Source organism: Lates calcarifer, linkage group LG19 (assembly GCF_001640805.2).
Source record: "Lates calcarifer isolate ASB-BC8 linkage group LG19, TLL_Latcal_v3, whole genome shotgun sequence".
NCBI classification, from domain to species: Eukaryota; Metazoa; Chordata; class Actinopteri; family Centropomidae; genus Lates; species Lates calcarifer.
The window spans coordinates 1114501-1186589 of NC_066851.1; the positions used below are offsets into that span (position 1 = coordinate 1114501).

General features: G+C 40.6%; 1 protein-coding gene across 1 annotated transcript; it reads left to right on the top strand.

Moving 5' to 3' along the window:
* The first annotated feature begins 1685 nt into the window (after nt 1–1685).
* On the top strand, nt 1686–46724 carry bcl11ba (BCL11 transcription factor B a). Its single transcript, XM_018697715.2, is given in 4 exon segments — nt 1686–2391; nt 11888–12373; nt 41220–42310; nt 42312–46724. Coding segments are annotated over 4 exon segments (2544 nt in total). The 5' UTR covers nt 1686–2336; the 3' UTR covers nt 43224–46724.
* The last annotated feature ends 25365 nt before the right edge of the window (nt 46725–72089 follow it).

Below are 72089 nucleotides of genomic sequence, written 5' to 3' on the forward strand. Positions count from 1 at the left end.
ACACACGCCACACACACGCGCGCACACACACACACACACACTCTCTCTCTCTCTCCTCTACATGTTTTTCCAAGTCACCAAATTATACTTTTGCTTTTGAGTCTCCTCCTCTCCCACAGGGATGTGTGAGGATGAAAATCAGATGCTCCTCACTGTATCTGCCTCTCTGTTAAACAGTGGGTGCTGCTTGGAGGCAGTCAGCAGTCCTGCATGCAGAGATGTGGCTTTCTGTCACCAAACCAGTTATCCATCATCAGCCCAGGTCCTCTGTCAAACACACACTCACTGTACAAGCACACACGCATTCACACACACACACACACACTGTGCCAAAACTTGCATCTGTGTTTGATGGTGTAATGTGTGTGTGTGGTAGGGTGACAGAGCTGTCTCTTGTCTTGTGTTTTAATTGTAATTTTACTTTGGAAACACAATTCATTTCTTGATGAATAGTATGTTGGATATTTTTACTACTGATGACTGGAAATGACTGTTCATCTTAAATATTTCCAATTTTCCACTTCAGGTAAAGTCAGTTTGGTACTCTAGGGTCACAATAAGGTCACAAACAAGCCCTGTTAAATACCACTCATCTTTGAATGCCTAAACTGATTCTTAATTCTCTGACATTCATATAACTTGAATTATCAATTAATATGATAAAACAATTCAGAAAGACTGGTGTGTGTTTTCATAAACTACAAACTACACGCAGGTAAATATGAAATGATTTGAATAACTGAATGAGTGAAATGTCTGATGCATAACTTTGTGCACATATCTAGGCCAGAGCGATGCTTTAATTTGACTACGAGTCGCATAAACAACACGCTATCTGAATTTAAGATTGGATGAAACATATACAGACGTAGACTTATTGGCCTATATGGCCATCTTGTAAAAAATATGCATTTACTGAGCTGGTCAATCAAAATCATACAATAACCTAGGATTATTTATATATTTTTATATGAATTATTTAAGGACCGTACTACACTGTATGACGGGAATTTATTGAGGGAAAGGTGTCTGCACGCGCACATGAGACAATGCGGTTTAAGAGGGTCAGCCGTTAAGTTTAAACAATATTTAATCATCAGAGAAATTTAAGCACGATATCCTGCAATGGGATATGTGTATAACGTATGGCACATAATGACACGCTACAAGCCTGCATGCCTGTGAAATGTGAACACAAGCTGGTGAAAAGCGTCCAGCATCCTGTGGACGAGGTGCGGAAGCCCCTCAGGTCACACTTTAACACAAATAAATCCCCTTCTAATAGTGATGGGACTCCGACGGAGACTAGGCTACTTGAGCGACTCTGACCACAACCGCCGTGCGCGCCACACGTGTGTTTGTGCTAGGGATTTTGTGTGTGTGTGTGTGTGTGTGTCAGTGTGTGTGTGTGTGTGTGTGTGTCAGTGTGTGTGAAAGCCACCACTAGTCGCCCCCAGTGCTCTTCAGTCTCCACTCTCCCTTCTCACCGCAGACTGAACGTCACGTCCGCACTTGAACTTGAGTTTTCTCCCATTGTAGAAGCCAGAGAGCCGCACAGAGCCGCACAGAGCCGCACACAGCCCGGGGATGCGGGACTCTGCAGCTAGCACAAAGAGAAAAGAGGGTAACAGCCTGTCCTCAAACCAGCACTGGGCTTTGACTTGAAGAGTTAAAGTCTAACCCGCCCGCCTGGCTGGCACTGCCAGTGCAGCAGAAGAAGTGCCCACCACTTGGCGACACCCCGTGAAGTGCCGAGGAGAAAATTGGATTCCTATTTTACACACTTTCCGGCGTTAATTGACGTCCTTTCACCTGCTTTCTCTGGGCAAGGACGCGCGGTGTCCAGGGTGGCCGGAGAGTGGACACAGGTAGTGACCTACCATCAGGAACTGACCGCCGACCTCCCGCGCCTTGCCGTGTCTCTTCCACTCCACTCCGCTCCGCTCCTTTCTCCGCTCTCCTCTGACAGATGGTGTGAAAGCAGCCGAAGGCAGAGCCGGACTACCCCCCTCCCTCACCACCGCCGCGAACGAAGAAGGGAGGCGCTCAACCACTTTGGCACCGAGCTCCGACAGAGCGCCCGGCCGCCCAACGCTGCGCCACGGCCGGTCACCGCAGAGCGCAGGAGCCGCTGCCCGCCAGAGGAGATCCGTCGCAGAGGGGTCAGTTCGAAGGGCCACATTTGGGGCCAGTACAGAGCGGTCAGTTTCGGGTTGCCAGCGAGCGGCGGGTTTTGGGGCCAGATTGCGGTCGGTATACAGGAGCAGGAGAAGGAGGAGGAGAGCCGACCCTTCCAGCGCTGCTCTCCGGGCGATGCCAGTGTAAATGCCAGGGCGATGTCCCGACGCAAGCAGGGGAACCCGCAGCACCTGTCCCAGAGAGAAATAACACGTAAGTACACCTGCAAAAATTCACATCATCACAGCACAGGATTCGCTTTTTCCTATAATCTCCGTTGTCATTCTGAGGATTTTCTCCCTGATGATCGGTGCGTAAAAATGAACATTTTCAAACTTGGATCAGAAAGTTTGCCAAAGTGCCTCCTGAAGGCCATTTTTCTTCCCCTGGTTTATTGGCAAAATTAGATAAAGGCCTTAATTTACTTACTTGATCATTGTGGTCTATAAATAACTCTCTAATATTTGGAGTAAATTGACACCAAGCACAGAGTGTAGAAGTCTCTGGCTGCGTGTTTGACTTTCACTGTAAAAGCAGCTCGTAGAGAGGTCGCATCGGTCTGGGCTGGGAGTTTATTGAGACATGACTCCTTTATAATTACAGTTTTTGTTTTGATGAATTTATAACCACCTGCGTCATTAGCGAGAAAATTATGCTTAATTTCAATTAAAAATACAACATGATTATAATTCCTACTCCAATTTAAAATGACTTTTTGGGCACTTTCATACGCACATACCGTTGTTACATATTAAACGGCAACTCGTTATGTTCATATGAGATGAACACACACACGCACACAAAGTCAATTATGAATTTGAGAATTTCATTCCTACAATTTCTGTCCATCTTTCAGTGGAACTAAAAGGCCGACAATCGACTTGATTTTAACACATCCGACAACTACTGAATTCAATTCTTTTACCAGCTGCCGTAGAGAGAAATGATCATGAATTAAATCAGACAGATATGCTTTTCTTCTCTACGCACGAGCTGCTTCAGGTTTTATTTTCTGTTTTTGCAGGTTATCGAATCTCACATTCCAGACTCATGCCAGCCGTGTTTAGTTTAACTAGTCAGTCCCATTCATGATGTTTTCTGCTGCATGGATGCAAAGTTTTTTACTTCCCCTAGTTGTAATATTAATGCTTGGTTTGATTATTTAACATCCTGCTCGTCTTGACAGCGACAAATTCCCTCACGGCACTTTTATGCACTTTTATGAGACAGTGCAATAAGTGACTGCAGTTAAGGTCACAATACGTGTGAATGAAATGGTTTTATTTACATGAAGGATTAATACCATCTTTAAGTCGCTTATTGGAAAATAAAAAATACTAGAAAATAAATGTGTTATTTTTTGCAAAGAAAATTAAACCTTTTTTTTTACACACAAAATCAAATCTAATTTACGCAGTTCACAAAGGAAATGCATAACTTCCCTCTTATTTGACATAAACTCTTGATCTTTTTTGCGCTGTCACCTTGCCGCTAAACTTCTCGGCAGTGATATAATTTTTCTGGCCTCAGGTCGGTTTACCAGCTGATGTGGCTGCAGCGTGCAGGCTGATGTGTCCTGACAGGAGCAACAAATCTTCATGCAGGATTGAAACTACTGAAAGCACAAAATATTAGTAAGGAACATTTAGTGATGAGATAACTGTTACTGATTTACAAATTTGCATCAATGAGTCTAAATGGCAAATGAGGAGGTGTAGATGAAGGATTTTTAAGGTGCAGCTCAGTATCAGGATTTTACTTTCAATATTTCTTCTTTCTTTTCTACACCTTAAGGTTATTTGGAGAGACTTGTTTTGTGTGAAGCCCGCCAGATCAGATCATTTACACTACAGCGTATCAGTGTTCACCTAGGTGGCTTGCTGCCTATAATATAACACCCATGTTTACAGTAGAGACTCAGCATGGCTGTACGCTGAGTGAGTCTCCATGCCCAGGTTTTTGGCCATGCTGCCTGACTGTTTATAGGCTCTTTCCTCTGCTGTGTGGCCTGGCTTTTCTGCGTCATACTGTCAGCCCTCACAGTTGTAAACAGTGGTTCATACAGACCTAAAGACAATGTACGTCCTGACAAGTAGTGATTTGATTGCTTCAACTTGTGTGTGGCAGCTCGTGCACAGGCCTGCCGTGTGGACTTGGTTACCTTTAGAAATGGGTTACATTGTGCACACTGCATGCTTTGCTGTGACATTAACTTCAGCAAAGAGCAGAGAATACCTACTAACATACAAACAGGTAGACAGAAAATCACAAGATATGAAAGACGAGAGAGCATATAGATGAAGGCTAATAAATGAGCTTCCTGTTTGTACTGTATGAAAGCTACTTCACTCTCACTTTATGTTTGCAAGTGAGTATGTGTGAAGAATAAAATGCAGTTTGGTAGTTATATCCACAGAGCAGTTCTGACCCGTCTGTCTGATTTATGTTGTACATTCCATAATTGATGTGTAAGAGATGCTTCCCAATTAAGTATGCTTGAGTACACACACACACACACACACACACACACTTACATGTGTATGTAAGCTTGCGTGGACAACACACACTTATATGCAAATGAACACAAGTGACCCCCCCCCCCACCTTCAAATTCTGAGTAATTCTTCTTGAGCTGTCAGGTCATAAAATAATCAGTTTGACCTGTGTTGTAACTGAAGCATTTTAAATTTGGATTTTACAACACAATGCATGGCACACTCACAATGTACATACACTCTGTACATTGTGCATTAATTCTAGATTTTAATAGGAGAAGAACAAGAGTTACTCCACCTCTTTTTCTTTCAGTAACTTTTCCTGAATGGGAATAAGTGTTGAAGATAGTGAAGCAAATTATGGAACTTAAATGACTGATTTTTAGAAGTAGTATGACCTCAGTTATAAAACAACAGTCTTATATTTAGTGCTGAATATATTAGGGACAGCTTCCTCACTGGGTTGCCACCTTTGTCTGCGTAATCTCCATCCCATAAAGTTGTCTTAAAGCTTAAATGATTTCTTGCTAATTCATCTGCTTCCCTTTGTTTCCATCTGTGTTTGTGTGATTAGAACTGATTTTTAAAAAAGTAATCGATAAGGGATCACAGTTTGGCCTGCAATCAACTATTCTATGTACTGCATGAACACTGAATAATAATTTGAATGTTAATTGTATTCTTCTGCAGTAAATATGTCTGATGCTGCACCAAATCTAGCACTTTCCATCTCTCCTAATTTATACTAATTTCCTGCCATGTTAAAACAGTCATCCTGAATGGGAAATCTTCACAAGAATTTGGTCTAATTTCTCCCTCAAAGACACATGGGAAAGATTAATCAGTGGAAATCAATATTTTTTTCTTTGTCAGGCAGATTCGGTGTGTGTTTTGGTGTCACCACGCAGAGACAGTTTGCATCTGAAGGTGCAGACGTGCCTTCTGCTTCTCATTCACTGCAAATAACCCCAGCTTTCCTCCAAGAGGCTGATTTAGTGTGAAGAGACGCAAACAGGACGAGAGCTCCCATTGTAGCCGCACACGCACACACACACACACACACACACACACACACACACACACACACATAAAAAGAGGGAGAGAGAGAGAGAGAGAGAGAGAGAGAGAGAGAGCGAGAGAGAGAGAGAGGGCTGTGTGTAAATTGCAGTCGCCCACTTGAGATGCATGTTTCCCTTTGGCTTGTCAAATAGCCGTGCACCCTGCTGGGGCTAAGTCTTTGTTAGAGAGAGAGAGGGAGAGCGAGAGGAAGAGAACCTGGCAACTCCTTCTTTTATATGCACTGAAGCGTTGTGTAGATGAGCTGTTTTTAAAATGTCATAAATGAAAATGTAGTGTCTTATTAAGTATCACTGCTGAATGCAATGAGAACAGACTGGTTTTCATAATAGTCGTATCATTCACTAACAAATGTCCTTTTTACAACTGGAGCTAAGATCTCACTAATTAACAAAAAATATTTTCTTAATGTAAACAGTACATGCTGTATGTTGACAGTGAGGTCTGTGTATATACAGAGTAACTTGGACACTGTCTCTGGAAAGACACATTACAATCAATGTCATTTCTGAAAGCTGTTTACAGCACAAACTAAATTTTATTCACTACAATAGGCAAATGTTTATAATGACAGTTTTAGAAAAACACAGAAAAATAGTTTTTCTTGGAAATTGTATATAAATGCAATATAAAAGGTGTAACTGTTTAGAGTGTGTCTATGTGTGTAGCTGCGTGTCCATAAATCCTCAGGACGAGGGTTTTCAGTTCTCAAAGAGCATGCCTAAACTCATGTTGTTGATCAGCAAGCTGCACTCACTCTCCCACTACTGATACTATGTTAGACACACACACACACACACACACACACACACAGCCTGCCATAGCCTACATACCAGAGAGTTGGTTTGCTCAGCTGAAGCTTGGTGAGCTGTCTGTTGTCACTTGCCCTTCAACACCTCCTCCCTCCCCCTAAACCGTCTCTCTTTATTTCTCTATGTCTCTCTCCCTCCCTCTCTGTCAGTCTCTATGTGTCTCTCTCTCTCTTCCTGCTAGGGGGAGCTCTCAGGCTGTCAGTGCTGCACTCGCTTTGCCAATAAGAGAGGTAGCAGAGCGCAAATGTACAGTGTATGTGTGTGTGTGTGTGTGTGTGTGTGTGTGTGTGTGTGTGTGCTAATCAGATGACATCAGACCACACTCCCCTCTTAACTGTCAACACCTGCACACTCTGTGCTTGACTGTCTGTGTCTGTGTCACACTTTTAATTTACACCATGTACTGTAAATTCACGACAGTGGTTGACTGACATCTGCAGCAGTCAGTATGAGTGTATGTATATACACTCTAATGTATTGATGTAAGGCAGCAACTAGAGAAGTTATAGCTACTGTAATCTACAACTACTGATACTGACTTTTATGTGAAGTTTGTTTTGGATTGTTTTGTGTGTAAATGTGTATGCACTAAGAGCAAACTCTGCAAAAGATCTTTAGTTAATCTATTACACACTGTTATTCATTTGTTAATGGTTATTTATTGAACTAAATCATAAAATCTTTTCTATGACAAAAAAGACACTCTGACTTCAAGTAGACTGTAGTGTACCTGCAATCAAGCACTGCAGGTACACAACTGCTCTGCTGTTTGATGCCTTTTGTACTGCTCCTAAAGAACACTTCATTCCTACCACAGCACCTCTGGCCAGGTGGCAGGGTGCTCTCCCACAGTTCAGACAGAAACAAATGTTGGAATTATTTGCACATTTGCCTCTGATCCATGTGTCACTGGCTCAACACAGTAATCTTGACTCTGACCAGAGCAGGGGATTTACCTTGTGATGAACTTGAATTAGCTTTGAGGTAAACTGGTTTTCATTTAAAATCGGGTCAAATCTGAAAATCGGCTGTGAGTCATAATGGTGGAACATTCTCAAACTCATTTTCAAACACTTCCTCTGTTTCTGCTCAGATATGTTTTACACACCAAAATTTCCCTCTGTAAAGAATTACTGTTACCACAGTTGAAGTGAAATTTGTGTTGTAAAACTTTCTTTTCAGACATTTTTTATAAGTGAAAGGTGACAGGAAATAAGAGGAAAGTGAGGAGACAACATACAACTATGACTCAAACTGGTTATTTAAGAGTAACACATTTTAAATCTCATAGTAAAGTTTAGTCGGTTATGTTTATTCTTTAAAGGGGAGCACTTGTATGTACAACCACTGATTAAGGGCACCAGGTCTTTGTTAATAATAAACCTACAACATTTTCCAAATTAAACAAATCACAAATATATCAGAAACACTTCTCAATGTAATGAAGTAATGTCTTTTGTATTTTTGCATTCCTAACTCTGAGATTTTCAAAACTGGTTATGGATGAAAATCTGCTTCCTCTTTACAAAAAGTCACGTCTCAAATTTAATACTCTCCGTGGTGGCCTATCAGCTCGACAAAGCAAATAGCATCATCATGTATGTACATAACATACTGTATGTGTGTGTGTAGCAGCACTTCTGCCACTAATCAGCTCTGTGACATGCTCTTTATTTGGATGATTTCAGTAGCCATTCGAAATCCAGGAAATAACTGATAAAGCAATAAAATTCTAGAAATAAAAGTCATATTTGCCAAAGAAAAGTAGGTTTCATGTCCAAGTCTCACAATGAAAGACAGACAAGGTGTAATGAGCCAGCTGCGTGAGTGTGTGTGTATGTATACAGTATGTAGTAACTGTCATTTTCCTCGGGTTTGGAAAAATGTCGGGGTGTGGGAATAGAGGGTGACAAATGCATGTGATGTTGCAGGTGTGTGAGTGTTCTGTGATTCTGTGAGTATGTGACATCTCTGGTCTATGTGTGTGTGTTTGTGTGTGAGCGGCCTGTGCAGTCTTACCCACAAACATTTAGTCTCAATTTTAGTGTGTGTGTGTGTGTGTGTGTGTGTGTGTGTGGTGGAGGAAACAGTAAAAAGCACAGCAGTTGAGTCTAGTTTTTATAGTTTTAGTCTTTCATTCCAGTGATGCCAGTAAAAACTGCAAAAAATAATTATGGAAGTGAGAGTAAAGCAAATATTTGAGAAGCAGCTTGCCACTAATATGCTATCCCATTTGTGTCTGTGAATATAATGTGATGGTTGTGTGGCGATCATGAAGGGTCTAGATGGATTAACAGCACATTTACAGTGAAAGGCGGTTAACAAAGGAACGAAAACTTCCTCCTGTCTGCAGGAATTTAAAGCATTGCGTTCTTGGTATTTAGCCCTCCAAACACCTGTTGCTTTAGCCTTGATGCAGATACTGTAGATGGTTTGTTAAGAGTGTTATATTTGAGCTGTTTATTTTTAGACATTCCATTTTCCTTGATTTATTTATTTATTTGTTCTTCCTCAGCCCAGTTAACTGAAATCCTATTAGCACTCCTGCTTGACTCACCCGAGCCTTATTTAGTAAATCAGGCCAAAGTGACGCTTCTTCCTTTACAGTGTTATTTGCAAACACACTGTTGACTTCAGCGGTGTGCATTTGATATTTGCAAAGAATCAACAGAATGTTCATTTTTTGTTTTGATGTAAGCTTTTCCTGAAACTGGCTTTGGCTGCTGCGGACACATTGGTATTTACAGTAAATACAACAGTATCAACATTTGAGTGTAAATGTAATAAATATTTGTATGGTTTCAAAAGAATCTGATCCTGTTCCAGTTGATCTCTCTCTGATCTCTCTCTCTCTCTCTCTCTCTCTCACACACACACACACACACAGGAAGTCAGCTTTGTATTTGAGGCCTGTCTTTTAAAAAAAATCATATTTCTATAATTTCTCAGATGAAGTTGGGTTTGCGGGGGTCAATGTAACTGTGGAGTGTGTTTGTTCCAGGTCAGCTCACTGGCTTTATTCTCTCTAATGTTTATGACTGAAGAAACACACACTACTGTTCATGGCTGTTCATTTCAATAGCAGAGGACAGATGGCTGCAGCCTGTAGGCCACGCACCCACCCACACACACACACACAGACACACACATATACATACAAAGTGCATGTGTGTATGCATCCACACATGTGTACAAATGCACATATGAACATGATGCAGTACAAATATGCAGTGCTTACATGCATGCAGAGGGAGTGGAGGAGTTGGTGTGTGGAAATGCGAGCTGACAGAGCTCATACACTGTACACCTGCTCACACGGACATACTTCCTATGGCCTTAGCAGCAAAATAAATTATAATAATAGAATAGAAAGCTTTAGCCAAAGTAATTTTTTGCAGGTTTTTTGTGATTACAAAGATTAAAATTATTAAGATGCATGCAAGAAATAATGCAACTCATTGTATTTTCTTAAATTATAATACTCGGTGAATGATATTATGCTTTATTGTAATATTTGTAGATTTTTAATGCCCTGGTTACACTTTATGTTAATTTATTGGTCATGCTGACTACCAGCCTCTTTACATAATATAGTTTTATGTTAGCCAATAACATTTGTAAATGTATATGTATTCATATACTATATATGTATTTTTAAAAAACTTTTTTTATTCAGGGTAGTCACTCTTCACTGAAAGCCAACCTCCCTTTTACAGAAAAGCCCTGATTGTATTCACAGAGTTAGACACGTTCACACCTGGAAGCTGCCCAGTACAACCACAGTCTGATCTGTGAGCAGAGGAGTGAACAGGTTGCAGTTCAGGCAGTTGGGGTTAAGGACCTTGCTCAAGGGCACCACAGTGGTGTTTTCCCACCCAGATTTTAAAATTTAATCCTGCCGATCGGTGACCTTCCAGTCACAAGCCCTTAATAATGTACACACCAGACACACACACACACATATGTATGTATATGTACATATACGTATGTATGTATACACACACACACACACACACACACACACACGTATATGTACATATACGTATGTATGTATACACACACACACACACACACACACACACACACACATACATACATATATATATATATATATATGATATGAAAAAAAGGATACGCATGTATGTTTTTTCTTATCTTTCTTTTCATTTCCTTTCCTTTTGTCTCGTCTCTCATTTAATTGTATTGCAGTACAATCATAGTTGCACTGATCTTAATATTGCTATTAGCACTACAAGTAATGATATCTATTAATCTATGCTATATAACATACAACAGTGGTTCCTAACCTTCACATGGGTGTATGTGGCATTATATTGCTTCATTTCAGTGGGTTCAAAACCAAAAGTGATAGGAACTATTGACATACGGTATATATTTGTAAAGTATTCAGAGGATTTATGTATGTGTGTCCAGTATGAAAAGCAGAGGGCTCATCAGCTGTGTATTTCAAAACAGACCTAATGCAGGTATGGGATGAGGTGGGCTGCTCCATCTGGAGCCTTCATCTGCATTTGACACCCCAAATCTGTTTGCATTTCTAATGTGGAGGCTGAGACAAATGGCCAACCTGCTGCTAATCCATCATCTTATATTAGAGAGAGAGAAAAAGAGAGAGAGAGAGAGAGAGAGAGAGGCACAGAGAGGATAATGATGATGATGATGATGGTGATGATGGTTTTTTCCTGTGGGTCACATACTCTCTGCAGCCTCTTTAGACCTTCTCACACCTTCACAAGTAATAAACTAAACCAATCCCTCACTTACAGCCTGTTTATAATCAGGAAGAAAGCTGATTGAAGATGGAAGCACAACAAATAAGAGACATTGTCGTCCGCCATTTTTGCTTACTCTAAAGTTGCGTTTGACCACAAAAGCTTTTGAGTTTTGAGAGTCTAGACTCTGGTTGACAGTGAACAGAATCTGTGTGAGGTGTGCTGTGTTGGTCTTCTCATTGCACACCACACACTATAAGAACAACACTGTAAAATCTGACATTTGCCATCATGTGCGTGGTCTCTCATATTTTCTAAATCGGGTAAGATTTTAAAAATCTTTAAGTGTGTGCTGGGCTTTAGGAAACAGAACAGTCATATAATTATCCAGTTAGAAAGAACAGGAAATACAGTTCCTTCAGTGTGTTGCTAGAGGGCCTCTATCAATGTAAAATCCCTCATTTTGGTCAGTCCAGGGATTCAGACCACCTTCTTTTTTCTCCAGCAAGTCTCACTAAGCAATGTGAAAAGGAAACATAGGTCCAGGTATCAAATCGTCTGACATGTCTCTTATGTTTTTCTTATTGGACAGCAGCGGTTGAGCATCCAGATGGCAGCCTGCTCTCCGACTCTTTACCCCCCCACCCACTTGGCCTGCCATCCCACCCACTTGCCCTACCTCCCCACCCGCTGGAGCCCAGCCTGGCCCACGCCTTGCCACCCGGCCTCCACTCTGACCACGACCTGCTGACCTGTGGCCAGTGCCAGATGACCTTCCCGCTGGGGGACATCCTTCTCTTCATTGAGCACAAGAAGAAGCAGTGCCAAACGCTGCTGCTGGCCAATGGCTGCTACGACAAGATGACCGACCGGGGAGGAGGAGGGAGCCCCACTCTGCAGAGCCTTCATCACCATGGCCAGCGGGTGGAGCTGAGGAAGGTGGTGGAGCCGGTGGAGATCGGCATCCAGGTCACACCAGAAGAGGAGGAAGAGGTGGGAGGAGGAGTGGAAAGAGGTGAGAGGGGAGAGAGGACGCCCACCAAAGGAATTTGCCCAAAGCAGGAAAATTCACTGGCAGGTAGGCTGATAAACACAAACTCTATAAAGGCACAGCTCAACATTTTGGGGAGTATGCTTATTTATTTTCTTTTCAAGGGTGAGATGAGAAGATATGTATTAGTCTGATGTCTGTGTGTTAAGTTGGAGTTGGAGTCAGGGCCTGGTTAGCCTAGTTTAGCATGAAGACTGGAAGCAAGACATATCTAGTCTGGTTCTGTCCAAAGTTCAGACACCTGCCAGCACCTCTGAAGTTATCATGCTCATGAACAGAAATGTGAAAGCTTTTTAAATTTTCCTGTTTTTGAGGGCAGCTATATAGTGGAACTATTTCTTTTGGATTAGCCTATAAATTACGTTAAAAAAGATGGTGGAATTATTGTTACTTGTGGTGGATGGGCTGTGTTTCTAGATGAGAGAGGCTTGATACCTTTAAGGTAGCATATGAAAAGTTCTGGAGAGGTCACCCTGCTTGATGAGAGCAAATCTGTGCCTTGTTTTTCTGTAATAGTCTGAAAACAGCCTGAGATACTTTTTAAAAAGTGTCTTATTGAAGGGATCACCCCTTTAGAAGGCATGCCTATACATAATAATGGTTAAAATCTAACTTCTTAAGACACTGAACATGTTTTTACCCTGTGTTTTACCTTTAACTGGGAACCATCCATTTTCCTATGATTTATGGGGAGACCAGTGTGGCGGTACCACTTCCATTTTCTTTTGTTGTGTTTTTATGTAATATTATAGCACTGTGTTGCTGCCCCCAACTCCCTGTTTTGTGCAGTGTTCCCAACTGCACCAGGGATTGCAAGATACGATTGCTGGGCATGGGTTTATGTTTTGTTTTTTGTGTAAGCATGATGGCGCCAAATGTGGCAACCTCTCCATGACAATAAGACTTTGGGATGTTTCACACACTAACTGTGCCCGACTGTGGATAGCCACTACTTTAAGCACATCCCCTCTTAACTCCCCCTACAGCCACAAGTTATAGTTTTTACCTTAGGATAGAGTTTTTTTCTTCTGCATCCAGTCCTTATGCTAAACTAGGCTAACCATGTATTGTCTCCAGATCCATACTCAATACACAGACACAACACTGGTATCAATCTTCCCATGTCACTTTAAGAAAAAGGCAATAAACATTTCCCAACATGTTGAAGTAGCCCATTAGGAAAGAAGGCAAGGACTAGAGGGAGGGATGGTGAGGTGTTTGGGGCAGTACCAGACCTGCAGTTTTTTCATGAAACTAAATGTATAGGACTTTTTCAACATACACAACACACACATATGAATGCACATTTCAGCTTTTGTGAGGGCAAAAGCAGAGTTATGTTCATTCCATTAGAAGGAGAGGACAACAGAAAGAAGGGAAAAAAGGGGAGAGACAGGCACATTACCCACTCAAAGCCCTAAACCCCCTCAAGGACTCGGCTAGTTGAAACAAAATCGTGCAAAACATGACTGAGAGACTCACCCCGACGTTCAAGGAGAAATCCAGCCTAAGCCATCTGCTTAAAAAGGTGAAAAGCTCATTAAAATTTGAATAAGCAAAGAAGGAGAAAACACTGTGAGCGGAGAAAAAGGAGGAAAAAAACAAAGAAAGGGGCATTAGAAAGAGGCTAATTTCTCCCCCATCCAGTTTCGTAAAGAGGCTTTTTAGCAGGAAAGCAGCTGCAGGAGGAAGAGCAGCGGCAGTTCTCTCAAACCGTCAAGATGCTCATAAAGAAGCCAGAGATGAAGAGCAGAATATTCACCCTGTCACAAGAGCTCCTCTCAGCTGTCCTGCCTTCCAACAGGTTGCTGTTTGTAGAACTACAAGTCTGCAGCTCAGTGCATGGTGACAGGTACTCACTAACATCCAGCAGGTGCTAAAGTTACCCTTAAGTCAATGGCTAAATATGAACTTCTCAAAGATGAACACATACAGAAAAAGAACATTTGTCCAGTCTGTCATGCAGTTTCTTGTTGATGAAATAAGACAGTTGGCTCTGTCTAGTCTCATCCTTTTTAGAAAGCTAGAAAAATCCTGGAGTATGGAAGATGGAAAACTCTGTTTGACCCCCACCTGGTTTGGACAAACACTAGAAATGATGATATGTTTATTATTATGGCAACTTTCAACAAAGGCAACACAGGTGCTTTGCACAAAAAAAATGAAAATATAGAGTTAATATGAATCAAAACAACAAATCCAGTTGCCTTTGACCCTAGACCTAATGAACTAGTAAAATATAGTGAAAGCTAAAATTAAATAATTAATTAATAAAAGTCAATTTTAAAAATTGTCAAGTTTGTCTATGGAGGTCTACGTAGGTTCTTACATGAAGAGTTACTAGTATTTTAAAATCAGTATTTTGACACTGTATCCAGCCTTCTGCATGAGCTGCAGAATTTGTTTCATTTCAACAGGAATAACAGAAAAAGAAAGGTGCTTGATACGAATACATTCATTAATATATAAGTAATCATGATCTGCATTTTCTTTACATATGTATTCATGAAATACCAAGTGTAAAGCTCTAACGTATTTTTATGTAACTCAGGAAGCCAGTTTATTTTCATTTACAGAAGAGAGACACCTGCGGTTTTCTCTGTTTATATCGACACTTCAAATGTCTGTGTAAAAGCTGTCTGACATTTGGACAGAAACATTACTAAATTCATCAGCAGCACTGATCTAAACTTAGAAGAAAAGACTGGCAAAAAGCCACAAGAGGAAATGCTCTCACAGGTAACAACTCCTGACTCTGTTTCCCCATTTAGAGCGTTGGAGCAGGACAGAGCTCCTCTGAATGTGTCAGTCTGCGGTTTGGCCTGTGCTGTAAAACACTGTGTTTGGGCCTGAACTTCATCAATATTTTACCAGGCTGTTACAACTGTGCCAGGCAGCTGCACAGTGCTCCTGCGGACAGCGTAGCCACCTGAACCTGCCACAGCTTCACATTTAACACATAGCTCTCTGAGCGGTCCAAGAGTGTCTGCAGAGCCGCGCTCTGGCATGTGCACTAATTGATTGGTGTTGCTCACGTTAATAGTTCAGTATTATTCATATTTATGTGCATAAGTATATTTTTCCTCCTGTGTTTAAATGGTTGCAATATATCTAACTGCAATCCTCCTGTGAAATCAACTCCACATGTGCAGTGTTGGAATGCTTCAAATTGTAATTGCACAATATTTCTTCATAACAGAACACGCAATAATTTTCACATTAAAAGCAAAAACATATTAGCGACTCAATTGGACGTGCACTGCGGCAACTGTAAACTATATTGCTGCAATAACATTTTATGTTTCAAAATTACCCTCGGTATTTCACAATTTCCACATGAAATATGTCCAACTAGCACCTTATTAACACGAGGAGAGGACAGAGGGGTTTATTAATGGAGCTGGAGTTTAATTTGGAGAGAACACGCTCAGCTCTGCTCATAATCACCGGGGGATTGAAATATGGCAGGATGGAATTTTCTCTTTGTAACTCAGACCAAGCTTTTCCTCCCGTGGATTTTTACACCTTTCATTACCTGGTGAAAGGGAAAAAAGGGTGAGAGACATAAGGAAGGAAGCATGAGAGCAGGGAAAGAGAGAGTGAGGGGAAAAGTGATCAGGGAGTTTGAATGTCAGCTCAGAACATGTCTGATGACAACGCTTCGTAATTGGCTCCCAGCAGGTCAAACTACTCCTTTATTCTCAAGCTTTTTCACCTCCATTTGTTCTCCATGGGAAATCAAATTCGCGTGCACACACACACACACACATGCACACACGCACACATATCAAGACAAGTTTTTTTGTTTTCCTAAATTAGTGGACGTGTTCTTGTTATGTGAGTGTTTTTTCTTTTCTCTGTATCCATCTGCAGGTAGCAGAGCAGGGGCTATAAAATGAAAATAAAGGAGCACACTTTTCTGTCTCGTAGGTCTCACACCATTGTGTGTTGTTTTGTGGTGTAATTTTACCTGCTCTTCGTCAACACAGATTAGGAACACTCACTCACAGGCCACAAGCAGGAAAGTGTGTTTCAGTGTGTCTCAGTTGTCATGAATTTGTTTGTGTTGCTTGACAGTTTAAGGAAGGAGTCATTTTAATTTAGAAAAGCATCAAATCAAATCCTTCAGATTTTTGTAAAGTTCACTGTGCTTGTATACATTATTTTTTGATATTATGTGAAGAATTGCAGAGGAACTACAGTTCAACTAAAAACACTGAGTTTTTTTTATGTGCGTGATTGCTATTGATAAAAAGAACATGACCTCCCTTGAAAATGGCAATTTTACTATAACTCCTTGGTGAAGCATAAATAAAGCTTCTTCATGTGACAATATACTTGGAAAACACTATTTGGGTAACCATTTATAACCATTTCTGAAAAGGATGTCATATTTTATACAAGTACATATTCTGATACCTTTTCACCAAAATATGTAATTCATGTTTCCTTAGCAACTTTTTGATCACTATTTAAACCTTTTTTGATTGTGTTTGAATAGCAGCTTTTCTCCTCTTCCTCCATTTCAAATTTGGTCCTCTGGACATTAATGATAGCCATCATGGGTAACTGGATGTGTGTGTGTGTAAATCACTTTGGGGTGATGACAACAGCTTTCTTTTTTGTGGGATCTTGTTTAAGTATACTTATTGTATTTGGGTGTGGGGATTTGAACAGGCAACCCTCTGGTCACATCCCCCTCCAGACTCCCAGCTGACTGTCAGGGTAACCTCCACAGGGGTGGAATCCTGACAGTGTGGATTAGAGAAAAGAAAAAGAAACGTGTCATTTTTAACTGCAACACACACACACACATACACGCACACACACACACACACATCCTCATAAGGTATACATATCACTGAGCAGCGTTTAACACCACCTGACAGAGTACTGTGCAGCCCTTAAAGCTTTGTCAGCCAGGGTTTAATTCAGACATTTAACTAAGTCCAGTTGGAGTGGTGAGGAACACACACACACACACACACACACACACACACAACCTATCAAATGGCTCTGTCAGATTAAAAAGCTGTCATCACATTTGAGTTTGTTAAAACTCCTCGCAGTGTGTGTGTGTGTGTGGTGTGTGTGTGTGTGTGTCAGCTGTCTACCTCTGCTTTCACACCCAGCTTTTCTATCTTTTGTTTCCCAGCTGACTTTTGTTCCTGTTCATTCTCTCGTTCGCTCTCTATCACACACAGATGTTACTTGTACACACCAAGGTGAGAAGCTCTTTCTATTCCTCTCTCTCTCTCTCTCTCTCTCTCTCTCTGCCTCTCTCTCACACACACACAGCTTTAAGTTGATTATCAGACAGAAAACAGAATAAAAAAAAACATTTTCAAGAGTGCATGTTTCAATCTTATCTACGTATTTTTTGCATTGACACACACACACACACACACACACACACACACACTTGAATAAATAATGACTGGGCACAGTGGTGTGTCCTTAAAATATTTACCATATGCTTATTTATCTTCCAAATGAAAGCGCACAAACTTAACAAAGAGCTATGGCACATTGTCTGTGTGAGTGCGTGTGAATGTGTGTGTGTGTGTGTGTGTGTGTTTGATATAACAGCCTGCACTTTAGAGGCATTACGGCGCCCGCTGCTCTTGTTTTTTTGCGTTGTTTCAATAAAGCTGGGAGGCCTCTCGGATGGAGCGCCGGCCTTTTTGAAGTGGTAATTACACGGGTTTGTATTGCTGCTCACTCTCTCTCCCTGTCTTTCTGTATCTCTCTCGCCCTCTCTATCCTGTGTGCTTTTGGCTAGTTTCACTTTGGGTGTTTGTGTATGTGTGTGTGTTTGTTCACGCACTGCAGTCCTGATGCATTTTTAATCGGCCTGAAAGGATGTGGACACACACACACACATGAAGAAGTGAGGAAACTACACTTGCTGTTTCAGGCTTGAACAGTGTAGGACAAGTTTCTTTAAAAATGTCATTAATTACTTATTACTCAGTGAAGAAGTAATTACATTATTTCACTAACTGCTCCACACATTACCACATTTCTTGAATTATTTTCTGTTACTGTTTGTCTTCAATGTTACTAATCACATGTTATGTGTGCTGGTATCAAACTAATTCTTTTAGAATGATAATGTTCTTCTCAACACTGCACAGTGAAACACGTACTGAACACTAACATGGAGCACCTTGCCTCCTCATTCTTTGGTCAGATTTGGCTTTTTAATTAGAATTTATCCATCGATGTAGTATGTTACTCAAACAGGCTGCTTGTGATTACTGAATATTCAACATTTGGGATCCTTTTCTGTTAAGCAAAAAAAGGTTTGTAGAGAAACATTGTCATATTTAATGAAAAAATGTTCGTGTCTAAAACGAAATTATTGTATTGGCATTAGTATCAAAAGATTTAAAACCCAGCTCTACCTGTTCTGGATGTGTAGAAATTCACAAGCAGATTCTTTGGTTTAACAAGCAGCTGACCTACAGTTTAGAGGTTTTGAGCGTTGGTAAATAAACAGTGAGGCCATATAGTTTTCACAAGCTCCCAACCTCCTGATTGTAGGCTTATTCCTCTTCTTATTGGAGCCGGCTGCTCTCCCCACACTGTCTGATCTTGAAGATGTTTTGTTCAGTTACAATCATCTCTTCTGAACTTCACACCTGCTGTGTGTGTATTAGAATGTGTGTGTGTGTGTGTGTGTGTGTGTGTGAGAGAGAGAGAGAGAAAGAAACTCTTTTTCTTCCTCTCCGCCCTCATCCACTTCTAAATGACGCTCTACCTCTCCTGTGTAAATCCAGCATTCTGGACACAAACCAGACACCAAGAGCAAAAACATGCGAGACATGAAGGCTGGAAAAGAGAGCAGGGTAGAGAGACATACAGATGCATGAGAGAGAGGGTTTTCACTATTAATAGAGCATAAAAAGGCAAAGCAGCATCTCGTGCTTCTTTGCATTTTCAAAATCCCTTTTTGCGATTTTCGCCTCGTCGCCTCTGCCTCGTTAATCACTTTGCATGCACTCATTTAAATATTAAAATTCTTTTTAATCATCAAAGCCAGTGAGCATCATGCATATTCATATCATCTGAGCCCCTTACCCTCCTCTCTCCTCCATCCCTCCATCCCCTGGATCTCAGGTTCATTACTCTGCCGTGTAGCCATTAGCCACTTCTCTAATCACACAGCTTACACACGCAGACTAGCCTGTGCATGTGTACACACACGTACAATCACATAGCTACCCACCAGTACTAACCAGTGCTAATCCGCTAACCAGACTAAAACACACAGGCATCCCTCCAGTCTAAACTGAGCGAGCAGACTTGTCATCCATCCTGGCTGCTAGATGGCTGGAACTGGGAGTATTTGTCAAGAGGCTCGACGAAACCCTAATTTGCATAATGACTTTGTAGTTCTGCATTAATAAAATTTGCATATGAAGCCATGTTAATTACTCCTGATCAGCCTTTTTTGCATTCATGCATGGTAATTTTTGGCGACTTGCGAAAATTGATGTCCTAGCATCAGGGATGAGATTGTGGTAGAGGCTGTTTGTGTGTGTGTGTGTGTGTGTGTGTGCATGTGCATGCATGAGGATGAAGACAGGGTGAAGGTGGGGGGCTGAGGGTGGCAGTGTCTTCCTTTCTATGTCTATACATAACTTTACTTTTCAGTAAACATTTTTTCTACAACACACACACATACTCGCCGAGGCTGGCTGGCAGCCATTTGTGAATCTATTGTTGACTTTCTTCATTTCAAACAGAGTCTCTATTTTGCACTGGTATCGCAGCATTTTAAGCTGATAATTTGGCTCTAATTCTGGTTATAATAAGAATATTATTACTCTGTTACCTGTTTCCTTCTTTGGAGATACTACATTTTTTATGTGTGTTGTGGTGGAATATGGTTAAGTAAAGTTCTTTGACATTTCTGATACAGCAGTAAACAGGACCACATATGAATAAATCGAGTTCCATGTGATTCACAAAGTATTGCTCTGGAGGTACTACTTTGCTGTTTGGCTTTTTTTTGTTTGGCTTTTAATAGCTTTGGAAAGTCAGCTTTTATTGATGAAAATGGCATCTAAGTAAGTGAAAGTTGATTTTAGAAGCTTTTCATTTACTTCAAGTTTTTCCCTCAAGGACATGCTCATTTGAATTCCCAAGAGGGATGATCAGGTTTAACAAACCTGCTAAACTAAGAGAGTTTCTTCATGGTCCCTCCAGAGTTCAGCCATTTTTTAATGGAATTTCTTTGGCATAGACCGTTGGATGTATGTGTTGTGTGTTTTTCTTAGATGTGCAAAAATCAAGTGAAACGGAGAAAAGGAATGAAAATATGAAAATGTCTTGGTGGTCTCTGATTAAAGCCAGAAGCTATTAGCAGCATGGAGAGTCCGGGGAGCTGGCCAACACAGAGGCATTTCCAACAGGATGGACATGAATCACAGGCACCCATGGATAAAGGTTTAAAGTGGTAATACTAAAAACTCATGTGTTTTGTTTATTGTCCTCTCTATTTTAGTGGCAAGAACTCATGAGAGGTTTCTGTTTTGCTTTTCACGTTTGACGAATCACCTGTCTGTCACTGGTTCTGTAGGTGGGAGAACATGTTGTTCTCTCCGTTGGGAGTTCACTTGGAGAAGTGCATGTGCATTTTGTGGCCCTGTAGTGTAGAGGCTGTGCGAACAAGTGTGGAAGGCACAGAGCCTTGCACACACCCTCTGATGATGATGAAATTTACGTCACTCAGACACCTGGTGGACCCTTGTGTACTCACAGATGCATTAAGTATACCACTAGCTTAATTCTTTCATTTTTGACTTGTAAGTAAATTGTTACAAGCGAAAAACATCATTTCCTGTGCTTGCTGTGGCAGACAGTAGGTGGAATGTGCACACAAAGTTTTTGAACTAGCATGCACTGTTTCCTCTGTTTCATTTGGAAGTTAGGTTGATAGTCCTAATGTCACCTCCTGGCTAACCGCTGTTCCACTACTTTCTGTAACTGAATGCAGTAGTGTAGACGTTTTTTCACTGTGACTTACATGTCTTATATTTTACCCATATTTACTAGTGTGGTAGCATGGAATATGTCACCATAACAACACATGTTTGTGATATCCACCCACATTGGCATCTGTTGTCATCTTTCCAACCTTTTAGCTGTAATTGCTGCTGCCTAAAAGTGCTCATGTCTGCACTAGCTTTATGTTTAGCTTTTTTAAGGCATTAAGGTGTTCACTTTCTATTTTTATTGTAGTTTCACCTTGTTCTCTCCTGCGGAGAAGTGATGATCAATACATAAAAATCACTGTGCTGCACATGAATACTAGCTCACTCACCTTCACCTTTTGCACATTAAAACTTCACCTGTGTTGAGGAGCCTTTTTTAAAAGCTGATAAAAATATACTAATCATATAATACTAAAATATGTTATTGAATTCATTTCAATTTTATTTATATAGCACCAAATTACAACAAAACTTTTCATATAGAGCAGGTCTAGACCATACTCTTTAAAATAGGTATTTACAGAGAGAGACCCAACAGTTCCCACCATGAGCAGCACTAGGTGACAGTGGCAAGAAAAAACTTCCTTTAAGAGGCAGAAACCTCGAGCAGAACCAGACTCTGGGTGGGCGGCCATCTGCCTCGACCGGTTGGGTTAAGAAGGAAAGTGACTGAAGACTTACTGAATTCAGTCACAATTTTGTAAATTCGGTCTAATATAACTGAGAAAAACTAACATGTAGTCGCTTGAGAACATCAACACCATGCACTTCAACTGTCATCAAAGCTATAATGATTGCTATGAGGGAAATGTAATCTCTGAATAAAATATAGGTTCCTTGGAGAATAATACCTCTGTGGAAGGGAGAGGCTTTCATACATCGTGTTGGCTTTTGTGACTCTGAGCGATCAGATCGGGTGATAAAGCACGAGGTGTAGTTTGTTTCCAATTGTGTGCCTGAGCAGGGAGCTGTTGTCAGGCAGGTAGTATGTGAAAGTGAAAAGAAAGAGGAGAAAGGCTGAAGGAGGCTGATTGGGGAGCTTTGTGGAGGTGACAATGGTTGGATGCAAAGTTATACTTCCCTCTGCATTCATGTGGAACACTGCTGATGATATTTCAGGACACAGGCCCTCCAGGAAAGGCTGCACCTGTACTCATTCTGAATTACACAGTACTCTATGTAGACTGCAGTGTGTATTTGTGTGTGTGTGTTACAGAGAAGCTGTGCCCGCTGCTGCTAGTGTACTGTGCATGTGTGGCACACATACAAACATACAAATTGCACATCTTCTTTCAGTGTAAACACAGACAAACATACAAAAAATGTGGTATCACCAAAGAAGGAAACAGGTAACAGAGTAATATTATTCTTATTACAACTAGAGTTAGAGCCAAATTATCAGCTTAAAAATGCTACAATACCAGTGCAAAATAGACTCTCTGCTGTTTGGAATGAAAAAAGTAAACAATAGGTTCACAAATGACTGCCAGCCAGCCTCGGTGAGTATGTGTGTGAAATGTCTGTGAGTGTGTGTTTGTAAAAATGTTTTTTTTTTTTTTTCCCATCAGACATGGTTATTTTTGAAAATTTCAGACAGTCTGAGCTCCATATGATAAGATCCTACAGTAACCTGACACATTTAACCAGTGAACCTTAAACTTGCCCTTTCCAACACACTTTATACTTAGTAAGAGATAAAGGTGACATCCTGGCATAGCTAGAAAATATCCCATCTGCACTTAAATGAATAATTAAAAATATTTACGTCTAAATAATTTTATGTTCTACTGCTTCCTGCCTCTGGAACACAAGTTAACCTATATGAAAGCCTTGTATATTTAAGATAGTGCCTTTGATTGAACTGTTGTTTCAGTTGTATTACACTTCATATGATTAAGATAAAAGTATGAAAACATATTTCTGCTGCACTAAGTGCTTGCCTTATTTTCTTAGACTTACCTTTCTTTTTCTTATAAATTACTGGGTAATTTTATTTCTCCAGTTCCTTGAATAAGCAAAAGAATTACTGGGTAGTTGGGATGAAATACAGCATGTCCAGTGTCCAATGTAAAATATGATGCAAACATTTAGCACCAAACATGAAGTCAAAAAAAGAACAAAAAACTGAATCTCCAGGAATACCACTTTACCAAGTTTTTCCATCTGTACTCATGCAAAGGTGAACTTGGCTGCTCACTGCGTTCTATATGAATTAAGGCAATAAGAGTTATTGTTTTCCACATAAAGACATCAAACTCCCCGTGTGCAACTCTATGCTCAGTAGAACTGTGGTATCTTCCTACCACAGCAGGGGAATAAACTTGACAGTCTGGCCTGGGATTGGCCATAAAAATGTTTGGCACGCAGGTCATTGCCAGCTCTCTCTCTAGCAGCTCTTTGGTCTTCTTCTGCCTTTTTTATTCCCTGAAAATATCTCTTGCCTTCCAGCTCTGTTATAACACCCTGCCATTGCAGAATTCTCTGAATTAACTCCTAAGTTTTGCTCGGACTGAGACCAAGTCACAGGGATTTTCTGTGGCAGATTTCTCCCTGCTGAGTCTCAGAGACGACTCTGTGCTTGTCTCCTCCTGCCAGAACAGCCTGCTCTTTCTCACCGGCTTTGAGGATCTGAATCCGCAGGCGTTTCTTGTGTCGTCTATCAACCTGACATTGGTGGCTTTCACTACAACTCTGCATACAAGATTTTAAGTCAGAGATGGCAGCAAGAGAAGGGAGGGTAGTGGGGTTTGGAAGGCTTGTATATGCTGCAAAACACACGACACCTTAGAAATAGGTAATACATACAGTAAGCCCTCCTAGCCAGGCTGACATGTTGATGCTTCAAAACCTCTTTGGACAACATAGAGACACATAGCTCTTGACTAAAAATAACTTGACAATATTGTCACTGTACAATAGCAGGCAGCAGCAGCTCCAGCCCTGCAGCATGGACAGGATGGGATTACCACAGTATTTTGCTGCGTTGGGCAGACTCATGACTGCCCCTCTCCTCTACAATAGGCTGTCGGCGTTTAGCACTGGCCAAATCACCACTTAACAAAAGCTAATTTCTCACTTGGTTAAACTGGGAAGGATTAGGGGTCCTGTGTCGACACAATCCATGTTTGGTGAAGAGTAAGGGATGGGGGGATGTTAGGAAGGGATTTAAGCCTCAATTACAAGGGTCTGGGGGCTTTTCTGTGTCCGTGGCAAAGGTGGGACTCTGAGGTTTAGCAACTTTGCTGGAAATGTTTGCTGCCTTGTCATTACGCGCGTGTGGGTGCGTGTATGTACATGTATGCAGCCGAGGGTGGCATAGCCTGACAAATACATGTTGATCCCATTGTTTAGGAGGGTTTAAGCCTCCCAGTTTCACATGCTAACACTGCCCAGGCTACACATGAGAAGGGATGACTTACAATCAAAGCTTATGACACAGCAGCAATTTAAATCCTTCCTGTTTGTGTCATGTCATGGAATTACATTGCCTGGCCACTGCAGCCCCTGCTGGGCCCCATAACGACCCTTTATTAACCTTAAAACCTCACAGGACTGAGTACCACCCTTCACCCTATTTAAAACCCTGTAGCCTACTCCCCTCAAACTTCTTAAGGAATTAGCATGCTTCAGACAAAGTGCACTTTGTACCATCTAACAGTGTTTTAAACCTCCTCAACCACCACCTTTCCAATGTTTGCACAAGGGGGCTTTTGCAGTTTTTCAAAGTGCACCCATTTCACCTAACAATTAGGGTCCCTTATTTAATTCTTTATTCTTAATTTCTAGCTTCACTAAACCTAACAACCACAGTCTCGCTAACTGGTCATAAGATGGTGATTATCAACTCAGTAAGTCAACCCAGGATTTCCCAGTGTAGCCATGAGCATGTTCATGTGAAAGTGGTGTTGTTAATTACAAGCAACATTGTTAGAACCATGAATAAAATATTTAATATGAGAAGAAATGCCGAAACCTGAAGGTAAATTCAGTCATAGCGGTGTCCAAAACAATTCAACAAGGTGAAACAATATACAATTAGTAAAGTCAGGCTAAGGATATACTGTAAATAAATATGAGAGATCTAATTAAGTTTTTTTTAATCTTGATTTTATGATAAAAAAAAACTGTTATGAACATGCACATTTTTAAAAAGTGAAAGTAATGTCAGACTGTTTCTGCTGCCAAAGCAGATAGGAGAGAAGAGAAATAGTTAATGTCTGATGAGGTCAATCTGACTGAAATGTTCATTTGTAATCATGGGAAATATCTAATAGTTAAGGATAGTCTGGAACAGCAAAATGACTTGTAAAAACTCTAAAAACCCAGGGTTAAACCTGAGGTTACCTCACTAACTTGAAATCTTGCTTCATAGTAGAGTGGCAGTGCAGTAAAACCAGAGCAGTAGTTTCTCTCCATCTTTCAGCCAAAAACAATATTTTAAACTGTTTTCAACATCTTGCATCTCCTCAAGACTTTTAAGGCAAGAAGAGGGGAATAAGAAGGGGCTTTGATTTCCCCCCTGAACAACCACCCCTTTTGTTTGTATCAAAGCTTTGCCTCACCCCCACTGACACCCCTGAATTATTCACTTAGAGGAAAAGATAAACAAACCTTGCTAGCTACAGTTGTTCTATTGATTACTCTGGGCAACATCACAGATAACAAAAAGAGGGCCGGAGGAGAGGAGCTGGGCTGCTATGGTCTCTCTTTTTTCATGTGTAAATAAATCAATAACATGCATAGTTTTTCTCCTGAGAAAGCAGTCCATGTCCTGTTCCCCAGGAAAGCCAATAATGCATTTAAATTACATCTACTTTGTTATTTAGGTAGTAAGAGCATGTGTCTATGGATTGGCCTTCCCATGTGGGAACAGTTTTTTCTACCTGTTGGACTGACTAAAATTGCCCGTCTCTAGTGGAATTTGATGTTCGGAGCAATGCAAGGGATTGACCAAGAAAACAATGTTGGGTGAAGTACAACCCCTATGATTAGAAAAAGATAGATTCTTTCTCTTTTTTTTCATTTTCTTTCATGCACTGAGAAAACTGGAAAGAGAGAGTTTTAAAATAAAAGCTTCTCGTAATCTGCTCAATATGTGATTACAATACAATATTGATTGTTAATTTCAGAAACATCTTCACATGTTTGTTCACCTTCCCTGACCAAGAGTACTCGTGTGCTATGTAATTTTTACATGTGCATGACACACAGCTAAATTTTTGGCCCATTTAGCGACACTCCCAGCCAGCCGCAAGATCCCTTAACTGCCCCTTTGGCACCACTTGAAGGCTTGCAGATAAAAGGGACCTGGGAGGAAATTGCTGGTTGGCAGGTGCAGTGTTTTCTCTCTCCCTGTCTAAGGCTTGTTAATCACCAGAGAGCTTCTGCATTGTTTTTGCTCCCACAGCCCCATAGCACGTTATAATGTCATCAAGATGCTTAGGTACACTGCAGCATTATACAACTGCCCATGCAGGCATTCACCCACTATAGGACCTGAGACATTTTCTTCTTCTGCCCAGCTGCAATTGGTCAGTGAGTACAGTGCGACTGGCCGCTAGCAGGACTTGGCCCTCGGCAGACCTCTCATCATGGCTGCCAGCACAGCACCGCCATCTGCCTGGCAGTTGTGAGAAGTCTCACTAGCAAGGGAAATCAGATCAGTGCATCCTGGGTAGGTTGATGTGAGCTTGACTACCACAGCTAAACAATGCATTCACGCACATAGAAACACTAACGTAAGCAGAGTGGATCCAGCATTGGATATCTTGACCTAAATAGTCAGCTCTTAAGCTAATGAGCAGTGGAAGAGCTTGGAATCTCAGCTCTGACCAACACTGTTACTAGCCATGCTTCTGTGTGTGTGTGTGTGTGTGTGTGTGTGTGACATATAATTATGCAAACAGCCAGAAAGGTTGATCATCCTACAAAGAAACAACTCTACCCAATCCTCTGTAAGGGGTCATAAAAAGCTGATACTATTGATAAAACCTCTTCTTTTGTTACATACTATTTGTTTACATTTTAAACAAATAGTCCCAATAACTAAGGAGCATGGAGTACTAAGATCAGGAAGAACCAAAATTCTAGGTAAGTTAAACAGATGAAGTGATTTTGCTTGGCTCAACTTGGGTATGTGACCAGACAAATGTGTTGTCGTTTATAAGCAAGGTTTGAATTCAAGTTATTAGCAGGGGTGGACAGGCATTGAAACACCAGAAAGGTGAAAGGTGAAAGAAATTATTATCTGCATCTGAGACTATTTTCTGGTTATTTCTCCTGGTTTATTCACCTATGTAACCTCAGACAAAGGCTTTCAGGTTTGTTCTTTCTATAGTCTTTCTGTCTTAATCATTTTAGGATATCCAGGAAGACATTATAACCTCAATAACATCAAAAGAAGATCTCATCTCTACCCTTGATACTGTTAATAATAATACCGTATTAGACAGTGCAGTACCTGCAGGTTAAATTAATGTAGTACACAAGTTCTGGCAGTCAGTCAGTAATGTTCAGCATGTATCATTTATGGAACTTTTGAAGTCCCTACCTTAGGTCTTGTTTGTGGGGGAGGAACTACAGAACTACAAATCCTCAGTGAGCTTGGTGATGGATGCCAAAAATCAATGAGAATATGGCAGAAAAATACCCAAACACTGACCTTTCCTTGGTTTTGACAAGGAAATATTGCTAAGAATAACAATTTAAGTGAGTAGTTTTTCCATTATGTAGGTTATATTGTATTCTCATGCAAGAACTATGGCCCAGGAACCAAAACTCTAGGTCTAGGTTCCTGGGGCTGGAATGCAGGTTCATGAGTTCCTCAAGACAGTTCTTGCAGTGAGAGGTAACCCCACAGACCAATCATAATTTCTTTGTAATAAAAATACTTTTTTGTTAACTTGTGTCTTAGAGATGAGAGGCATTCTTTCCCTATTCTCACTCATCTGTTTTTCCCCACTTTCTGCTCATGTGTCTGTAGTGTTTGGCTGCTGTATGACTGCTGACATATGACTATGAGGCTCTTCAGTGCATTCTCCTTCCAGGCTTCTCAGTCATATCCTCACATAACAAAGAGGTTTTTCCAGTTTTTCTTGTTCCTCTTTGTCCAACATTTCATCTCCTCCTTCTTTTTATAGACTTCACCTTTCTTTTAGCTCATTGTGCTGCTTTATTCTTCAAACAGAGCAAATATGCTGGTGTGATGCAGCATATTGTCATATGTTGCAGTGTGTTTTAGAAAGCTACAGCAGATTTTTCTTAGCCTGTCATATTATTGTATTATCCCATGTCGCCACATATTGCAGCATGCCCCAGCATGTTACATACTGTGGCTGTACATTGTTGCATGTCACAGGATGGGGCTGCATGTTGCAGTGTGCGCATTTATCACAATATATATCATGTAAAATATATCAGCAGTCTTCCTCAGATTTTGGTTTGCGTGCTAAATCAATAGAAGATGACAGATTTTCTGAATGACTTGTTTTTACTTATAGTTGACGATATGAAAACATACTGTAGTTGTTTGAAATTATAATAAACCAGTTCATTTCTCCTTTAAGATGAGGCAGCCTTGTTAGATTGTGCTTCAGACTCTTGTGCTTCAATGTGTGTGTGTGTGTGTGTGTGTGTGTGTGAGGCTCAGCAAATGAAAACAGATTGGAGTGGTTATGGGACCAGGCCTGCTTCCAGTTATTGTGGAGAGAGCAGGAGTACTGAGAGGCTTCTTTTCTTTCCTTTCCTGTCTGTCCTCTCCTCTCCTCTTAAAAAGTTGAGGCTTTCATATTTTGTCTAGAATATTCCATCCACCATGACAAATAATTTGAAAAATAAATACAGAAATTACTGACAATACCCTTCAAAAATAAACCTAAAACCTAAAAAAATATGGATATGGTTTGGCTGTAGGTCAATTTTAGTAACAGAGAATATTGTGACACAACATGTCCCCGCTCCAAAACATTACAGCCAACAAGCTTCAGCAACCAAACACAGTTATTGGTAACATGCAGCTGTTAGCCATTGTTAACTCTCACCATGTAATTTCAGCTATTCTGCAAAACAGATTTGTTGACAGATGGATAGATAATTAGCATGACTGACTGGATTAGTGCCTGTCTGACAGCAAACCAGTCAGACTGTCTGACTGACTGGATATAAGCTTGACACTTGAGGACACCTGGTTATCCAACCTACGTCCCTCTTCTCCACCTCATCCTCTTTCACCTTGTCTCTCTTGTTTTAAAAAGTTTCAAAATCAAAACAGTGAACGGAACATGTTGTGAATTGACATATGATCGAAACATGACTGAATTATCACTGTGGTCAGAAATCATCACTTTGTGACTGATGAAATACAGATGAAGAATCTTTTGTGATATTAAAAGTGTGAGAGTGGAGATTGCTATACTCATCCTGTACAATGAGGGAATAACACTGATGTTATGAAATGGTAGGAATGATAACATAAACTTCAGTGTGGTCCTACTTTATTCCGTGAGACTGTCTGAAAAGGCGGTAGTGAACTAAATTCAAATGTTAGACAAACTGATGTTATACTGGTTCCCCTGCACTGTGTGCCTGCCTGCAGGTATATATTTTTGCAGTGACTCTGTTGTCTTTCCATAGCTCACCAGTCATGCAGGCCTTATAAGGGCCTCCAAGACAAACCTGTCCCCCATCCCTCCCTCCATCCTTCAATCCATGCCCTCCTCTAACCTCCATCTGGTCTGGATCTGCTCTTGTGCTCGACCTGCCCCCCCGCCTCACACACACACACACACACACACACACACACACACACACAGATCCTACTTTGCACTGCCATTTCTGTATAAACAAGTGGAGTCTGACCATAACAGACCTCAGGCTACACTCCTTCATTCTTCTCCCTACTTCACCTCTTTTTCCACCTCAGCAAACTGTTACCTTCTACTTCTGTCTCTACAGGTGACAAAAGTCAAGTATGATTTCTTTTATTCTGTTGTTATTTACAAATGAAGATATTTAAATATCTGCAGGTTAAATTTGCAAGAACAGAGCTCTGCTTCACTCTGAAAGTAGAAAAGGTGAAGCTGATCAGAGGGTATAATGTTGAATTCATAGGCCTGGGCTTGCACTCAATTGGATCACTACTAGAGTGAGAGAGATGCAGAAACAGCAGAGAGAGAGAGAGACAGAGAGAGACATCTTCTTGATGCTGTCAGGCAGCATTGTAATATGTCTTATTCAGACAGGAGGGGCACTGCTACATCATAGTCTGGGATGGGGCTCTGGCATGTGGGTGTGTGTGGTGTGTTCCAGGAGACTCCCACTTGGCAGTGTACAATTTGGATGAGCTTCGTATAAGGGGAGGGAAGGAGGGGGAGGATTTGGATGGGACAGGCGACAGGAAGACGTAGAGGAGAGAGAGGGGGATCCAAAAATGTGTTGGACTGCTGTCCCGGTCAAATCAGGCTCATGGCAGAGTTCCTCTATTGTGACTACAGAGACCAAGCCAAGTCTTCACCTGACAAGATGTCAATGACTGCACCACTGAGTCTCCATAGAGGAGCCATCCTTGCAGAATACTGAACACTGAAGATCTGCCTCAGCATGCCCCGTGAGGGACTGATCATCTTATAAATTCTGCCATTTAAATAAATCACAGTCAGGTGGAACAGCTTTTCTTTCATATGCTGCCTTCATCAAGATGGTCTCTTTGGTTGGTCCTGAATTCTGTTAATAAGTCATATGACCTCCCAGTATTACATTTAATCAAATATGAAAGACACAAAATTACTACAGGCCTGCATAACATGATATATTGTTGTCAGACTATTCATTCATTTATTCATCCATTATCTATACCGCTTATCCACTATGGGTCGCGGGGGTTCTGGAGCCTATCCCAGCTGTCATTGTGCGAGAGGCGGGGTACACCCTGTACAGATCACCAATCCATCGCAGGGCCAACACATATAGAGTTGTCAGAATTTAATGTTTCTAATTACCTTCAGGACATTCTGTATTTCTTTCCTTCACATTCAGCCCTGTGGCAAACTGTCCAGGGTGTTCCCTGTCTTTTGCCCAGTGTCAGTTAGGATAAGGATAATAAGGATAAGGATAAGCAGTATAGATAATGGATTGATGGATATTAACATTCATTAACCAGCAGTGGCTACGACAGGGAAACATGAAAAACAGCTCCAGACCAAGGTGTACCAATAGATAGACAACAATTCCTTAATTTCTTCATGAAATTTGCACCTGTCTCAGTTTGAAAAGCATTGTAGCCTCTGACATTTGTTGGAATAAATCTGATAATAATAAATTATAATAAATGACCATTAAAGGACCCTTGAACTGTAATATTGGCACCTTACACTATCTCATCAACATATACACAGCAGTGACATGAATTAGGTGCATCCCGCATGTTGTGTGTGTGTGTGTCCAGGACTAGGGGGTCTGTTTAGGGGAGGAGGATGCCCCTACAGAGCCCCTTCCTGCCACCACACCCTTCATATACACACAGTTCCACACACACACTTCCCAGGTGCAGTGGTGCAGGCCAGCCTGTGGGATTAACTGCTATGCTCTGGCACTCTCTTCTGGTAATCCCTCTAATTTGTTAACAGGGAACTGAGACAGGGACACACATGCACACTCAAACAGGCCACAGTAGTTTGTTTTGGACTGCACTGCATGTCCTAATTTAGACTATAGCACTACTATGGTGTGAGGGATGGAGAATCTCCTCTTCCTCTTCCTGCTGCTTTTCCTCATCCCCTAATGAGCTAAATACACTCTAATTTGGCTATGATCAGCTAAGCCTTCCTTTAAAATTCATAACATAAGAATGTCAGAGCCCCTTCCCTCCTCCCCTTTCCTGTTTTGACTGTCAAGGCTTGTATACACACATACACAAACACACCTTGCACAATGATAATCCTTTGTTGGCTGAATAACATGCGGAGAAGACCAGCTAATGCTAAAGTTCAACTCATGCTGGGAAGAAAGATGGTTGTGTAGACTATGAAAGAGAGAGTAAAGGACAAGAAGTTTCAGAGAGAGAATACAAGTGAACACAGCTCATGATGATTCCTGCTTTGTTTCCACCCAGCTGTCAAGTCAGTCTCTTTTGAAATGTTGATAAAATTAAAATGTGAGCCATCTGCATTAAAAGAAATACATTCCTGTGAATTTTCTTGCCACAAAATTTTCTGGGCTGGCTATATTCTGTTGTATTTACTAATGGCTCCTCTCCTGGTTGGAAAAACAACAGAACCAGTTGAGAGAGTTTTGCAGGTGGGATTATGAATGGGCAAGGTCATTCTTTCCTTTTAGAAAGGAATAGAAAAGGGGCAGGAAAGGAAAACACAGGATTAGCACCTCTCTACAGCTTGTTGTAAATCAACTTAAAGATGTAAAAACTTCAGTTGTTTGGAAAAATACTGGCAGCTTCTTTGTCAAATGTGGATGGGAGGTTGGTCATTGCTGTTTAGTTAGTTTTGTTCTTTCAAACTGAAAATGAGGATCATCTTCAGGATACCTGCTGTTTTAGTCTCAGTCTTTCATAGATGATTTCTCTTATTGCCCTCTCCAAAGTTTAATGTGTTCCTGAGGTTATCATTTATATTCTAATTTGTTTTTAGATATTTTTAGATATTCTGGTGGCGGTTTTGGCTCTCATTGTAAACACTTTCTATAGATATCCAGAGTCACTCCTTCAGTCTAAACAGTCTAAACTTCTCATCATGAAACTGCTGCTTCCTATCCTCTTTACACCATCACCTTCACTGTGTCTCAACTCCAGACTCTGTTCTTGTGTTTCCAACACACTGACAAAATGAAAAAAGCCCCTATAATCCCAAAAATCATGCCTGGCAGAGATATGCTTAGATCATCTGATTTCTCTGCTGCTGTCCGCTCAGAGTGACTCAGGCTGCAGATGGCGACTCTCAGCACATAGACACAGCCTAAAGTATACCCTCTCCAACATATTAAACCTCATGTTAAGACCATTACAACATATTGATTTCACTATCTTCTGATCTGTTTATTCCATTTAAAATAATGTAATATTATTTGAGAAAGTAACAGGCTGAGACAGAAAACTAAACATTACATTGCTATCTTAGTGTATACAACTAGAATGGCACTCACACACGTCAGCCAAAAATGCAGTATTTTGCAATGTTGGGGAAAGTGATAAAAATTCCTGGATCCTCCACCTTTAACCAGAGTCGCAGCACAACTTAATGGCTTTTTCCCTGGCCCATTCCTCATCCCAACACCAAGTCTGGTGCAAATTAGTTCAGTAGTTTTTGCATAAGGTTGGTAAAATTGTACTAATCACCCTTTTCATTCACATGAGGTATATAACTGTGATGCTCTTAAACAACAAAATACACATCTCTGACTTGTGAAGGTAAATTATCCTTCGGATAAATAAATGGGAACATAGCATAAAACAGAGATATATAGATATGTAAAGTAGGAAGTATGACTAATCATTTTAAATGCAACAGTCGGCGTTGAGCAGGATCGTAGGAGCAGCAGGAACAGGAACTAGATTAGCCATGGCCACTTAGCTGGCTTCTCCTGTCAAGCTGGTGATATTTAACCTCGGAAATAGTGGGACATGGTTTTAATTAAAACAAAACTAAAACAGAACCATATAAGTATTTACCACCCTTATGTAGATATGGAGAAAACCTCTTGAGTGTAGTTCTATTCCCAGGCTGATGTTTAGTAATTTGTGTTGTTACAAATGTGATTTTGAGTGAGAACTTCATGGAAGTTCCAAGTGAGATTCCTGAATAAATAAATACATAAATAAATAAAGGTACAAGTCAGCTATAGTGTAGAGAAGCCCCCAAAAAACAACCCTTATTTTAAATGAGCATAAAATGCTTCAAAAGCAAGAACTGACTTTTCCATTCAGCTCTTCATTTTCAACACATCATAATTCACAAAAAGACAGAAAAAATGTTTGGATGGAAACCCAACTTGTGGCGTGTAGGCTGACAGTAACAGTCTGTATAGCAGCAAGAGTTTGGGGTTTGCCTCTTGGTCTTGAGCCAACAGCATCTGCAGTGAACTGAGCTCAGAGATGACTCAGTTTCCCCAGAAGGAGTTTTTAGTCTTGCCGAGCTGAGCTGTGGGACCTGTGAAGTAGCTGTAGTGAATCACCAGCTCAGACCCAGCAGATAAAGCCTGTACTGACTCTGTTGTCAGGATTTTCATTCCTGTACAGTTTGGGTGATTTAATTAAAGCTCCTGTTGTGTGGTCCTATAGCGATTGTAGTTGCTATTAAAGCAAATTTAAAAGACTGTTGCATGATGATAAAATCCTGCAATCAAACCACTTCATTCAAAACTAATAGATTTAAAGAAAATTGGGAACTTTTTCAATGATCTCGTTAGGATGAGACAAATGTACAGAATAAACATTTCTTCACTCTCCATAAGCAAAAAAGAAAAATATTCCTCTAGTTGTAGCATGGATGTATGCACAATGAATGCACACACACACACACACTGTCCAATTTGCATGGAATTGTTGCCATGTTATGATGGTGATAAACAAGACATTAGTCATGCAGGGTGAGGAATCCCTGTGCCTTTGTGTGTGTGTGTGTGTGTGTGTGTATGTGGTTGTGTGTACCACATAGTTGTATGAGTGTGTATCTGGGTGGGGATGGGGTGCACCTTAAGATCACACACACATGCTAATGACATTGCTAGCTTAATAATACAAAGAAAAAAAGAAAAGAAAAAAATGTCAGCAAACTTATACAAGCGCGACAAGGCCAAGAGGGTTGCACACACACACACACACGCACAGTACCCTTGGCTCATGTCAGCATTGTTCTGTGTGTAAATACCTCAGCGCTGATGTTACCCCCCTTACATCAAGACCTGCTGCTGCACTTCCTGTATGCAAACTAGCTAATCCACTTCTGATTAAATGAAGGGAGTAGGGGCTCATGATAGTTTGAAAGAGCACAAGCATAAACACAATGAGGCTGTAAAGGCAGACTGGTAAGAAGATCGGTAAATGGGGAGGTCACGTAAATGCTTAAAAAAATCATGTTAGATATTTTCTGGTGTAGTTTATGTTGTAGAATAAAACATAAAAATATCTTGAGCTTGTGTTAACCACAGACCTTATTTCAAAAAAAATCATTGACTTTGGGACAAGGGAACAGGAAGTGCTAAAATGCTAACTTTTTGGGTTTCAGGACTCCTGCACCCCTCTATAAAATTACATATTATGTCATCTTCATGTGGTTCTATGTAAACAAACAAAAGCAACAGATTTGAGGGTCCCTTTTAAATGCCAATATTGTGATCTCTGTGTAAAAGGGCCTAGAGAGAGATGAGCATGATTTTGTCCATCTGAGATATTTTTGTTCTTCCCTGAATTGATGAGTGTACTGTGACCACTTGGTGGACTTAAGTTCCAGGTTGGGAACCACTGCAACCACTTGCAATAAAACCCTTTCATAAAGAACAGCCAAGTTCAGTTTTGACAGTTCTGGGGTACTGGGCCCACATTAACCTTCCAGTTCCTTTGTGTAATATGTGCAAGTTTTCTGAGATAGAATATTATCAGGTCCAAATTTGTTGTGTGCTGCTCAGTTTCATCTGATAAAATCTTTTGCATTTTTCAGTAAATCCCTGCAATTAAGAAGCCACAGGTTTATCCTTTCTCTTGAGCCAGGATTGGCTCTTTGTAATAGAATTTGTAATTTGGTTTAAAGCTGTTACAAAAGTTCTTAACCCAACGTTCAGTTGCTATCTTTGCTTTTTCAGTCCTTCTTACTGAGCTTTTTTGAGTTTTCAGCTGTTGATGTAATAAAGCTCAGTGAGTGGAAAAGATGTTGTCATTTGAATCTGGAGGTTTTGAGTTTTACTGGATTCCAAATAAGTGTGATCATATTCCATGTGATGAATTTAGTTTACAGTTTATCTTTATAATTAAAGATAAATCCTTAGAGCATCAGCACAAATTTAAGAGGAAACAAAATATACTGAAACTGTAGATTGAAAGTTAAAGCATCCATGTAAAGTAGAGTTAAATATTAAATATGCCCTGGTTCTTTGCAGTCTACTCTCTAAGTGTATGTTGTCTTCTCGGCCACCAGCCGCAGAGAAAAATGATCTGTGTAATAATTTGATGCAATAATCCAACGGTGCTTGCTACATTAATCGTACACTTTGAGGCGATCTGTGCTTCCTCTGTAATTGTACATATTTGACTCCATATCTCCTCCTTTTTCTCTCTGTCTCTCTCTCTCTCCCTCCCTCATCTGTAATAGCTGTGATTTAATTTAGCTATTTAACCTGTAATTCCAGCAATATTTATTGAGGAATGAGGGGGAGAAAATTGGGCCATTAGCCGCCCCAGATGAATACACTGAGATGAAAATGAACGCCGCTAACTGCCAGTTGACCTTCGCACCGGATTTCTAGCCGTTCCCTCTCTTCCCTTTTTTATTAGCGGCAGCCACAGTAATTATGGCAAATTGAATCATAGCGAAAACTGGAATCAGTCAGTAATGAGAGTTTTATGCTGTGTGAAACTGAACTAGGAAGGAGCAACACATAGAAGAGAATACCAAGAAGCAAGAGCTACTGAAGGATGGAGGGATGAAGAGGGAGGAGGATATTCATGTGTTTGTCACTGCGCATTGTTTCTGTTTGGATGTTTCTCCTCCATATGCCTGCTGCTGGAGGACGTAGGCACACATACACACACACAACCACCACCATAGTATTTATAACATCAGATTCTTACACACTGTGACTACATATTATCACATTTTTTTCTCAGTAGTTACACAGCTTCAGCTGTCAAATATGTGCGTGTATGTCTGTGTGTGTGTCCATAAAATTATCAACCCTTTTAAAGAAATGTGGAAAAAAAGAATACAGTTTTTATTATCCATGACAACACACACTTTCCTTTTTACTCACACTCATCCAAACAGGTTGTGCTGCCAGAGTGTGTGTGTGTGTGTGTGTGTGTGTGTGAGAGAGAGAGAGAGAGAGAGAGAGAGACCATGAGCCAAACAAAACACAGGCAAAGGGCCAAGCTGCACTTCCACTCATAGAGAGAGAGGCTTTAAAAAGCATGAGAGACAGAGAGACAGCAATATGTCAAAGAATGCTTTTGTCTCCCCATTTATGGACTGAGGCATGTGTGTGTAGGGTTTAGTAGTCTTCTCTAATAAATTATTTGTCAATTTAGAAGCCAATTTCTTGTATAATTTATATCCATTTAAAACTGTAGAAATGACAATATGTTCTTTTACTTCCACTTATTGTATTATAATGAGCTTCTAGGAAAGAGTCACCTTATTATATCATGTTTGAAACTGAATATTGTATAAAACTTGATGTAAATATATGAAGCATAGAATAGTTAATGCCTTTAGAACTGATGCTCACAAATACGCTGTAACTACTGACCACCAAAGCGATGGGCTCTTGAAACGTACATGTAAACATATGCTTTGTTTCAACTTTGGATTTCTTATTATAATTCTAAACTAGCAAGACTCCAGCAACAAGTAACACTGTTGCTGAAATATTTAAGCAGTGATAGCTTCTCATAACTGTCATGTTAGTAGCTGCTGGCTAGCCATGTGTGTCATGTCAGCATTTTCTTGCTGTCTTCCTGTTTGTCTCTAAAGCCTGAAGTATGGCAACACATTTTCTATGCTGTTTTCTATACAATTCATGCAAATTATTTACTTTTTTTTTTTTTTTTTTTTTTTAACAATTAATACCACATATTTACAACGAAATAATTCTCAGCAGAGCTTACATGTTCAAACTTTAAATGTAATACCTTACTGACATTGTACACTGGGGCAGTTCACTGGAAGAGAGTCATCATACTGGGTAAACAAAACAGCTGTGAAAAGTGTCTATAAAGCACCCATAACATGAAGCTAAGACTATCATTCTGAACCTAATTAATCTAAATGGCAAAAGTAAATGTCTGATGAGACTTAAACACATGGCTAATGTGTTTCACAGAAATTATACTTAATTTACAGCTTTGAGTTTGATGTTGACATTGTTGACATTACACAGAAAGGACATGCTAGTTAATGAGGTAGCATTAACTTGACTGATGGATAGCTAGCTAATATAGTCATGTCATGGTAAATAAAAGAACCTGATGCAACATACATTAAGCAATGGACAAGTTTTTCATGGAAATACAAAATTCTGTTTACTCATTCATCTCTGCTCATTAGGCTCACATTTGGTAAGAAAAGCATGGACTCCTTTAGAGTTGATATTTCAATAAAGAGAAAACTGGATGGGAGCAGAAAAAACGGATAAAACCTTTGCAGAGCTGTAGAGATCCTCTGTCCCCTCACACACACACACACACACACACCACACACACACACACACACATGCTTGTGGTGTGTGTACAGAGAGAGGAGAGAAAGGAAGAAAGTATCTATGCAGATGCTAGGGAGGGAGTGTGTTTTCTCATTTTGTTCCACACACACACACACACACACACACACACACACACACACACAGCAATCCATAAAACATGGGTCTCTGCATTCTACCAAATAAAGTGATGAGCAGTTCTCTCTCTCTTTCTCTCTCTCTCTCTTTTTTTCATATGGAAATAGGAAATAATGGGGTGATTAAATAGAGTCGTATATTAAAGTACAGCTGACATTAGAATTAGCATAATGTGCTCTCGCCTCAGGCTGCATACTTTATTTGCCATCTGTGTTGGACTCCCGTCCCCCAGGAGGGCGCGCCCACACACGCATGCACGCGCACACACACACACACACACACACACACACACACACACACACACACACAATTCCCCCAAACAAATATCATGGCCTGCTCCTTCCACTGCGGCCACAGAGAAATGGCGTTTCAGTGCAGAAACACACGTTATCCCACACTCACACCCACATACACATACAGACACACACACCCCTCTGCTCTTAATTGTTGGACAGAAATGAACATCACCTGCCCCCCACCCATGACTTCTGTTGGCAGATGAGAATTTCAGCTGAATGACGTGGTGGTGGTGGTGGTGGGGGGGGGGGGGGGGTCTGAGAGAGCATAGATACATAGAAAGGTGCAGACAAAAGCTGAGACATGGGGAGCTGTTATTGCCTGTTCATTCTATGTGGCTGTGTTTAGAGGGGTGGGGTAGGGGGGTTCTGTCCACTATAATTAAGTCAAAAGCCTTTACAAGACTGTGGAGGTGAACAGCTGTTCCGCCTCTTGCCTCTCTTTACACACACACAGGCGAGCAACTGAAAGAGATGTTTCAGTGAGAAGAAGTGAACTGTTAAAGTTTATGTCTAATAAGGAAAAAAGCAATTACTTAGTTGCTGATTGATTAATTATTTAAGGACATTTTGGGGGAATTTTTTTTCTCAGCTTGCAGATGCATTTAAACAGAATTGTTATTTCATAGCAAATAATATTATATCATTATTTAAACATGTTGGATTTAAATACACAATATAGAGATTTATTTATTTTATTATATGCACATAATTTCAATTTATTTTTTAAGGAAATGCATTTCCAGACAAGCATTTAACAAAAGAAAAGTGGATACACCCTGTAGATGAGTGAATAAACATATTAAATACATATGCAATATGTATGCTTCTCATAGTGGTGCATTCTGATATAAACACTGAGGCTGTTATTTATTTGCAGCGCACATGTCTGTTTTTATCTGTGTGTTAAGCCGCAAGAAATAGCACAGCCATGTACAAACACACACACACACACACACACACACACACAAATAGGTGAAACAATTACAGCAGCGTATGTTTCCCTAGTATCTGAAATTAGTGTACTGGGTCATGACTATGAGCTTTCATTTAATAAATATGAGAGCAAGAGCAAGAGCACAATTACCATTATCTGTGTGTGTATGTGTCTTGATTGTTTTTTTTCAGACTAGCTGACAACACAGGTAAAAGTGCCTCTCTGAATGGCAATAACTCTATATATCTATTTATATTTTTCTCCATACAATCATTTATCTGTCTTTATCTCTCCTGATTTCTCTTTCATTTTATTTCCTCCAAAGAGCCAAGACCTTTATTTGTTTGTGTGTGATCAGGCTTTCTTAAATAATTCTTCAAGTTGTACATCCCCCATTCACCAATATGAGTTGGACTTTTTCCAAACATAAGACAGCAAACATTACAGGCTCTTTCCTTGGAGGGTTTCCCAGCTTTTAAAAATTACTCAGCACACTCATGCATGCACACACACACTTAGATGCATCTACCATCATGCTGATTGTACTTGTAAATACAGATGCAGTCATGCACACAGCCATGCACGCTGCAATAATTCAACAGTTTGTAGTGGGATATTCACTGTGTACTAAGTGAGAGATTAAGCGCCTCTTAAAACATGGATCCAGTGTTGGCCAATCCAATATATCGGTGAAAATGCACTTCTCAAAAACATGATAAGTACAAAACATTTATGTGACTAGATGATGAGCAAAGGCCTTTCCAGTTCTTAGGAGTACGAGTACGCAGTATAAAACACACACACTTATCATATCTCACTGCCTTTCAACCAAAAGTTTACATACTATAAATAATCTGTTATTTGAAAAGCTTTTGTTGAGGAGAACTTGAATTATGAATGAAGTTGGGTTTACTTTAACCTAGTAAAGTCTATAAAAAAAAGGAATCAGTGTGTCATTTTGTAATTGAAAAATGCTTGGTTTTTCACATAAGCTTTACCTTTGACTTGTTCACCTCAAATTCTTCAGGCATAGTATATATGAGTCTCAGCTGAAATATTTCATGTATTTCTTTCTTTTTGTGTTGCAGGTGGCAGGGATGAGCCCTCCAATTACATATGTACCACATGTAAGCAGCCCTTCCCCAGTGCCTGGTTCTTGCTGCAGCATGCCCAGAACACCCATGGCATTCGCATTTACCTGGAGTCCAACCCATCCAACACAGCCCTCACCCCACGCATCACAATGCCTCCACCCATAGGCAATGACTCCATCCCACAGTCCCCCCTCACCAACTTTCTTGGGGACAACAATCCCTTTCACCTCCTAAGAATGACAGGTCCCCTGCTCCGAGAGCCCCCGCCAGGCTTTGTGGAGAACCGCCTCCCCAACACACCTCCTTTTGTCAGCCCACCTCCCCGACACCACCTGGATCCCCACCGGCTGGAACGCCTTAGTGCAGAGGAAATGGGCCTCATCTCCCAGCACCCCAGTGCCTTTGAGAGAGTGATGCGGCTAACACCCATGGCCATGGAGTCCCAGTCCATGGACTTCTCCAGACGATTACGTGAGCTGGCAGGGAACACCAACAGCACCACACCACCGTTGTCACCCAGCAGGGCCAACCCTATGCACCGACTTCTAAACCCCAACCCCTTCCAGCCTGGGCCAAAATCTCCCTTTCTGAGCACACCTCCCTTACCGCCAATGCCCCCAAACAGCACCACTCCTCCTCAGACACAGAACAAGGTCAAGTCCTGCGAGTTCTGTGGTAAGACCTTCAAGTTCCAGAGCAACTTGGTGGTGCATCGGCGCAGCCATACCGGAGAAAAACCATACAAGTGCCAGCTGTGTGACCATGCCTGTTCTCAGGCAAGCAAGCTGAAGCGACACATGAAAACCCACATGCATAAAGCTGGATCCCTGACAGGGCGCTCAGATGATGGACTGTCGACCACAAGCTCGCCAGAGCCAGGTACCAGTGACGTCACGGGGGAGGGCATCAAGAATCGTGATGGGGACTTCCAGGTGGAAGGCAATGAAGAGGAAGAGGAGGAGGAAGAGGAAGAGGAGCTTGAGAATGAGAGTCGACCAGAATCCAACTTCAGCATGGAGTCTGAGTTCTACCGGAATCGAGAGAATGGTTCTAAACCACCCTCAGAGGAAAAGTCATCACTTGCGCCTTGAGAAGATGGTGGAAAGTGGGGCACTCAATTCTATACAGCAGTACAATAACTTGATAGTTGACAATCGTAAAAGGATGCCCTTCTCCAAAAGGGGCTCAGATGGCCAGCGTGACACTGGGGATGATGACTCAGTGATTGGGGAGATGGACCACCACCAGCAGGAAGAGAGGACCACCATTAATGGCCGGAACTGTGGCTCTGGTGACTCTTTCTCAGGCCTGTTTCCCCGTAAGCCCACCCCCATCACCAGCCCCAGCCTGTCCAACTCTTCAAATAAGAGGATCAAGATTGAGAAGGACTTGGACATCCCCCCGGCACCCCACATCCCCTCTGAGAATGTCTACTCCCAGTGGTTGGTGGGCTACGCTGCCTCACGTCACTTCATCAAAGACCCTTTCCTAGGTTTCACTGACTCCAGACAATCTCCCTTCGCCACCTCCTCTGAGCACTCGTCAGAGAATGGAAGCCTGCGATTCTCAACACCTCCAGGCGATCTTCTAGATGGTGGGCTGTCAGGTCGCAGTGGTACTGCCAGTGGGGGCAGTACGCCTCATCTGGGTGGGGGCCCTGGCCCAGGCCGACCTAGCTCCAAGGACAGCAGGAGGTGTGACACCTGTGAATTCTGCGGCAAGGTATTCAAGAACTGTAGCAACCTGACGGTGCACCGGCGCAGTCACACTGGCGAGAGGCCCTACAAGTGTGAGCTGTGCAACTATGCCTGCGCCCAGAGCTCCAAGCTCACACGCCACATGAAGACACATGGCCAACTTGGTAAGGAGGTCTACCGCTGTGACATTTGCCAAATGCCCTTCAGTGTGTACAGCACTCTGGAAAAACATATGAAAAAGTGGCATGGAGAACATTTGATGACCAGTGAGGTCAAAATTGAACAAGCAGAGAGAACCTAAAGCAAGTTCCCTATTTCCATACTCTGCACCACACTTTGACCTAAAAAAAAAAAAGAACAATATGGGGTAGCTGGATACTCTTTTTCTGAAATATTAATTTTGGGTTAATTTTGTGTTTTTGCCTAAGAAACTGCCAACTGAGAAAAAAGTGAAAACAGACATCTTAACACCAATTGAAGCTGTCTAAACTGCCTCATTTGGTGTTCCTTTTTAAACAATCAGTCAGTTGAGTTATAACATATGTGGAGCCTTTAACTGTGCAATAATTTCTGTATTTATTGGATTTTGTATTTTGGCATGTGCAGGTACATTCTTATTTAGGCATTTTTTAAAAATTGTTTTACTTTGTGTTATTCTGTTTTTTAAAAACCCACATGATATCCTGAGAGTTTTTTAGAAGACAAAAGTCCATTTTAAGTAAACTTTTTTGGCCGCTACATGTAGGAAATTGTAGACTAAGCTAAAAATGTGATTTCTTGAAAAGAAGCTGAATTCAATCTTCAATTTGGAAGTGGCGTTAACTGAGAATGCTAGAATTAGTTTATTTTGTGTGATGATGATATGCGGATAACAATCCTTTGGCATTGTAGCATGAACTGACTCTAAAACATGTTAATATAATTGGATATGTAGCACTGAGTGTCATATTTGACAGTAAATGTAAAATCAAAGAGGTTTCCTCCTGAGAATACCATAACCAGCCAGAAGAAACAGATTCTAAATAAGGCAGCTGCTGACTGGTATGTAGTACCAAGTCCTGACAACGCTATGACAACCACCCCTCATTTCTTCTGCTTTCCACACTCCCATCCACTTACTATCATCTTACCTACATTCACACATCCCTGGTATTATATTTGCATGAAGCCATATGATCTAGGCTATATTATTTATTAGGAGTAAACTGGGCATGAAGCCATGCAAGACAAGTATACATAGAGAGAGATGGAAGGAGGCATGAGATTGAGCACAGGGACATCTCAGGGTGAGCTATACTACTTTTCTTTATTTATCCACTCATTCCTATGTTCCAGAGCCACTTCCATTTCATCATATGTTGAAATCATTAGGGACAGTGATGTCTTATTTCCTCCTCCTTCTGCCCTGCTGTATCTCGCTAATCTTCAAGTTTTATCCTATCCTCCCTTCAGTACACATATTTGGAGTCACAGCTTCAAATTATTACACAAATTAGTTAAGAGAGGGTTAAATGTATATGCATACATGGCAGAAGCCACCACTTTAACTGGATTTCTGCAGAATATCTGTCTCATATTTTGTTGTCGAAATTTATAAAAAATCAACATCCCTATGCATTTTTATGGTAAAATATATTACAATTTGTTGAAATGACATAAGTAGTAAATTTTGACTTGTATTGTTATAGTGATTCTATAATTGTATAATCTGATTAATGAAGTCACCTCTCCAGGAATAAGAATCCTTCACTGTTTCACTGTTGCTTGTGGGACACTTTTGTGTAGAAGAGGAAAAATGTGCAAGTGTGTGCTGAAATATTAAGACCAATATTAAGACAAGAAGAACCATCTCACTCCATGCTTTTGTTAGTTTTAATATCATAACCAAGGTTTTCTTTCATAGTGACAATTTTTAAATCAGATCTAATTTAAATGTTGTCAGTGTACAAATTTGGAGCTCTTAACAATAGACCCGCACTTTATGATTTTCCGTCCAACAAGGTACTGAAGGGTCTAGAGCTTGGGACCTCCTTACACTGAAGTGCCCAGGGTTGTTAGGCTTGGCTTTCCCAATGCTGGCACTATAAAATAATTTAAAAAAATATATAATTTATCTGTGACAGTTTTTGTACTGCCATTCAATTTGACATGAGTGTGCCTTGAATAATGATCTTCCTATTTATTGTCTCAGACAAATGCAACAGTTTTTATGAAGTATCAAATTGAACAAGAAAAAGAAACAAAAAAATTACATAAACATGTAATTTGACATTTCAACAGAATTATTTAAATTAATACAAATGAAACAATGCTGAGTTTAGGTTTAGGAGTACCCAGCACAATACTGATGTGTCTGTGTGTGTATATATGTATACATATGTACATATAAAGGCACAACATATATATAGATATATATCAAATTCCTCACTCATAAAGACAAGAGTCTTTCCCTCAACAGAAAATTCCAGGAGTGAACGAAAGCCACACAAAAAGTCAAGGAAAAGACTGGACAGAAATCAGGAACTGCAGAAACTAAAAAAAATAATTTAGTGCACTCTGTCTTAAAATAAGTTTACAGTATTGAAACAAGTACAAGGGTAAAATAATATTTGTGTGTATGTGTGTTTTGAACAAAAAAGTATTTTTTTTTTCCCAGGTTTGCTTCTAAGGTTCCTCTAAATGCCATAGTGGCGCGGTGTATATTGTTTTTCTTTCTTTTCTTTTTTTTTCCTTCTTTTTTTTTTGGTGACTGGGTTTTAGTATATATATAAATATATATGAATATATATTACATTTTCCTTGTTTACTGTAAAAGTATACCAGTATTTGTAATATTGGAGAATGCCTGGGCATTTTACAAAAATAGAAAAAAGATTGTTTTTTATTTTTATTTTTATTTTTATTTTTTGCAGTCCAATTTAAATTGTGGGTCTCTTAAACTGTTTTTGTCACTGTAACTGTAAAAGTCTTAAGTTTTAGTAACTTTTATTCTGCCTTGGGTGTAATGAAATAAAAAATAAATGAATTAAAAAATGACTGAGCTGTAACACACTTGGATTTGGTGGGGGGAGTTTGGAATGCCGGTGGGTGGGTGCTTCATTAACAGATGGAGGTTTTCTCCCTTAGAAACAATGGAACATAGGTTCTGCTTTTCAGGAAAGTCACACTGAGAATCCTGATTTGTTCCTATTTTTCTTCTTCTGGAATGGATAATTCTTCATGGATGGTTTGAAATACATGTATAGGCACTTGCTGTCTTTCCTAAGGAGCTTGTCTTTTTTAACTTGTAGGTTATGTGCATCCTTTGTGAATAGGGTACTCTGAGAACCTCTGGACGTCTTGCTCTTATACTGAGTGCAGGGGGAGGGTGACTTCATTCCAGTGAAAAGATATAACTTACTGGCTGCCACAATCTATTTTTCCTCTCACTGGGCAGGATGAACAGAACCTGAGGAATTTGTACTGTTGTAATAAGTCACATTGTACAGATGAGGATCAAAAAGGTTGTGTGACAACCTTTTAATGACAAAAACACAAGTATGTTTTGTTTACGGCACCATTGGTTGTACATAGTTTTCTATGACTACACTGTTTTCATTTTTTGTTTGTTTTTTTTTTTGTTTGTTTGTTTGTTTGTGATTTCTAACTGACACTGGCAGTGAATTCCTGTGTTTTGGGGGTGGGGGAGGGGATTCTTCTGTTTGACCTTTGTGACCTCCATGTCAATTTTCAGGCATATGCCTCCCCCATTGATATTTCTCGGCATGAGAACAGAGCACAAATACAAGCTGTTACAATTCTCCATCCTCTGCTTATTTGTCTCATTTTGTTCTTTGAGTTGATCTGACAGAAAGGAGAGTTCGCATTTTAGACATAATATAGACAACAGAGACTACATATTATTTATCTACAAACACCTTTGCTGCTGCTGAAATTGAACATAAAACCCAGCCTCATATGAGCTCCAGCCAGTCAAAGCAGTGTGGGGTGGTGAAGAAGAAAACAACCTGACTTGTGTACATCACTCCTTCAGTGCTTTTTACGCTCACAGAAAATGCGTAGTGATTAGATAAAACCATGAAAGCTACTGACAGCACCACCTCTCTTTATTGGCTTTCCCTCCAGGTCTTTCCAATCAAAATTTAATAAATTTCACATTCCATAGTTACAACTTACTTTAGATTTCCTCATGTTTGTACTGATAAATAATAATAAAAAAGCATGGGATGTCACTTTTAATATTAGATATGTAATAATGGAGGGTCACTGGTGAGGGGTGTGGCTTTCTTGGAGTAGGGATGTAATGCTGTTTGTGATGTCTCTTTATTTAAATATATAAATTGATTCTCATAGGCTGCAGTTTCTGTGCTCTATCACCAAGATGCGGCCATTGGATGCCATTGGCTGGTTATAGTAAACATGACATGCAGACTCCTGATGTCTAGACCTCCTTTATTTGTGACATGACAAATTATGGTGCATTAGCAGCACAGAAATGCAATGAAATAATTATTTACAATCACAGTAAATGAGTCACAACACATCACAATTTACTGTTGGCATTTGACACCAGTTTACTGTGTATAACTACACTGCATTTTCTAAATATTGTACTCATAGCAGGATACTAAAAAATATACATATTCATATACTTTCAGTACACTTTAATAAACTGTATCTATGATTAAATTTGAAATATTTATAAGCCTCCAGTTTATTATCTAATTGTTTTGACCAGTTCAAACCATGTACTTAACCATGTCACTTCAGTGTATCGCAAGTTAGCTTTGCAGTGCGGTTACCAACACAGTGCCCTTATTGTAAGAATCTTTTAACTTATCTAGCAGTTTTGACCACTTTAGACCATGTACAGTAAACTTGAAGGTGTCATAGTTTGCATTGTTAACCTCTTCATGGTTCCACTGATGAGTGTAGTCATTACCAGTTTTAGAAATATGTTGTGAGTGTAGTTTAGTTTTTGAGTGTCTGTCTTTAAATCTCAAACCATCAAAAATAAAACCATCAAATAGTTTTTACCCTTGTAAATCTTGTACAGTAAAGTTTCAACACGTAATAATATACTTTTATACTATTAATAACTTCAAATTGCATACTTCTTTACATATACTACAGGTATATTTTAATTCTGTTAGAGCAATTTTAGAGACCCCGGTACTGTTGTATAACAGGTGCAAACCAGACACACCTGGGTGAATGCGGTAGACAGGCTGAATATATTCTTAGAGGGAGGAAAACAGAATCAACAGGTGGAGTCCAGGTAAGCCTCAGTGAGGAACAAGAGTTTTCTCATCCACTTTAAAAGCAGCAACTGAGGGCGAGAGGCTGAGGTCTCTGAGGGAGAGAAAAAAATAATCTCCATTAAGTAACCTGAAGTTCCAAAAAAATAGAAATAAATAAATACATATAATAGTTATAATATACATCCCCAAATGTGCTGTCAGTGGTAGGGGTAACATGCAGCTGTATAAGGTGGAGCAGCTACTAGAATATTGGTGTGGCTGGTTATAGTTGTGCTAATTAGGTCACAGGCTAGTTAATTTGAGTGCTGCAATTCTTCTCTTCCTCTGCATATTTGAAAACACTTATCCTTTCAAACACAATAGACATACAGTATGTAAGTGTATTTGCAAAATATCAGTCCTTATTCATCCAAAGGAAAAAAATACCACACAGAGTTTGGAGATTTGTTAGTATTTAGGAAATACCTAAAGTCAGTTAACATTAAATTCAGGCGTCCAATCAAAAGATTTAAATAATTAATGAAGGTATCTGTGTGTAAAGTAAACAGAAAGGTATGAGTGCACACCCTTTTCCATGGTAACCCTGTCTCAATATACAACAAAACTGCAATAGCAAACACATTTTTAAGAAAATGTAATTGCTGGGTGGATTCAGAGGCAACATATTTTTTAAATCAGTGAGGTGTTTATTGGTAGCTGATACACCAGGATATGGTTAGGGTGGGTAGTGGGCATACAAAGCACACAACTGTCACACCAGAGACTAGGGTTTGCATTCCAGAGTCCTGTCTGGATATCTGCTTGGTTCAGGTTGAGTTCTGTTGTTCTGCAGTGGGTACAGGTTTACAAACTGGACTAGTGCAGGATTTTGCCCCGCAGATTAAAGAACAACCTTGTTGTGAACTTGTTTTAAAAATATTTGCTCTAACATATTTTGTTTGTCACATATAGGATGGATCATTTGATGCTGTTACTTATAGGGATATGCTTCTATGAGTATATAGTAAGCCACAACTGCAAATATTTAGAAACATGATTGGAAGGGGCAAAACAGAAAACTCCTAATAATGAAATTGCTTTGAGAGTTTAATTTAATAAAAATGTCCTGACAGATCCAATGGAGCTCAGGACTGTTAAACTTGGAATCTGTAAGTAAAAGCTTTCTAGGAAAACACACATTAACCAGACCCATGTATAGAGTTATCAATAATTAGTGAACTTGCTGCTGTGCCATCCATGTATAACATTCCACACAGCCAGTCTCTCAAATCAGAAACTGTAGATGAATCTGTTGTTATGGGATGAATACAAGTGATTAATCAAAAAGTGTTTGAAAAACAAGTTGTTGTGGGCAGCTCACTCACCACATAAACCAGCATTATTGATGTTTCTGTGGAACTCCAGGTCATAGGATTATATTAATGCGGATGATGTTCTTGGTAATCTAATCTAATCTTTAAGTATCAGGATGTATTTTGATGCATGTATAAATCTCCAGGAGATGAAAAAGGTGTAGCTAGCAGAAAAACAAACAAAAATCCCACTTGTAGATTTTGTAGAGGTCTGTGTGTGTGTGTGTGTGCCTCTTCCAAGCAAAGCCATAAATATCACTTACATCTGTGATAAGCGTTGGTTTGAACAGGTTTTAATGACTATTTTATGCCAGAATGACCACCAAAATCGCACTGCACCACATAGTCAGCATAAACACAGCCTAAGCAGTGCCTCTTCTCCTTCATTGATGCAAACACATTTCTTTGGAGACAGGAAACTACCAAACAAACACAGACACAAAGAAAATGATTTGTGCCTCAGGAAAATTGCAAAAAAAAAAAAAAAGTAGCACTTGGATTGCACCTGCGGGAAAATATATTGTGGTTTCCCTGTAGTGTTGTCAGTTCAGTTCAATGCAAGTTTGTTTCTATAGCAGCAAAACATAATATACATTATCACAAGGGACTTTAAAGAGTCAAGTCAAGACAGTTCCTACTATGACCAAGCACTTGGTGATAGTGAAGAGGAAAATCTCCCTTTTAACAGGAAGAAACTACTGACAGAACCAGATTCAGGGTGGGCAGCTGTCTGCCTTGACTGCTTGGGTTGAGAGGAGAGAAATGTGGAGAGAGGAGAAAGAGGAACAGGAAAACAGGAACATCTGTACATACTGTTGTGTTCATGCACTGTTACACTTGTAATAATTATAACAGTGATACTTATGGGTGTAAATGCTGTTAATGGTAACAGCAATGATAGCATGATTAATAATAGTAAATGGATAATGATGATAATGAGAAGTGTAGTGGCAGATCCGGGTCCATCAGTTCTGGAGTCAGAGATACCTGCAGAATGAGGACAGGGAGGAAAAGCAGAAACTACTTGGCAGAGAGGAAAATTAACAAAATTAACAACATGCAAACAAAACTGTGCTAGAAATGGTGAGTGAGAGAGAGAAGAAGAAGAAGAAGAATAAGAAGCAGAAGAAGAAGAAGAAGAAGAAGAAAAGAAATGCATAATGGGAATTGTCCCAACAATTGGTTGGTTCAGGGCTCAACCGGGCCACCCCTGACTATAAGCTTTATCAAGGAGGAATGTTCTTAGTCTAATCTTAAATGTACAGAGGGTGTCTGCTTCCCAAACCCAAACTGGCAGCTTGCTCCACAGTAGAGGAGCCTGATAGCTGAAGGCTCTGCCTCATATTCTACTGTTGGAAAATCTTAGAAACACAAGTAAGCCTGAATTTTGAGAGCAAAGTGTTTTATTGGGATAACAGGGTACAACTGATCATTCAGGGCTTTGTACGTGAGGAGAAGGACTTTAGCTAATACAGAAGAAATAATTCTAGTTCCTGTTAGTACTCATGCTGCAGTATTTTGGATCAACTTTTTTTAAAAACTTTTTTATTATTTCTGTTTTTGTTATTGGGACATCCCAAAAAAAAATCCCAGTTTAGAGGTAACAAATATATGGACATCTTTTCTTTTCTTTTCACAATTTCACAATATTGCGCAGGTATGAGGAGACCTGTGTGAGACAAAGGACATGTCTTTGTCAAAAATGACCCCAAGGCTCCATACAGTACAAACTGAGGCCAGTGTAATGACATCCAAAGCTGTGGCTATGATTAGATAATGTTTTTAAGAAGTGTTAAGGTTTTGAAAATGAGGTTAGTTTCATAAAGCTGGGTTTCATTTGTTTAGCAATAGAAATTTATGTGGTGCTTCCTGATAATAATACTCAATGGAACCATATACAGGATGAAAAGTATCAGTATCAACCCTGTGAAACTACCTTTTATGTGCATGGAAGAGTCATTTGTTCCTTTTACACGGTCTTTTCAAGGTGGGAATGTTGCATTCTGCCTCGTTGTTCTGTATGGTACAGGCACACTGAAAAAAATGGGAAATATTTAAAATGTATATATATCTTTGAATTTACCAAAATGAAGTTAGTATATGTAAGACAATTAATTCATATTTCTTTTGTGAGCATGAATTTAGATGTTTATGTAGAATGTAGAATGTTAAATGTACTAGTTTCTCTTGTGTTGAAATAAATTGATAGAATTATAAAACTGAAATCAATAATTAAATTTGGTCATCACCGGAATAATGGAATAATATTTTTATGGAGCCGGGAAGTGCAGGTGGCCAACCGGAGCAGAGCGGTAATGCACCAAGCTAGCCAGCTCCACAACCACTTTTTGGCTTTGAGAGAAACCAGCCGACAATGCAGAAAAAGTAAGTTCATCACATCAATTTATGTTTGTGTCAAAGTATGTAGTAATAGTAAGACATATTTCCACTACATTGCTGTATTATATGTACAATTCCAACTGTCTGTTGACTTTTTAGTGTTTTTAGTGTGTATATATATATATTTATATTATATTTTATTTTATATATATATGTCTCTCTGTGTGTGTGTGTGTATTACTTTTTAGCTAGCTAACACATCAACACTAACAACCTCTAGCTGGTGTAGCCTTAAGCTTAAGTTTAGCGTTGACCCTTGACGGTCCCGCTATTGATAACATACATAACATACTTGCAGGCAATGGAGAACAGCAGTCAGCTGTCCTTTCGTGGGGATTCCCCTCAGCTTCAGTTCTTGGACCTTGTTGGTCAACCATCTGCTTAACCAACAACCTTAGGAAGGAGGGAGTTCAAAATTAAATAAGACAAACAAGATTTTTACAACATTGTAACATTTAAACTTGTCTGTAAAATGATTACATTTAACTCTCCTGTCTCCTGGTTATTTTCCTATTTGTTCCTTTTCCCCCTGTTTTTTTTTCTAAACAATTATTTTATTATAAATTTGTATTTATGCTCCACCCAGTAATTGGAAATTGTGCTTTTACCACTGAATTTGTTATCAAAATTTTGTGTGTATGCCTCTACAGAGTAAACAGCTTTGAAAATGGGGACTGTTGTGATCCTAAATATAATCTTGACTGATGGCAGGTTTCAGAGGTTGTTTTTGTCCCCTGGACTCCCTGCATTGATTGATGACCTTACGGTTGAAGTGAAAAAACAGTGTGGACTTCAGGACAATTGTAGACTTCAATTCATGGATTCCTTATTTGGAAATGAGTTCCTTAACCTCACCTCAATTTCAGAGGTAGAAGACAAAGGTACTCTGAATGTCATTGATATGTCAAGGCCCACCACTATACAGCATGATGATGATGAGAGTTCTACTGTTCTCAATCCAGTTCCGAAACTCCAAGCATTCAGTCCTCCCTCATTCAGTGTCAGGTGGCTCTGTGGATACAGATGCACTGTCATCAAGTGAGTCTTCAAGCTCAAGTTTTTCATGTGCCTAAGTTATCTTAAGATGCTGAATTAAAACTTCAGCAGGGAAATTTAGCATGGCACTGTACTTACTCCAGATATGAAATTGAAGTCAACCATCCTTGATGGTTTGGTACCAGAAATTGCACAGTATAAAGTCTATGTCAGTAATAAAGAGATAGAACAAGTAGCCCAGAGTCTTAAATCAAGACGCATCCATGTTTAACTGAGAAGGGGTCCTGCACTGGCCATGCCGAAAGCTCTACTCTTACATGAGGAACAAAAGAGAGGCTGTGAAATTTAAGATGTAAAAGACATACAGAAGACATGAAGTTGTTTGTGATGGCACCAATGGTGGAGGAATTCACGGCAAGGTGGTCTGCTCTGTTTGACGTCAGTGAAGTAAGACCTATATCAGGCTGTGTTTTTTTTTTTGGTTTGCTATTTATAATGGGAAAGTCTTTGTCTTTGTTTAATCTGATTCCTTTATGCCTTGTTTTTTAGTTCAACGCTGAATTCAAGATAATCACCATCCACTCACCCATCCAGACTTGTGATGCTTCAAAGCGAGAGACAGCTATAAAGTCAAACAATCATGCATGACTTGAGATTGCTGATTATCATACATCCAATTCATGTCGTGTGCATTTTTTTCATCTTTTTTTCATATTTGTCTTTTTGTTTCACTTTTAACCTTTCCCCTGTTTACTTATCTTCATATATTTGTCTGCCTCCTCCTTGTCTCTTTACTATCGACTTCAAAATAAAGCACAAGCGCTAAATTAGGAAGCTAACCAAGAAAAGAAAAAGAAAAGTGTGTCATTAAGGCTGCCACATATCTGCAGAGCCGTAAAAGAGGCTATACAACACTACAGCAAGAAACTGGAACTACAGTTACAGCAGTATGATTTCAAATGTTTGTTGTGGGACTATGGACAATCAACAGCTTTGAAGTGGCCCCATGCCCTCTGTGAATATCAACATTAGCCAATGAACTGAACACATTTTATGTACACTTTAAGGCTAACAGCTGACAATTCAGCAGATCCCTAGGCAGAGAAGCCATTCACCGGACTGAGAGCAGCAGGACAGACAGTCTACACATGATCAACACACCCTTATAGTCTGTGCTGACCAATTACTGCCCGTTTTCACAGTAATATTCGGTATCAAGAGTAGCAGAGGTTTAATTACTGCACCCTCAAAAGCCTGCTGTATGAAAATAAATTAATCACATCTACAACATAAGCATTAATTAAAGGAGCAGTGTGTAGGTCTTAGTGGCATCTAGTGGTGAGAACAACTGAAGCCAACTGAATGCGTGTCCCCTGAACTCTCCCTCTCCAAGTGTTGGCAGAGAGTCTATGGTGGATGTGATAAAATGGCAACTACAACTACTGTATTGACTACACTGTCAAGAAAATTAAATATTTTATTGATTTGATTGATTTACCTGGTTTTACGTCCACTCATTTAATTTCAGCTCAGTTTGAGAGTCTATCACATTTTGTTGTCACTTACAGCTATGTTTATCCCCTCTCTTCCTGTTTCAGGTGTTTGTGTGTGTTGCCCCTTCACATACATGGAGCAGAGCAGCAGGGGAGACAGGGTGACAAGTCGTTATGTTAAGCACAGAAAAGCTCCCAGAGGCATTATTAAGTGTCTTTAAAATCATAGATGGACAGACGTTGACCCCAAATGTCCTAAAGTCAGGCCAAAATATCTTCTTTTTTTTTAACACATGCACTCTGACGGCAGTGTCTCTACTGCTGATGGCAGGGAAGCTAGCCCGAGTCCTCTCCTGCAAGTTTGTTGATTATTATTAATTATTATACAACCACACCAACTGGCCCCGCAGGACAACCCACTACCCCATTCACCCAAGGGGAAACACTGTATATTTAGGTATTGTATTGTTGTGACATGGTGGCCTGGCATCAGTGGGATTAGGCAGTCAATTAGGTTCATAGTGGGGGACTGGTAAATGAACATGTACACAGCAAAATCACCAGTGTAAAATTTTCTGTGTTATTGACATTAACAGTGATCAGTGTTATTTTTATTTTAACACTTTATTTATCAAAACTAACACCCCTAGAGTAAATTGTGTGGATGGTGTGGCTTTTGATTGTTGCAGGTATGTCCACACGGGAGACACAACGTTGCAGTGGTTAGCACTGTTGCCAAACAGCAAGAAAGCTCTGGTTTCCTGCGTGGAGTTTGTATGTTCTCCCTGTGCCTGTGTGGGTTCCTTCCAGGTACTTCAGCTTCCTCCCACAGTCCAAAGACATGCACGTTAGGTTAACTGATGACTCTAAATTGCCTGTACACTGCAAAACTGCCAGTGTTAACTCTTGCACTGTTAAAATAACTCTGGGTGAGTGTAAAAAAATGCACACTTATAAAAGTGAAAAGAGTGGACACATATAGACACTCTTCTAGTGATAAATTTAACACTGGTGATTTTGCTGTGTACCAGGAACTGAAAGGTCACTGAGAATTATAACCGGACCCCATCTGCTCTCTTGCTTCCCCATAATTCAGTGATATGAAGGACTTCTTAGCACATTGAGGAGTGTACAATCAGGGTTAAAGGTCAAATGGCCTGTTCAGAAGAATCGACTCTAATGGACATGTACACCTCAGGAATGAACACTCTAAATCTTCACTCTATCCAACAAAACTTCATCTCTGCATTGGACATTTGACTGTTATTTTTATTAAGAAAGTAACATGAAAAGAACTATGTAGGTATGTTGGACTGACGGCTTTGGCCTTGTAAATATTGTACAGCTGGGGAGATTGTGTTGATTATACTTGTAACAAATGACTACAAACATTAGTAGTGACACTTTGCACTTTATTATGCGTGGAGCGTTTGCACAGGACATTTGCATATTTGGTAGCAAATATGGATTGGTTACATGGCATATTTATTGAACATGTCACAGTAGTGGTATCGGTTGACAGGTGCTGGGCTCCACCTGGAAGAGAGGGGAGTTTGATTAGGCTCTGACAACATGGTCATATGCGTTGTTCATAATTGACAAACAATTGTTCCATTAAGTTCTTGTGGTTTGTATGGTACATTTAGCTGCTGTGGGTTAAAGTGTCTTAGTATAAATAAAGTGTCTATCGTAGTGCAGGAATGTAGTCCATACAAGTGAATTGTTGTGGAAACACCTACCGGTCCTGTCTTGTGTCTTCTCCCCGGCCAAAAGAAGTCCCCTGGGGTACAAACAGGGTAAAGAATGTTCCGGGAGGGACCAAGTGGCTAGATAGGTAGAGGGGATCTGGGCAATTTGTAATTTGGATATATTTGTTGTAATTATGTTTTGGGGGTTTATGTTGGGGGGAGGTGAATAACAGGCAGAACAGAATTGTAAATATTTTGTTTAAATCATGAACTACACAGTGATAAGATAATTCCACCTGTAAACAGAAATTGAGCATACCTGTTAATGGTAGTGTTTAATGTAGTCCACCAGGGACACAGTATAAAAGGCACCAGTTTCCACCTGACTGTGTTGCTGGTAAGGCTGACTACTTTGTTGTACCTTGTTCGGTCATCATTTGCTCACTGCAAATCCAGCCGCTCAAGGGCCAATGCTAACAAATGGTGCCAGAAAGTTGGGGCCCACACTGCAGTAATATGATGACAAGACATGGGAAAAAATGGGCAGGAGGAACCAGACGAGGGAGCTTGCTTATCAGCTGACCCAGGCACGGGGGCAGAGGATAAAATGGAGACAAAGCTGGAGGAGCTAGCAGGGCTAGTAAAATCCCTCATTCGATCACAGGCGGTGAGGGATCAACAAATGGAGAAAGAGTCTTCTCGTCAGGAGCAGTGGTGGAAAAGTATGCAGCATCAATTTTTACAAATTCAGCGTCAAGTAAACATGATGAGAGATGACTACGGACCAGACAGTGACACACAGGAGGAAGGTCAGCTCCAGCAAGGTGATGTGATGATGAGGAGGGGGAAGATGATCTAGGTGAGATGAGCAGTCTGGGGTTCAGACCACAGAGGGAACCCTTTGCCCACAGGGAACCCAAATTGTTGCCAATAGCTGCAGAGGATGACATATTTCCTGACTACTTTTGAGAGAATGGCCCACATATGTCACTGGCCCAAGGAAGGATGGGCAGTGCGTCTTGTTCCCCTGCCTACTGGTAATGCTTGTAGTGCATATGTTCTGATGGACATAAAAGACTCTGAAGACTACGACAAGGTTAAAGCAGCAATTTTGGCAAAATATGAAATCACACCTGATACATACTGAAGACGCTTTTGGTCCCTGAAGATTGAGCCAGGGGAGACTCCAAGAGAGCTTTATGTTCGTCTGAAGTACCTGTTCTCTAAATGGGTCAGGTCCGGAAAAGTCGACGGTAAATGAAATATCAGAGACAATTATTCTTGAATGGTCCATCCGGAGCTGGAGATCTGGATCAGAGAGCATGACCCCAAGACAGCGGAGGCAGCAGCCCATCTGGCAGAGGTCAGCCATCTCCAGCTGGGAGAGCCACCAAACCCTTTCATGTGGATCCACCCAGGGGGTGCCAACTGCAGAACAGAAGTTTTCCTGGGAATAGACAGTTCACTCCCAAGCTCCAAACCACACAAAAAAGCCTCCACCTAGAGCCTCCAAGCAAGAGGTTTGATGTTACCACTGTAGCACTTTCACACCAAGCAATTTTGCCCTACATTTATTCACACCAAGCCGTCTCTCCTGTGTTCCACTCCAAGGCCAGCCAGAGTAGACACAGTCTGGGATGCGGGCTGTACAGCACCAGTCCTGATCAATGGGCAGTGGGAGGTAGCTTTGCTGGACTCTGCGTGTTATCAGACAGTTGTTCTGTCTAGTTTGGTCCCTAGAGAATAGCAGAGTGAGGATAGGTCGAGGATAAGCTGCATTCATGGGGATGAGCACATTTACCCCACAGCTGAGGTCTATCTGCCGTCAGGCCAGACTTTCCTTAGGTCGGTAGTGTTAGCTCCAACCCTGCCATACCCAGTCATTCTAGGTAATGAGGTCCCTACACTATATGAAATCATGCACCAGCCAGTTTGTAAATCTGACATAAGCGGGAGTGAGGGTCAAAGGTCAGAAGCAAAGTTCAAAGAGCCACCACATGAAGTGGAGTTGGTAAGTCACACTGCCAGTTACACCCTGTAATGTCATCAGAAGAGCACAGAGTGCAGACGGAGCCCCCAGAGAGCTGCCTTTCTTGAAGTCAAAGGTGGTAGAGATTGAGGGAGTAAAGCAGAACAGGCCTAGCTGCCTAGAGGATGCCAGCTATGTAGTGAAAGAGGGTCTTCTGTATCAAAGGGAAAGGGAAAGATGGAGACTTTGGCGCTTCCACAGTGGTTTTGATGCAAGGTCATGGAGCTGGTTCATTCAATCCCATGGGCAGGTCACATGGCTTTCCAGAAAACTCTGAATAGAATTGGAAGTCAGTTTGTTTGGCCAGGGATGTAGACCCAAGTGTCTCAGTTCTGTCATTCCTGTGAAACATGCCAACTTACCTTACTCCAACTTAAGGGAGTGATGTGTGCCCAGCTACAGTCTTTGCCCATTATTGACACACCATTTGAGAGGATAGGCATGGACATAGTAGGCCCCCTGGAAAAAAGTTCAGCAGGCCACCGTTACATATTGGTGACATTCGACTATGCAACCGACTATCCTGAGGCTTTCCCTCTCAGGTCGATCAAGGCTGTTTTCTAGGGTAGACATACCAAAGGAAGTCATAACAGATTGTGGGACAAACTTTTTGTCCAAACTCTTACAGCAGGTCTATCAACTGTTAGCCGTGAAAGGCATAAAAACCACCCCTTATCACCCCCAGACAAATGGGCTAATGGAGCATTACAACCAGACTTTGAAAAACATGCTGCGCAAGTATGTCGCCCACACAGGTGCGGATTGGGATCGGTGGCAACCATACCTGTTGTTTGCATGTTGGAAAGTTCCATCAATAGGGTATCAATAGGGTTCTCACCATTTGAACTGTTGTATGGCCACCAGGTGAGGGGGCCATTGGACCTCCTCAAGGAACACTGGGAAAGTCCTAAATAAGGAGCAGAAAATGTGGTGGCTTATGTGGTGAAAATGAAGGAGAGTCTGGAAGAGATGACAGCATGTGCTCATGAGAACATGAAGTCTCCACAGCATAACCAGAAAGTCTGGTATGATCGGAAAGCTAGAGAGCGTGTCTTCACTCACAAGTACTGTTGCCGTTGCCAACCAGTGACAGTAAATTGCTGTCTAAATGGCATGGACCTTATGAGGTGACTAAACGAGTGGGTACGGTCACATATGAACTGTACATGCCGGACAGACTTAAGAAGTACCAGACATTTCATATTAACCTGCTCAAGGAGTTCCAGGTTCGTCCAGAGCCTGTATGTCAGCAGTTGTTGGTGCGAGCTGTGCAGGAGGAGGATACGGATGAAAAATTCTTTCCCACCACTACTACAGCAGAGGCTCCAGGACTGGATTGTTCACATCTGACTCCCACCCAGAGGGCAGAGGTCGTACCCCTGTTGGACCCAGAACTGGACACCAGGGTTCACTTCTCTGGTATGGCACAGGATTCGGCTGACAAAGAAGGCCCCGATCTGGGAGAAGAGCTACAGGATTCCTGAGCAGTTGATTCCTGTGCTGCAGAAAGAAATCAAGTTGATGTTGGAGATGGGAATAATCGAGGTATCCTGCAGTGAGTGGTGCAGTCCTGTGGTACTGGTTCCAAAGAAAGATGGATCTCTCAGGTTTTGCATCGATTTCAGGTACCTAAATTCAGTGTCCCTTTTTGACCCGTAACCAATGCCTGGAATCAATGATTTGGTGGAGAGGGTTGGCAGAACTCAGTACATTATCACGTTGGACCTGAGCAAAGGCTACTGGCAGTTAGCTTTGGCACCGGAGGCAAAGGAGCTGACAGCTCTCAGAACTCCGTTTGGGATGTACCGGTTCAGGGTTATGCCATTTGGTCTCCAGGGGGCACCTGCCACATTCCAGAGGCTGATGGACCATGTGCTGTGGGATGTGTCAGACTTGGTGGCATATTTGGATGACATTGTGGTGTTCAGCCAGTCCTGGGAGGAGCACAGGGTTCATCTGCAGCAGGTCCTACAGCAAATCAGGGCAGCTGGCCTCACCATCAACCCTCACAAATGTGCTGTGGCCCAAGGGGAGGTGGAGTATCTGGGTTACGTCATTGGATTTGGGAAGATTAGGCTGCAAGTGGGGAAGGTAGAGGCCATCAGTTCTTTTCCTGTTTCAACCACGAAGAAGAAGGTGAAAGGCTTCCTGGGTCTGGTGGGCTGGTACAGGAAGTTCATTCCTTATTTTGCGGACAGATCTGCGGTGCTGAATGATCTGACCAAAGTCTCTTCTCCCAACAAGGTGAAATGGACTAAGGAGTGTGACAGAGCCTTTAGGGACCTAAAGGAGACCATCTGCACTCATTCAGTTCTCGACAGGCCAGATTTTGACAAGCCTTTCATCCTGCAAACAGATGCTTCTGGAGTGGGCCTGGGAGCAGTGTTGCTATAGGAGGTGGAAGGAGAGGAGAGACCACTTGGGTTCCTGAGTTGCAAGCTGTTGGACAGAGGGAGGAGATACTCGACAGTGGAAAACAATGTTGTCAATACAAATGAATTGTTGTGGAAACACTTACCGGTCCGGTCTTGTGTCTGCTCCCCAGGATATGAACAGGGTAATTTGGGCAATTTGTAATTTAAATACGTTTGTTGTAATTAGTGTGAATGCTTCACACTATTGTTCTTCAAATCTTCTATTATTTTTCCATACCTTTTTCGGCCCCTAACTAGTCCCGCACGCTTTATGCTACAGACACCATTCAGGTATCAAAAATGTTCAGCTTCTCCTTCTTCTTTTGTTCATGAATAAAAAAATGAATGGGATCCAATGGGAGCTTTCCCAATCCCAAGGTCCCCGGTTCAATCCCCGCTTCAGACACTGAAATTTCTGCTGTAGAACCCATTCTGCTAAGAAAATTTTTCCACTTTTTAAGATTTTACTGTTTTGCTTATTCAGCTTTTTGCAACAGTTTATGCTCTTATGCTATTTTGCTATTTACAACAATTTTGCAATTTTGCAATTTTACTATCACTACAGTTGCTTTTACTGCCAGGTCTTGCACTGTGTACATCAGTGGCGAGATCGGTAATGTAAATAAACTGCACATCAAGCTGTTCTCATATCGTTGCTTGGTCATCATTTGCTCACTGCAAATCCAGCCACTCAAGGGCCATGCTAACAGACTCTTAGAAACCTCCACCCTTTGCTTATCTTACTTTGCAAGCTCCTAAGCAGATCTCTGGCTGTAAATAACATCACATACCACCTTCATTTGACGTCCGTATCTCCTTATTAGTGTTGTTCTTCAAATCTTTATTCTTATTCTTCTGTATGTTTTTCGGCATCTAATCCCACATACTTTGTGCTATTAAAACCATTCAGGTATCAAAATGTTCAGCTCATTCAGGGCATTCCTGCTTATATACAACTTTTTGATGCTATGCTTGTATGATTTTATATGATTTTTTTCATGAATGAAAAAATGACTGGGACCTTATGGGAGCTTTCCCAATCCCAAGGTTCCCGGTTCGAGCCCCACTTCAGACACTGAAATTTCACTGCACTTTCTGCCGTAGAAACTATTCTGCTATGAAAATGTTTCACTTTTTAAGCTTTTTACTGTTTTGCTTATTCGACTTTTTTCAACTGTTTATGCTTTTATGCTATTTTACTGTTTTGCTTATGCTATTTTTACTTTTTTGCTTATTCAGTTTTGTTCAACTGTTTATGCTTTATGCTATTTGCTATTTACAACAATTTTGCTAGTTTGCAATTTTACTATCACTATAATTTACTATTACTACCAAGCCTTGCACTGTGGACTTCAGTGGCGAGCTCGGTAATGTGGATGCCTACAAACCCAAGGTCTCGTGTTCAAGCTCCAACCCAGACAAATATCAAAAAACTCTCCAGAGAAAAGAAATAATAACAGGGCATTATGAACAATTTGCAATTGTGCTATTTATACTGTTTTTGCAATTTCACTACCACTACAATTAATCTTAGCACTGCACAATACTCTGTGGTTTTCAGTGGTGCAACTGGTAGAGCAGTTACCTGTTAGGCATGAGGTTGCTGGTTCAAGTCCAGCAGTGGATGGTTATAGAGTTTTAAAAAGATAGTATTACTAAGAATAATATTAATAAAAATTTGAAGGGCAATAGTGCGACCATAAGATTCACATTTTTTTTTGCCGTAGCCCTCACCTGCTCTATTCATCTCCATATTATCTGACTCTCTCCCTCTGTTCATAAAACACCCAAACCAGGCCAGTTTTTAAACTGCCATACTGTGGTCGGTATTCACTTTATCTACATAATAATGATAATAATAATAATAATAATAATAATAGAGATCGTTATGAATATTTTATGCTTTTTGCAATTTTGCTATTTATGCAAGTTTGCAATTTTACTACCAGTACAATTAATTTTACCACCACCCAGTATTCTGTGGTCTTCAGTGGCGCAACTGGTTGAGCTGTTGCCTTTTGGTCATGAGGTTGCTGGTTTGTGTCCAGCAGCAGGCAGTTATATATTTTTTAAAAATAGTATTACTAATATGGATAATGATTTGAAGAGCAATACACACACATTTTCCACAGGAAATGCATTTTATCTAGTTTCTCTTCATGTTTGAAACTATATGAAATAATTATCTAACCATTCCGTAAAACAACAAACCAATCATTTTACTTTGAAAATGCTTTCAAATTCTGAGATCCCTATGGTATTGCTGGATGGAGATGTGCAATAATCACAATGTGAGGGATCAGTTCAAAAACTGAAGTGGAAGGAGGGGAAGGTCAATGTGTGTTTTGTACACAAGAGTTTATTACGAAATCAGTTTTGTTCTGACTGAGACAAAGAAAGTGAGTTCCAATTGGCTGAGACCACATTACCCTGCCTTCAAACATGACGCCATTCCCCAAGGATAAAAACCTGAGGCCAAAATATCTCTGTGCCTTTGAATTTTGCTCTAAGCTTAGACAGCCAATTACCATGCAGTATCTCTGTCCTTTTGTTCCTTTTTCCACCATGTGTTCTGCAAGTATTTTTTTCCTTTTGTCTGTACACGCAAGTGATTTTCTCTATTTTTCAAACCAAGCACCATCAAATTAAGTCAAAAGAACAAAAGTATCAGCATTTTTTTGCCCCTAGGATTTTTGTGATGTTTAGTAAAAGTTTTTCTAAAGTTATCCAATTGAATCTCAGTATAGTAAACAGCATGCTTATTCTATCAACAACTGAAGAACGCCTAAGCTAACAGCTCAATGCCCAGGACAGTCTTTGACATCTAGGGGCTTAAAACAGCTGAGACGCACTGGCAGAACCTCACAGTCGCTAGACAACATTCAGAATATTTTAGGGTAGAACACCCAAAGTCCATCATGGAAAGGCAGCCCCAACCGCAGCTGACACAGCTCAACATTCCGGGTTCAAGCCAAAGAAGTCTCCAGCTAAGAAGAGAGCTCACGTAGGCTAGATCTTGCCTTGCCTGCTATGACTGGGTTGATGGTGAAACTTAATCTCTCTCATTCATAGACAACTCAAAATTCAGTTTTAATACAATTATACAGTTAAAGACTGAACCTATTTGCTTCCACCTTATCACTCTCTTCCTTTTACCTGCAATCAATAATCAATGTTAGTTTGATCATTTTCACATTTCGGTTTGTTCTTTATTTTTTAAATCCCTTTTTTTTTTTTTATTTCTTTACGTCTGTAGTAGATGTAGTTAATAAACTATATATACACATGTAGGTCCAGTTGTTGTATATATTTCTTTGCAATGGTGACCCAGACCCCTCGATCGAATGCAGTTACTGCTTCAGATAAAAGACTGATTATATTTGTAATATATAACATTCATTTAAACAATTTCTGCCCAGAAGGACAGTGGTGCCCCTACAGCCAGTGCTTATTTGATATTCTATATCAGGTGTGCATGTTTGCTGCAGTATTTATTTGTTAATCTGTAAAACTATGGGTAATTGCTGATGTGTAGTTGTGACAGGATGTGGCGTCACTGTAAAAATGCAAATTTGAGGGTCTATAATTAAATATGTCAGTGACAGTATTTGCAACCCTGATATTTGACCAGTTTAAAACATCAACAGTAAGGACTACACTGTGATGCAGTTCTTCACACTATCTTTTTACACATAGAGTGTAAGAATAATGTAATTCCATTTGAGCATCTATAATCAAATCAGAAACTTTCAGTGACAATTTTTCTAACTCTGAGCAGTCTAAACTATGTGCAGTAAACTTCAACAAGCTGCAATTTAGTCCCCCATTGCAGTCATTAAAAGGGTTCCTATACTGTAAGTATATTTGAATTCTTGCTGAAGAGTCTATAATTCAATGTAAAACCATCAGTGAAAACACTCTACCCCAACCCCCATCACCACTGTTTATTCAGCTCTTTTAAAAATCTTTGTGAACACAATTGTCATCCACAATAGCTGCCTTTTCTCCTGTTCTCTACTCTGATTGACATCTCTTGTCAAAAATCATACACCACATTAGTGGTGGCCCTGCTACTTGCTAAAATGTCGAACCTTGTAATGAATGCAGAGGGCTCAATATATTTCACAGACCTCAATGAATAAATGACAAGTTATGAAAATGAAATCAGATTCTAAAGAAATACAACATGGAGATCATTTATTGTTTTTATCTCTATGCTCTCCAATCCCATGACTTTGAATGACAGCATTTATGATGAAAATACAAAAATTAGCTTACTAAAATAAAGTCACTAACTCTGTCATCACCTTCACATTCCAGATTTTGATTTAATTTCATCTTTCCATTTTCAGAGGAAAAGGAAAAAAAAGGAATCCAGACCCACAATTAGTCTGAGGGAGGCAGGAGTACAGAGTCGGACGGACCAGGCGAGTTGTGATTTGGCTTGAGTTTCAAGGCAAATGGGTAATTAAGGCTTTTCCCTGGTTGGCCTGCACTTTGAAGTCCCCTACAGGGGGGATTATCCTAGCCAAGAGAAAGAAAGTCAGAGTGAAGTAATGAGACCCAATAAGAGAGGGAGAAACTGAGAAAGCAAGAAGTGAAGCCTCGCTGAAAAGAAAGATTAAAAATCACATTCACGTTCATTTTAGAATAGCTGAAATCATGAATCATGGATGTATTTGTATCACAGGTAAAACAACACCCCAATCAAATCTCTGAGGATTGAAATATGTAATAAAGCAATGACATCAATATCAGGACTGAAATGATTAGTCAGTTAATTGATAACCTGATTGACAGAAAATTAATCAGCAATTACTCTTAATTCAATTAATTGTTAATTGATGTACATTTATCTTTATTTTCTGACATTTTGTAGACCAAAGAATCAATTTATATATCAAATATATAATCTAGCTTACATCCCTTTGGATTGTAGTAATGTTTAGCATTATGGTATCATAAAAGGTGACCATATGTGATGACAAAATTGCAATTTTTTTGTTGTTATTTTTAAGTAAGAAATAAGTCCTTGTCCACTTGATTAATAGAGTCAGTTCACAGTGCCACAACTGAACTGTGTTATGACAGGACGAGGATGCTCCCCTCTCTGCTACCACTTCCTCATTATTAGCCGTGCAACCTGGCTTTATTTCCTTAAAACTGTGTGTGTGTGTGTGTGTGTGTGTGTGTGTGTGTGTTTGAGAAAAAAGGAGAGAGAAGGAGGGGGTTGGATTAAGTCAGACAGACACCTCTGGTTATTCAGAGGTATGGAATTATTTCAAGATCCTGACTGGCTGTCAGCACTCCCTGTGCCCCCTCCCCTCCTCATTAAAAAAAGCAACTTCAAATGACTTAAGCTGCTGGTCGTCAGCGCCAAAGCAACTCTGTTGACAGGTACAGTAGGGTCTTAAGCCTTCAAGATCAACGCCACTATTCTCCCTGACAAAATCCCCCCGCAGGGCTCCTCCCTGACTGGATGGCAGAGGAATGAAGGTGGGAGAGGGAGGGGATTTGGAGGAGAAAGAGAGAAGGGGTCAGATGAGGAGGTATCACAGTGTAAGGAGGTAAAGCTGGGAGGGAAGGGATAGAGGGGCTGGGCTGGGCCGGGCCGGGCATAAAATGATGACAGAGGTTGCTGGGGAGGAGTCCTCCGACATGGCTGGTAATTATTAACATTATCATTCACCAACCTTGTCCCTGTCCAATTGATTGGCGTGCATGTTTCATGGCTCTTTCCAAGAAAACAGCTATCATGCTCTGCGGTCACTGCTTCATGTCCACTGTCAATTTCCTCTGGCAAATGAATCCTCATCAGACTTTTACTGAGCTCCATTTGAGTGCAGTGCCGCACACGAATAAGAGGAAAAAGCAACACTGCCTCTTCAGATCCTAAATAAAGGAATACAAGGTAACTGATTGTTAGTGGAATGCTCCATACATGTGGTGACTTAACTCAGCGTGTTGATACAGCCCTTTGTTTCGCTTTGTATCTGCATATTGTTCAACCATAAAAACCTGCTGTTTCTGAAATAAATACATCTTTGTGACAAAGCAGAAGCCATCAATTTATTTCAACTCACAATTGCAGCCACTTAGACAATTACACAGATATAATTTGTCATTATCTGAATGAATGAAATCTTTTATATGTGGGAGAAAACAAGCTAAATGATAAAGCAAAGCTAAAAGTGATGGTGATTTCTGCTCAGAAACAAACTTCACACACTTTATGTGCTTTCTTCTCTTTTTTAGTACAAGAAAAGTGACTAGCTGGGTGAGTTCTTTAAAAAAAAAGACAGAGGGAAAGAGGGAGATAGAGAGAGGGAAGTGGTGTGTTAGCCATGGAAGTACTGAAGGCGCCTTATGAGAGGTGCGTGCCGTCTTTTTGATATTCAGATTTGCCTGCCTACACACGGCATTATGACACATTTGGATGATCGCATTGTAGGATTAACGGGCCTGCCTTGTCATTTTCAACAACAATGCCACGATTTAGGGATGCTATTTCTCACACAGCACCGCATTAACGCCCGGCCCAAAGATTTACATAAATCTTTGTCTTAAGATGAAAGCGGAGTGGGGTTTGAGACAATGAAGTTAAGCTTTGGAAATAGGAGAGAGAAGAGAGGAAGGAGAGCCGTCACTAGGCGTTGGTGGTAGAGGATGAAGAGATGCAAGAAAGAGGAGTGAGTAAAGTTTGAGGATAAATCAACTAGTAGTCATGCTGATCTGTAGAAATGCTGTCGTCCAAATGATAGAAATATTTAGGAGGGAAATTTGCATTTATGTAAAGGAGTTCTGGGGTGTGGGGTGGGGGTTGTTGGTAGTGTGTGTCTCTGCTAATGGAGGTGAAGGTGAGGAATGGTGTGATTTAATGTTGCATTGCTGCATGAGAGGAGTGAGAGGCTTCTTCTTCATCGTAGAGACACTTCCTCTCTAATGCCCCCCTACCCACCCCCCATCCTCTAATCTCCTGGCCTGCAGCAGTCACTGGGAAAAGTGTCCTAGATTGTTGCGCCTCCCCCTTCGACTTGATTGGATTCATCCTTACTGATTGGGAATCTGCGTACATTAAAGCCAATGAGAAAGAGATAGAATCAGATAGTTCTGACCACTGAAGATGATTTTCTGCCCTTTGAAATAGAGTGGAGGTTACAGAGAGACAGTAACAGAGAGGTGAAGCGTGAAGCATGAGTGACACTACCAGTACCATTATCACACTGCTCCAACCTTGTTTCATAGCCTTTATTTCACACACAGGATTATAGAAATGAAATCTTCAAGCAAAAGTGGAGCAGGGTGTCAAACCTGCAAGTTCTGCAAGTGATTGAATGTACCACAGGACTTGCTGGCCATATCTACTTTAGCAGTAATTGATCAGTATGATGAATTATTATTATAATCTCCCCAGCCTCTACAGATTTACCCACACACCAACTCATTTAACCACATAAACATAAATGCACTTGAGAGTGATCTACACATAAACATGCCTAGACACAAAACCTTTCTGCATGCACAGTAGTGGCCTCCCCTGCAGGACGGTGCTCCCACCACACCACACAAACCAGGCCAAGCCAAAGGCATGGACCTGGCCTCTAAACTCCCCACATCCCAATTTGATCCAGCATCTGTGGGATGGACCAACTGATGACCCTCCCCTCAACCCACAGGACCCAAAGGATCTGCTGTCAATGTCCCAGTGCCAGACACCAGAGGACACCTTCAGAGGTCCTGTGTGCATGCCCCGATGGGTCAGAGCTGTTTTGGTGGCATGAGGGGGACCTATACACAACATTAGGCAGGTCCCACAGATGCTGGATCAGATTGGGATCTGGGTAGACCCAGATCAGGAGTAAGTTCATTGGTGTTGCTGGTGGAAGCTGTAGTTCCTGCTACTGAAGTAGTGCAGTGACTAGTAGCAGAAGCCACAGCTTCCACCTGTGTTTTTATGTTTTATCATAAACATACACACATCAGATGGTTTTATACAGCATGCTGGCATCATGGAATCAGAGCCGTGACATGTAACACAACAGCCTTGGCATCAGTCGGCATCTGTTCCACCATGCTGGCTCTCACTTTTATTCAGACACAGATTCAGCACATGTACATCCGCTGCTGGCTTAAAGGTGGGACAATAAGACCCCCCTGCAGAAAACAGTGCAATGTTCCCATCTTGTAAAGGCTGTGTTAAAAGAGCCTTGTATGAAAGTGAGAGGGGTAAGTGGTGTAAACCTGTATGGGACTGCTGAAAGATATGAAAGACATTAAATGTAATAATGAGCACAGGCTTAGTACAGTTAAAATATTGCATCCATCCTTGTATTTATTGTTTTTGGACAACATTATTATTCACTCAATGTGGTTACCCCACAGTCTGTTTCACCATGGCTGCTCATGCACATGGCAGTTGTGGGGAACACCACATCAGTGTAAGAGAGAACCTGGACAGGAGACTGAATGAACACCAATCCAAAACACACACCATATAATGGGTAGAGGTCAAAGGTCACAAAGCAGGAGTTAGTGGACAACAGGAGAAAGATGATGACACTTCAAAAAAGTTAGCGACCCCTTAAGTGAGAACATTTTATCACAGCTATAGGTTCTAGGTAGAAGCCATATTGGCAAGTTCTGAATTGTGATTTATTGCAGGCCTGCTGTTGAAACAAATAAGGCTTTTTTACACAGCAGTACTGTTTCCTGTTTCTACGTCCATTCTTTTACAGTTTGAATGAATTTCAAGTCAATTCAAGTCCAATTATAACAAACATTATCTCTGTGCACTTTAAAGAGTAAGGTCAACCCAGCAGTTTCCACTATGAGCAAGCACTTGGTGACAGTGGAGAGGAAAATCTCCCTTTTAACAGAACAAACCTCTGACAGATTCGGACTCAGCGCGAGCGGCCATCTGCCATTTACCGATTGGGTTGAGAGGAGGGAAATGGGGGAGAAAGGAGAGAAGTTGAGAGACAAGGAGCAGCTGTATTTAAACATTATTGGACTGGTTGTTATAATTACAATAATAACAGTGATACAGGTGTAATAATTTCTGGTGTTTATATGTAGTGCAGTTATTGTATACCTACAACAACGCACACACACATATATACTTGTCACCTTACTTTTCCTTTTTCAGGCCATCTATTTCTTTAAGATTGCTTCCTTCTATCATTCTGCATTATTTCCCTCTTGCTCTTCCTCTATCTCTGCTAATCTCTCTTGCCCATCTCCATCATTCCTGCCTCAATCCCAGTAGAAGACATCTTCTCTCCCCCTTTCATACCCCCACCTACCCTCCTCATCATATACCCCCCCACTCAACACCCACCACCCCAAACCTCCTCCCTTCCTCCTTACATACCCCCACCACCTCCAGTCTCTCTATGGTGATACAATATAGTAATGGAGCTGAGTGACATCCCACCTTGAACCGGTGGGGAGGTTATTTACATCATGCAGGGGTGGGGGGGTTGGGCAACAACTGCAATTGGCTGCCTCAATCAGTCAGCCTTGACAGGCTGATCAACACCCCTCAGATAAGGGGGTGGGAGGTGGGGAATCATGTTTGAGAGTCTTCTCTGTGGTTGGGTGCCTCCTTTTGTTGTTCCTCCTTAAGTCGCCCTCTTCCCCTACTCTACCTCACATTTCCTTGACTTCTTTCCTTTTCCTTTTCCCTTCCGTCTTCTTCCTTCCTCAAATTTCCTCTAGTCTCCTTTCCTTTTGTCTTCTTTACTTACCTTTCGATTTTCATCTCATCACTCACATTCTGTTCCATCTTGTCTGCTCTCCTTTTATTTTTCCTTCTCTTTTTCTTTCCTTTCCTTTCCTCTTGTCATCTCCTGTTTCCTCCTTTTCTTTCATTTTCTTTTGTTTCCTATTATCTTGTGTCCTTTTGTTTTCTTTCATTTGATTTCCTCCTTCTTGTCCCATCTTTTCACCTCTTCTTTAATTTACATTCCTCCTTGTCTTCTGTCCTCCTTTCCTCTCCTTTGTTCTTTGTTCTTGTCTCCTTGCTGCTTGTCTCATTTTCTTTTTTCTTTCCTTGTCCCCTTTCCTTTCCTTTCCTTTCCTTTCCTGTCCTCTTTTTGTCCTCACTGTAAAGACCATGAAACTGTAATATGTCCAGGCAGATACATGCCGCATCTTCTTTAACAGACGGAGATGATTGCTTTTGGGCGACTTGGTCCTCCTGTGGTAATTAAGACAAAATAGCTCCTATAACCTCTGCCAGGAGGGATGTACCCATGTTACCCCTCTCACCAATAAAACACACAAGAAATGGAAAGAGGAGAGTCTCATAAAACCGACTTTGATTCAGGAAAAATTTTCACTCTAACTAACAATAATCCCCTGAGAAAATGTACATTTCAGGTTCAAAATAGATTTAGCATTTTTAGGCTTTTTACTACCCCTCGTTTGCCAAGAATGCCAAAAAAATCACTTCTGTATTACTCTTAAGTGCAGTATGTATGAGTGTATGCTGGAAAGACAATCTTGAGAGAGAAAGAGAGAGAGAGAGGGAGAGAGAGAAACAAGAATAACGTGAAACGTGAATAAGAGCTGGGGTTGCAAGAGGTCTTTTGCCATATTTTTTTCTCAGGGTCTGGACTATTGAACCACCAGAGCTCAGCCTTGCAGAATACACTATGGTGCTCTCTCTCTCTCACACACACACACACCAGTTGCTTGCTGTAGAAGCTTGAGAAATGTGAAAAGTAGTTTCTCTTTGGTCTAATGGATGGACTTGTAAAGAAGGTAAGAAGTAATTTAAACAATTGTATACAGTCAAGTAAAGTGTTTTAGATGTGTTCCTATGTTTATTTGGCCCTAAGTATGACTTTTCATTTCAGCAATAGATATATGTGTGCAATGTGAAAAAAAAAGTTGCACGGCAGCTCAGTAAACACACACACAGTAACACACACGGGCATCATTTTTTCCATGTGGGCTTCATCGCCATCCATGTTTATTTGTGAACTGATAAGACAATATCAAATGCTGTACAAAGACCTTAGCCTGCCAGCTGGACACATACAGTATCCACACATACACAAACACACACAGAGGCAAACACAAATACTGACATGCATCACAGGAGTACAAAGCATTCTGTGTGCGCATACACACATTGACTTTTATATACAGTACAGTACATAACAGACAGAGAGATGGAGCTGCAGGGGCTTCTAGGTGGTACATGTCTGTGAATTAGGATAATATAGGCCTTGCTCTTTCAAGTTAAGTACAAGTAAAAATGTTGACCTGAAGATGGCACAAGACAAAAAATAACAGCATAATCAAAGTTGTTACAATTCATCACAATGAACAAGCAAAAATATTTGCAAAGAGGCAGGAGCACTTTGATGTTCATGCAGTGCAAACTTTATTCCTTCTTTATTCATCCTTAAGGTGCTGTATATGTCATTTTGCAAGTATTTTTGCTTGTTCACAGCCTACAATCAAGTCATCTTGCTCAGTTGAGCATGCGTGTTAGCTACATTATAGAATGCGTGATCATAGCTCAT